Raw genomic sequence first — 72089 nt, 5'->3', positions numbered from 1 at the left:
AATGCATTCGCCTTTGCAATGGAGAATTTCTCCAGATGCGGTCGTCTATGCGATAGTCCGGATTCCGTGTTTGCGTTCACTTTATACATTAACTACAAAAATAGACAATTCAACGCATAATAACACATAATAAAGGGTTAGTTGAGATTCTCAATGCTAAACACCACAGGCTCAATTTCTCATGAATTCCTAACATAATTGCCACATATTCTGCTTAACAGCCTTCATAATTCTAAATAAAAGAAGGCATGTCATCAATAAGCAGTGTTCCTAGAGATAGGAATAATCTTATGTCAACCATGTTTATGTGATTACCTTGTCATATGAGCGCATCATTCATCATTTAGGCATACTTGAAAGAGTAGTCTAAAAATCAAATCTAGGCTTGAGAGAGTCAGATTGGATCGCATAGGCAAGAATTGAGGCTTAGGGATAAGTTCTGTTTGCTATTACATAGCGTATGCACCCTATAGATAGACATGAAAGTATGCGATCACATCACATGCATCTAGAAGTAGGACACAGTGGTATGCGGTCATCTTATTTATGTGTGATAGCACGTGAGCAAGAACAAAGACATAGACATAAGGCCTTTCGACCCTATTGTATATACATCGCATGCGTGTTTGTCAAGTGTGTGTAGCATAATCGCATATCTTGCGTTGGCTAGGGTTACACTTGCGATCAAGCTTATTGATGCGGTGAAGTCATCCCCGCGTCCAATGCATTTTATTACTCATTAACAGTTGTCGCGTCTCTATCTCTCACAGTCATACTTCCACTGCTTAATCTGTTAGTTAGGAGTAGGAGTAGCACATAACCCTTAACTTCAATATTCTTTTATTCTTCGCCGCAAACACTTTACTTCATAACATTTAACTACAAGTCCCTGAGTTTAACCTCGGATCACCTGAGAAACTTACGATCTTGTTATACTTGGTGAGATGGCAAGAAAACTTGTGGCAGGAACGCATGGTCATCAAACGCATATTGCATATTCCTTAGTCCAACGCATGACCAGTGACGCATGGAGAGCAAACGATGAACACATATTTATTTACTCCATTTCCCATACCATCAAAGATCCACTTTTGCTCCTAGGTACTCTTGTATAAGAGTTCCTCCATTTGGTATCAGAGCCAGGTTTTTGATATTCCAAATTCATTGCTGCAAAGAATTGCATTTACATTCTTGGTGGGTGAAACATGTCTACTCTCTATTTTATTTGTTAATTCGACCGTGAATGTGTTGATTAATGGAGTTTTCTGGGATGAAACCTCGGTTTGTTAAATATTTTACATTTCCAATTAATTGTAAAGGCCCCTGTGCTTTTGGGCATAATTAATTGCTATCGATTCTGCAATTTCAAAGTTAGTTTGAGTTTTGAGTCGTTCATGAAGAGGCTTCGTAGCAAGGGTTGCTATTCTTCGAGGATGAAGATGACCAAGTGTTAGTCGGGTCGTGTAGACGATGGGGTAGACGATCGCTGAGTATCAGATATTCAAGAGTCGTTTAACGTGTGTGCACTAGGCGATCGTATAGCTCAGCAAGCCTCATCACTTAATTACTAACTATACGATCATGGAGTACGTCGCGTAATAAATCGTTTACCTTTCGCGTGTTAAACGATCTTCTAGATGACCAGGCTTCATAGCCTCGTTGTCATCTAAGCGTGCACTAAACGATCATTTACATGGAGGCATTTTACTACACGATGGAGCTTCGCCAGGCAGTTCAAGACCCAGTTCACTTATGAATCGGTTTGCTCGGTGGAAAAATGTAATAGATAAAATTTTTTCATTTTGGTTTAAGAGATGGTTCATCCCAGTCCATTAATCTGTGGTTTAATATATGAGATATATGTTTATTTTAAATGTCATATGGTATGGACATATAGAAAATCCCACCTTAGGTTATGCATTGGTCATGCATCATCTCTTTATTATAAATGTTATGATTTAGAGAAGCATGATTTAAATTACGTAAGAGCATGCTCATGTATCATATAATATAAGAGTTATATTTATGCATGCATAAAAGCGTTGACATGCATCATCTTTATATTAAAAATGTTATAGTATAAGGGTGTATGGAAAGCATGGTTGCTTGGTTATTACTTTTATATAACAGTTTTGTATAGTAATGATTGGACATTACATGAAGCATGACACATAGGTTACTTTATAAGCGTTATAAATACCTTGTTGTGTGGCAATGTGTTTTCGTTGTTTCTTTTTAAAGGTTAAAGAAAAATTAGAACTAAAAGTAATAAGAAAGACATGCATGCTCATTTAGGTTTAATTCATGGTTTTAAAATGTTTAAAACTTGGATGATATAGACCTAAGATCATGGTTCTAATATGATTAGCAACCTTAGGGTTTAATCTTTTAATCCGTTTAATAGGATTAAATTGACTAATGAAAGGTTAAAGTGTAGCAAATCTATCTATAGGGATCTTTTGTCTAAGGTGGGTTCTGTCTAGGCTGGGGTATTTAAGTTGACAAAAACGTAACACCCCTACCTGGGAACCTACCTGAAAAGGTGAATTAGATAGATTTGATGCATGCATGCAAGTTAAGAACAGTCCATTAAAGTATTTAAATGTGACTACTTGAACTTGTTCTATTTCAAAGACAAAAGTTGTTTTTTAGCAGAATCAAAAGATGATTTAGACTAAAATTAATAGTCATATTGTCTAGGTTAATGAACCCCAAGGTAGAACATTCAATGGGAGGTACTTGGGGCATATAATGCTTCATTTAAACCTTTCATGTTTCTCCCTTTTAATCCACACCGTGAGATTTACCCTCAGCCTCGTGGCACCCCGGGAGTGTCCCCTTAAAGGATGGTGTTTGGGTAGGTCAATATCAAGGTGGATGGAGAGAATGTTCATAGTAAGTTGGAGCGAGAAGTGCGACAACATATCCCTCGGTCTCCCTTGTTGGATTGAGTAAAGTTTCTGCGCATCGCCTCGAGGCACCTTGGGAGTGTCCTCCTATAGGATGGAGGTTTTATGCATTTCTTTATTTGATCTCCTGTAAAAGGATAAGGTTACTTAGTCTCTTGTTCTAATCAACTTCTTCCCTACGATGGGCTCATTAGGGCAAGACTCTGGCATCGAAAATGAGGGGTCACACTTTAGCAAAGTCTTATAAACACGAAATTGTTAAAGGTTAACAGTTTTGGACCAAATAAATGGTGGCTGTTAGGTTCAATTCCTAGAGTTGGTTCTGCCTAATGGTTGAGAATGTCTCATCCCAGTGAAGGGGCATCTGATCACCCCACCAGTGACGTTTGTCCTGTCTTGCTGAGGCATCATTGTAAAATAAAAGTCTTATAACTTAGGGTACTTGGAAATTGTTTTGCTAAAACTAATTGGTTAAAATGTGGTTTAGCAAAGTCTTATAAAAGTTTGTTTGTTTTTCAACAATAATTTTAAAATGGCTACAACCACAATCACTTTGCTTAGTGCCGATAAACTTACTGGTGACAACAATTCAAGTTGGAAACATATGTTCACGACAATACTCATCATCTGATGTTTGCCTTTATGGAGGTTTTTCCTCTTATTCTAGCTCCAAACGCCGCTCGAAATGTTTGGGAGGCGTACGAGCAATGGACACGGGCAAACGAGAAGGCCCGAGCCTATATCTTGGCCAGTCTTAGTGATGTGTTGGCCAAGAAGCATGAGCCATGGTCTTAACGCGTGAGATCATAGAGTCCTTGTAGGGGATATTTGGACAACTGTCTAGACAGCTCAAGCACGAGGCTCTGAAATACATCTCCAACTCCAAAATGGAGGAAGGCACCTCTATTCGTGAACATGTGCTTAATATGATGGTCCACTTTAACGTGGCAGAGATGAATGGGTCTAGAATCGATGAGGGCAGTCAGGTTAGTATTATCCTGCATTCATTTTCAGAGAGCTTCCTCCATTTTGTTACAATGCGATTCTTAACAAAGTTGAAATATACCCTTACAACTCTCTTCAACGAGTTGCAAACATACCAATCTTTACTGAAAAGTAAGGAGAGGAAAATGGGTGAGGCAAATGTTGCTTCATCTTCTAGAATGTTTCATCGAGGTTCAACCTCAGGAACGAAGTTTGCACCTTCTACTTCTAACTTTGCAAAGAGGAAGAAGAAGAAGGGTGGTAAGGAGAAAGGGAAAGTGCCTGCTAACCCGCCACCTGTCACCCCAAGGAGTCGTCCGCCGTCAGTTGAAAAAGGAAAATGTTTCCACTGCAACCAGATGGACACTGGAAGAGGAATTGTCCTTGCTAGCTAAAGGAAAGGAAGGCCGCCAAGGCAGATAAAGGTAAATATGATTTACTTATACTAGAGACATGTTTAGTGGGAATGATGATTCTGCCTGGATAATTGATTTAGGCGCCACTAATCACATTTTTTTTTTTCTTTTCAGGAGATTAGATCCTGGCGACAGCTGAAGGCTGGTGAGATGACGAGGCGAGTAGGCACCGGGCACGTTGTCTCAGCTGTGGCAGTGGGAGGCATCCAATTATCTTTACATAATATATTTTTAGTTTTAAAAGATGTTTTTGTTGTTCCTGAATCGAAAAGGAACCTTATTAATAATGATAAAAAAAATATATGTTTTGCTATATCGCTTATGCACTACTGATGAATGATGATTCAAGTTCTTATCCCCGACAATGGCGCCAAAAACTTGTAATCTTAAATTTGTATTTCTTATCTTTATCTATTGCGTTGCTTATGAATGAAAGAATGATGCTCTATGCGCTCAAGTGCTTTGTGATAAAGATATTATTGCAATACTACGTTTTATATGTATGCGTTGATGGTAATATGCTTCGTAGTATGCAATGATGTAGTGCGTGTCACAAGTTTTCTTACGCTTGAACCAAGTATAATTCCAACGCAAGTTTCTTAGAATGATCTAAGGTCAAACACGGGGATTGTTGTTGTTTAGATGCAATACTAGTGTGGTAATTGCAACCGGGTTATTATAAAGAATAAAGAATTTGGTTTGTGCTGAAATGTAAATTGTGTTGTAAATAAATGACTAAACTACTAATGATACAGGTTGAGGACTGGCTGCAAAGTTGTGCACGATAATCTAGTGAATGCGATGGCAAGTCTTGTGAATGAATCAGAAAGAGAATGGGTTGAGGGAAAGGACATCGCAAGTTCGTCAATTCTTGTTGAGGACGCAACTAAGGTTCTGCTTTCCCTTGGCTGACATCTTTCAGTGATCGGTCGCGTTCCCATATGTCTATGGTGAAATAGGGATGAACGTGATGAATGCAAGGTTGTTTCCATCTTTGGAAACATTTCTCGCTTTAGTTAATGCAAATTTTCCAACCCTTTCTCTATAGGCGGAATGACATCTTCACTTCTGCTCTCACAGATGAAGATGCCGTCGAGCATGCTTTAGCTAAACTCAGCCGATTACTTTAACAAAGATTAACTCATTCGCTTAATCCTTCCCCTTTACCCAGGGGATTATTGACACATGATAGGGAAAATGGATGATGAATGTATGCAAAAGAACAGAGAGATGATAATGATGACGATAATGATATTAAATCTAAAGATTAAGCGTTTGATACAATTTGTGAATGAAAGATTAAAGAATGATGAACACAGTAGATGAATGAAAGAAAAATAGAAACAAATACGGAAAGAGTGTTAATGTCTTAACACAGATCCCAATCGGAGACGTTGTGCTTGTCGGCATGTGGATGAGATGGAGTGGAAAGCTTCCCTCTCAGGCTTGCTTTCTCGGTAGAAGTGACCTTTTGCACAGAGCTTCATCTTCGGGAATGGGAAAAATTTCGTGCTCGGAGACTTACCTTTCAACCTTGTCTCGTCGTTCTCCCAGATTTTCTCTATAATGTCTTTTTAGACCAGCCTCTTCAACAATGAATTCAAGGAAGCTATTTATAGACCTCGGCTCTCTGTATTGGTGGTCCCACTGTGTAATTCTGATAATTCCTGCCATGGCATAATGGAAAAGTCCTCTCTGTTCCACGATCAATTTGTCATAATCTTACACAAGAAAAGTTGTACACTTGTCAGAATGCTCTATGAATGCGTTGCTCTTCACATATTCGATCGATCACCGCATGCGGTGTAATTGTTTTGATTACCGCATGCGGTGGAAATGCGTTGATCGCTTGAATCCATGATCGATCATCGCTTGCACTGCAATTGCGTTGATCTTTTTCATTTTTGATCGATTGCCACATGCTGAGTAGATGCGTTGTTCATTTTGTCCTCGAGCAGTTAACGCACGCAGTGATCTATTTCCTGCAAAACAAAGACTTTGACGTTCCATTTCGCCATCGCAATGGGGTTAGTGGGTGTGTTCACGACACTTTACAATTTTCATATTTCTAAGCCAATTCTTATACTATCGACCAACTTTTCCTTCTTTTTGCCGCATAATCTAAATAAAACAGCATAAATAACTTGTATTTCTACAAGTTATCACTTATTTCTGTAAAGTATTTGTTACAATGTAAATATACATTTTCTTTTAATGTGGATAAAGTGTTTATTCATAAAGATGTTGTTGAAATTTGTACAACTAAACTAGAAAACAACTTATATGCACTAAGACCGTTAGCCTTAAGTTCCCTATATAACATAGAGTTGTTTAAATTTGTCGTAACTCAATCTAAATGTCAACGAATTTCTCCAAAAGAAAATGCCCAACTTTGGCACCTTCAATTAGGGCACATCAATCTCAATAAGATTAGGAGATTGGTGAAGAATGACCTTCTAAGTGAGTGAGAAGAAAATTCTTTACCGGTGTGCGAATCTTGCCTTGAGTGTAAGATGACTAAAAGACCTTTTACTGGAAAAGGTTATCGAGCCAAAGAGCCTCTTGAATTAGTACATTCTGACCTTTTTGGTCCTATGAATGTGCAAGCCCAAGGTGGTTATGAGTATTTTATCAGTTTTACTGATGATTACTCTAGGTATGGGTATGTTTATCTGATGCAACGGAAGTCTGAATCCTTTGAAAAGTTCAAAGAGTTCAAGGTTGAAATTGAAAATTCATTAAATAGACAAATTAAAACACTTTGACTCAGATCGAGGTGGAGAGTTTTTGGATTCGGTATTCCAGGAGTATTTGATAGAACATGGAATTGTTTCCCAACTCTAAGCACTGGGTACACCTCAGCAGAATGGTATAGCGGAGAGGAGAAACAGAACCTTGTTGGACATGGTTTGTTCGATGATGAGTTACGCTTCCTTATTGGACTCGTTTTGGGGTTTCGCAATAGAGACTGTGGTATACATACTCAACTGTGTTCCTTCCAAGAGTGTTGCGAGAACACCTTTAGAGTTGTGGAACGGGCGTAAAGCTAGTTTACGTCACTTTCGCATTTGGGGTTTCCCGGTGCATGTGCTGGAGGCAAGTCCCAAGAAGTTGGAACCACGGTCGAGGTTATGCCTCTTTGTAGGCTACCCCAAAGGTACACGACGGGTTATTTTTATGATCCGTCGAAAAATAGAGTGTTTGTTTCCACGAATGCTACTTTTCTTGAGGAGGATCATATTAGGGAGCACAATCCACGTAGTAAAGTAGTGTTACGTGAGCTTTCCAACGATACTACTGACACTTCAACAAGAGTTGTTGATGATAGTTCATCTAGTTAGTCAGTTTCACCTCATGAGTTAAGGGAACCTCGACGTAGTGGAGGGTTGCAAACCCGCCCGTTCACTATCTGGGTTTCACGAAAATCCTTGCTATGGTAGCAGATGGCGACATTGAAGATCCGTTGTCTTATCAGAAGGCAATGGAGGATGTTAACTGGTATGAATGGGCCAAGCATGGATCTCGAGATGGAGTTGATGTATTTTAACTCCGTATGGGATCTTGTAGATCAGCCTGATGGCTTAAGACCTATAGGTTGTAAATGGATCTATATGCGCAAACGGGGTGCTGATGGGAAGGTGCAAACCTTCAAGGCTCGACTTGTGACAAAGGGTTATACCCAAGTAGAGGGAGCCGACTATGAGGAGACTTTCTCACCTTTTTCCATGTTAAAGTCAATTCATATCCTGCTGTCCATTGCAGCTTATTATAATTATGAGATCTGGAAAATGGACGTCAAGACGACCTTTCTAAATTGCAATCTTGAGGAGACCATTATGGTGCAGCCCGAGGGATTCATTGCCCTAGGTCAAGAGTAAAAAATTTGAAAACTGAAGCGGTCCATTTATGGGCTGAAATAGGCATCTCGATCTTGGAACATCGGTTTGATACTGTGATCAAATTGTATGGCTTTAATCAAAACGTTGATGAACCTTGTATCTACAAGAAAATAGTCAACGTTCCGGTAGTTTTCTTAGTGTTGTATGTAGACGATATACTACTTACTGGGAATGATGTAGGTCTACTGACTGCAGTTAAGAACTGGTTAGCGACCCAATTCCAAATGAAAGATTTGGGAGAGGCTCAGTTTGTTATGGGTATACAGATCTTTCGGGATCGTAAGAACAAAGTGCTAGCACTATCTTAGGTATCGTATATTGACAAGATGTTACTCAAGTACTCGATGCAGGACTCCAAAAGGGGCGTACTGCCGTTCAGGCATGGAGTCACTTTTTCTAAGGACATGTGTCCTAAGATGCTTCAAGAGGTTGAGGAGATGAGACGAGTCCCATATGTATCTTCCGTTGGCAGTTTGATGTACGCGATGCTCTATACTAGACCAGACATCTGCTATGCTGTGGAAATAGTTAGTAGGTATCAATCTAACCCAGGCCAGGGTCACTGGACCGTAGTGAAGAACATCCTCAAGTATGTTCGAAGAACGAGGGACTACATGCACGTATATGGATCTAGGGATTTAATCCTTACTGGATACAAGGATTCTGACTTTTAGATTGATAAGGACTCTCGCAAGTCCACTCTAGAGTCAGTTTTTACTCTTACGGAGGAGTTGTATTGTGGCGAAAAACTAAGCAGGGGTGCATCGCCGATTTCACTATGGAGGTAGAGTACGTAGTGGCTTGTGAAGCTACTAAGAAGGTCGTTTGGCTTAGGAAGTTCCTCACAGATTTGGAAGTTGTTCCAGATATGTCTAGGCCCATCACCCTCTATTGTGACAATAGTGGTGCTGTGGTGAACTCCAAGGAATCTAGGACTCACAAGTGCGGCAAACACATAAAGCGAAAGTATCATCTAATCCGTGAGATAGTGCATCGAGGAGACGTGATCATCACGAAGATCACTTTGGAGCACAATGTTGCTGACTTGTTTATGAAGGCTCTCACGGCTATAGTGTTTGAGGGTCACCTTTAGAGCATGGGTCTACGAGACCGCCAGCGGCTGGACTTGGGCAAGTGGGAGATTTTATTGTACTGGGCTTTTATGCCCTAGTTTATTGTTTTGTACTAGTTTTTTGTACACCCCACTCGCTTTAGGACAAGTGGGAGATTGTTGGGGATGATGCCCTAAAGTCTCGTGTCCTGTAGTTTGTAAACAGTTTATACGAATGCTTGTGATGTATAATATATGATATTTACTTCACTTCTTGACTTTGTACATTTGGATGTTTTATTTGCTTTACCACAAACCAATAAATTAAAATTCCTGGTTGTCTTTATGTAACTTAAGCATGTATGTGGTGACATACAAGTGGATCATGTCTTAAGTGGTAACCAAAATGGTCTGATGCTACATTTTATGAAATGGAAATATGGATGATATGTGTTAATGGAATTCGTTGTGCACTCAAGTTTCTCCAATGGAAACAAAGTATAAATTCCTCTGAGTTTCTTAGTAAGTCCAGGGTCGAACATAGGAACTTGTGAAAATAGTTTGCGTTGATAATTTTTATGAAATCCTTGCGGTAACCAAGTAAATAAATTATGGGTTTGTTGTTTGATTGTGTTGACAAGCAACAAATAAACAAATGCGGCGGAGTTGAGAAAAGATAGTTGTATTGATAGATGCACTAAGTATGCGATGAACGGGTTGAGAAGATCTTTAGCTAGCGTAACTTGGGAATGCGTCAGATTATGCAATCATGTTACAACCATGCATAGTAAGTCATTTTCCAATGTAAATGCGATGCTCCCAAGTCTAGGATGCATGTGTTGAATGCAGAAATGTCCATAGAGCTTATCTCTAAGTCTCTACTCTTGTCCTATTTGATGATGCAAAATGCATGAAAGCAAGGTGACAGCATACAATCATATCTTATCTCTAGGATGCATGCGATGTATTGGTAACAAATAGTGCTCATTCCTAAGTGCCTATCTCTTGTTCATGCGTTCTAATCTGGCTCTTTCGAGTCTAGATTCTAACCCGACATTCCCAAGTCTAGAGAGCGGGCCGACTCTCATGAAAGCGACAGTATCTTTAGAGCACGAGTAGAAACAGTGTAACGCCTGGTGGCAAGAAATTGCTTCAGACTCTTTCCTTACTTGCATTGTATTTCTGTGCTTCGTTTATATCTACTCAATGGAAGTTCTATTTCTACATATACTCACCCTCTTAATACGCATGAATAGCTAAACCAGTTGAATGGGTTGAGAGGAACTAAGCTAACATGATCTAGGAAGTTCATTGCCTGCGATTGTCTTGTTTTATGTTGTGTAAAATACCCCTTTAGAGTTACTCGAGAAAGAATCTAAAGACAGAACCTAATGTCCCGAGAGAGCTAGGTTAGAATCTGGACTCGAAAGAGCAAGATTAGGCTTGCATAAACAAGAGATAAGGACTAAGAGATAAGCCCTATTTGTCAACTTGCATCGCATGCATCCTAGGAATAGGAGTGATATTATGTGGTCGCATATTTGTGTGATTGTCATGTTGTCATCACGTAAATAGAGATAGAGGTTTATGTGTAAACCTGTAGACTTATCGCATATTTATCACATGCGTTCTAGCCTTAGAAGCCGTGACATTCATACCAAGAGGTGGTTTACTATTGTATGCATGTTGCATGATCGCAAAGCATGAACGCATCCTAGGGAATGTTAGCCGAACCTTTCTTAACCCATTCACCGCATATTCATCGTATTTCTCGTTTACCAACTCTTTTCGAACTCTGCCACATTTGTTATTATTTTCATTAACGCAACAATAACCTAACATTTACTATTTACTTGGTTACCCCAAAGTTTTCATAAATATTACCAACATAACCATTTTTACAAGTCCCTGTGTTCGACCCTGGACTTACCAGGAAACTCAGAGGAATTTACACTTGGATTACACTAAGGAAACTTGTGTGCACAGCGCTATCCATCAACACATTTCATCCATCATTTTCACACTTTATAAAATGAGCAATCAAGTTTTTGTCGCCATTGCTGGGGATTTCGGCAAAATAGTTGTTAATGGTATTTTTTGTGAATTCTTTGTAGAACCCTCAATCTCTGGCGAACATTTCAAAGGAGACTGAGAGAGCGCCAACAACAACCACAATTCGATAAAGAAGAAATAGCGAAGCAGCCTAGGAATGAAGCACCAAACAACAACAATGTCATGGCAAATCGAATTCTGTTGGCAAATGATCGCAATAGGCCCATTAGGGACTATGCGTCGCCAAACCTCTATGATTTCTCTTCGGGAATCATGAGGTTTGCCTTAGACGGAAGTAGATTTGAAATGAAACCGATGATGCTGCAAATGATCCAGACTGTAGGTCAATTCGGAGGAAGGCGTGGCGAAGATCCACACATCCACCTCCGAAATTTTATTGAAATCTGCAATACTTTTGTTTTCCTAAACATCTTTACTGAGGAGGTTCACTAATGTTGTTTCCATTTTCCCTTTGTGATCAGGCGAGGAGATGGGCTTATTCACTCGAACTAGGAGAGATCACTTCTTGGGAGCAGGTGGTGGAGAAGTTTATGAAGAAGTATTTCCTACCTACAGAGAATGCCAGACGGAGAAAGCTTATTACTAACTTTGAACAAGATATGGACGAATCGCTCAACGATGCCTGGGTGAGGTTTAAGAGGTTGGTTTGAGATTGTCCGCATAATGGGCCACCAGATTGCCTGCAAATGGAAATTTTCTACCACGGTTTGAATCCTGTTTCGTAGACCGCTACCAATGCGGCAGCAGCTGGTGGTCTGCTCGACAAGACTTATGATGAGGCGAAGAATATTATGGATTGTATCTCCAAGAATCATGAAGACTGGACGGAGAGCGACTAGAGATTAAGACTCAAGGATTCAGATGCAAATAACGGTGCTATTATTTCATTGCAAAACCAAATGCCCGCAATGATGAACTTGATCCAAGGAATGACGATCAGCAGCCCAACACCATAAGGAGGGAAAATCAATGCAATAAGTCAAAATACCGCAAGGTGTGCGACTTGCGGTGATGGGCATGCTATGGAGGATTGCCCACAAAACCCATAGTCTATATATTTTGTAAAGAACAACCCTTTTTCCAACACCAACAACCCCAGGTGAAAAAATCACCCAAACTTTGCTTGGAAGAATCAACAACCAAATTTTTAATCTGTGGCACAAAAAGAAAGGCCACCAGGATTCTTTGAACGCAGCAACTGTTAACAGAGCAATCAAGCAAGCAACTCACAACAACCACCACAATCTTCTTCCCTAGAAAGCCTATTGAAGCAATATATAGAGAAAAATGAGATAGTGCTTCAAAGTCAGGCTACGTCCATTCGTAATCTTGAATTGCATATGGGCTAGATTGCAAGTGAGCTCAAAAGTAGACCGCAAGGGCGCTACCAAGTTCAACCGAGCTTCCACGCATCCCAGGGGGTTCAGGTAAGGAGCAATGTCAGGTTGTGACATTGCGCAGTGGAAAAACTGTGGAAGGAGAAAAGAAGGGGCAGACCAAATCAACCTCCATCGCAGCTGAACCGGAGATTGTAGCAACACAAGAGGAAGAAAAATAAAATAAAGTAGTAGAACCTGAGGTTGCGTCAACCTCAAAGTAAAATGAAATGGGAACCATAAGTGTCTAGTTACCACCTTTCCCTCAGAGGCTAAAGAAGAAGAAAATGAAGAGGTACAGTACCAACGCTTCATGTCTATGCTTAAACAATTACATGTGAATATCCCTTTTAGTAAAGAAATTGAGGAAATGTCTACCTATGCCCAGTTTTTGAAGGACATGGTAACCAATAAAAGAGGCACTGGAAAATTTTCCACGGTGGCACTAACGACGAGTTTCAAATCTATTATCTCACCGAAGATGAGCGATCTTGGGAGCTTCACCATTCCTTGCTCCATAGGAGGATTCTATATTGGGCAAGCCCTGTGTGACCTGAGGGCCAACATAAATTTGATGTCGCTGTCAATTTTTTGACGATTGAATGTGAGAGACCTTATGCCCACATCCGTGACTCTCCAATTGGCTGACAGATCTCTGGTTCATCTAAAGGGTAAGGTGAAGAACGTGCTGATCACTATTGATAAATTTATTTTGCCAGTTGACTTCATCATCTTGGATTATGAGGCCGATAAAGATGTGCCCATCATTTTTGGCGACCTTTCCTATCAACAGGTCGTGCTCAAATTGATATGCATAAGGGAGAAATCACTTTGTGCATCAACGAACAGAAGCTCAAATTTAATATAATTCGCGCCATGAAATTTCCTGATGAGGAAGACCTGCCAGATTCAGAAGATGAATTGAATTTGATTGAAGAAGAAAAGTTTGATGAAGAGTATAAAGAAGAGGATGCCAACCCATCCGTAGCTGCTCGCAATGCGATCGTAGCAAAGACAAACAGAGAAGAAGAATCGATCGCAACGCAAGAAGAAGAGATGAAAGAAGAAAGAAAAATAACGCAACCTTCTCTCGTGGAACCACCAAACCTTGAATTAAAAACCCTATCAACACAATTGAAGTATGCATTTCTGGGGTAGAATGAGAAGTTGCCGGTAATAATTTCCTCTGCGCTCAACGTAGAACAAGAGAATGCATTGATAAGCATTCTCAAGAAGTATGTGCGAGCAATCGGCTGGACGCTCGTTGACATAAGAGGAATTAGCCCCGCGTACTACATGCACCACATTCGTCTCAAAGACGACCACAAAGCAACCGTAGAAAATCAACGCAGACTTAACCTAGCGATGAAGGAGGTTGTCAAGAAGGAGACTATCAAATGGCTGAATGCGGGCATTATCTATCCCATTGCTGATAGCACGTGGGTCAGTCATGTGCAATGTGTGCCAAAGAAGGGCGGAATGACGGTAGTCCCTAATGAAAACAATGAATTAATACTGCAGAGGACCATCACTGGATGGCGCATCTGTATGGACTACTGTAGACTGAATGCGGCCATAAAGAAAAATCACTTCCCATTTCCATTCATCGATCAAATGCTGGACAGATTAGTAGGGAATGATTTTACTGCTTCTTGGATGGATATGCTGAATATAATCAGAACATGATAGCTCTTGAAGATCAAGATAAGACCACATTCACCTGCCCATATGAGACTTTTGTTTTTCACCGCATGCCTTTTGGCCTTTACAATGCACCAAATACGTTCCAGAGGTGCATGATGGCGATCTTTTCAAATTATCTCGAGGACTCAGTGGAAATATTTATGGACGACTTATCTGTTTATGAGAACACTTATGAAGTCTGCCTAGCCAATTTGGAGAGAATTCTGAAAAGATGTGAAGAGACGAACCTAGTGCTCAATTGGAAAAAATGTCACTTCATGGTGACAGAGGGTATAGTGTTGGGACACAAGGTCTCCCAAGAAAGGTTGGAAGTGGATAAGGCAAAGATTGACGCAATTTAAAAACTTCCACCTCCAACTAATGTGAAGGCAGTGCGAAGCTTCTTGGGGTATGCTGGATTCTAAGACAATTTGTTAAATACTTTTCTAGAATAGCAAGACCATTGAGTGCGTTACAGGAGGCAGACAGGAAGTTTGAATTTGACAACAATTGCCTTAACGCATTTCGAATCTTAAAGGATGCACTGATTACCGCACCCATCTTAATTGCGCCTTACTGGACATTGCCATTCAAAATCATGTGTGACGCAAGCGGGTATGCGATGAGAACCACACTAGCACAAAAGAAGAAAACAATTTTGCACCCCATCGCATATGCGAGTACAACTCTGAACCCTGCTCAAGTTAATTATACCACCACTGAAAAGGAGCTCTTGGCTATGATTTTTGCATTGGAAAAATTCTGGGCATACTTGTTGGGAACCAAGGTACTCAATCATACTGATCACTCGGCAATCAAATATTTGATGACAAAGAAGGACCAAAGCCGAGGTTGATCAGACGGGTTCTCCTTCTTCAAGAATTTGATATCGAGATAATTGATCAGAAGGGGATAGAGAATCAAGTTGCAGATCATTTATCAAGACTGGAAAATCCCGAGGTTGACCACAATGAATCTGAAGTGTCGTGTTTCTGGATGAGCAACTATTCCACATAGAAGAACTGTCATGGTATACGGACATCGTTAATTATTTGGTCTGTGAACGATTTCCAGAAGATTACACCTACCAGCAATGGAAGAAGCTCAAGAATGAATGCAGACATTACTATTGGGATGAGCCGACTCTGTATAAAAGAGGTGCAAACCAAATCATTTGATTATGCATACCAGATGCTGCTCAACAATGCATACTATTATAGTGCCATGACTCACCCTACACAGTGCCATGACTCACCCTATGGAGGGCACTTTGGAGAACAACGTACTGTAGCCAAGGTTCTATAAAGTGAATTCTTCTGCCCTTCATTATTTAAGGATGTTGCTGACTACACAATGAAATGTGATCGGTGTCAACGAACTGGAAAAATTTCATGAAAAAATGCAATGTCGATGGATACTATCTTGGAGCTGGAACTATTTGATGTCTGGGGGATTGATTTCATGGGACCATTCCCTCCTTCAAACGGTAAACACTATATTTTATTAGCCGTTGACTACGTCTCCAAGTGGGTAAAGGCAACTGCATGCGCCGCAAGTGATGTGGCAGTAGTCTCCCAATTCCTAAAGAAAAGTATTTTCACTCGTTTTGACACTCCCCATGCCATCATAAGTGATGAAGGATCACACTTTGTTAACCACAATATAAAGGAGTTACTGCGGAAGTACAATATCCTCCACAAAGTGGCCATCGTGTACCATCCGCAAACAAATGGCCAAGCTGAGGTGTCCAATCGTGAAATTAAATTAATACTTGAGAAGGTAGTCAGACCTTCACGAAAGGATTGGGCATTAAAGTTTGATGATGCGTTATGGGCATACTGGACCACATTTAAAACACCTATAGGTATGCCCCCCTACGTGTTGGTATTCGAAAAAGCGTGTCACTTGCCCTTGGAGCTAGAATATAAGGCATTGTGGGCGGTCAAGAAATTGAATTTTGATTTAAAGAAAGCAGGGGAAGCGCGGAAAATGTAGTTGGTCGAGCTTGAAGAATGGAGGAACAACACATATGAAAATGTGAAAATTTATAAGGAGTGCACCAAGCACTGGCATGATCAACGCATATGCGGTAAGAACCTCCAAGTCAGGTAGAAGGTCTTGCTTTTCAACTCACGTCTGTGACTCTTCCCGGGAAAGCTAAAGTCTCGTTGATCCGAACCGTTCATAATTCGACAAGTACTTCTGCATGGCATGGTAGAATTATCAAATGACGACGGTACAAACATTTTCAAAGTTAATGGACAGCGCGTATAGGCCTACCATGAAGAAGACTGGCATCGCCAAGTCGATTCCATGGAACTAAGAAATCTTGAATGAAGAAGGAAGTAGGTGGACCCTGCGTTATCAAATGATCGCAATTTTTCAGGGACGCAAGTTTTGGGAACCTTCAAGTCTTCAACTCTTTTCTCCACTATTCAAGATTTTCATTATCTTTTCAACTACCTTTTCACTTTTCAATCCTATTCTACAAAAAAAAAAAAAAAAAAAAAAAAAAAAAGAATAATGTTTTTTTTTATTTTGTTTAAAATAATTTGACCATCTCTTTGTTTTCCTTACAACGATCAAGGCACCAACCTAACGAAGAATGATCGCCGTAAGATGGATGCGTCAGTACAATGCAGGTGTCAGTGCTAAATTTTAGGGTGTACTTTTCCTTATCTTTACTTCATATTTCGCGCTATCACATTGCTTACTACTTTTCAAAGTTTTATCACCGCATCCTCCTTGACTACCGCAATCATATAACAAATAGATAACTTTAGTAGTTTTTGCCTGTTGTTCTGTGCCAAGGATGATTTCAATGATGAAAAATATGCTACTATCTCTTTCGTATATACTAGAGTCAACATAAATCTTAAGATACTCACCTCATGAAATATTTCTAGAAGTTAGAGTCGCTTTCTTTCAAACTCTCTTTACAACGCCTTCTTTGACCATTGCATGACTTATTTTAATCTTTTGGCAATGAGAACATTGCCACATTTTAAATTTGGGAGTGGGTATTTGCTTCCGACCTTACTACAAAAAAAAAGTGAGAATAACAACTCCACTGTCAACGCAATGGGAAACCCATGTTGATAAGAGTCAAGTTGTGAAAGGCACTTACCCGTAGTTGGATGTCCGTATGACACACGTGGGGGCAAGCAAAAATGAAAGTAAGTCGCTAGGATCAACGCAAAAAAACAAATGGCCGCAACTCCATTGCCAAATTGTTATGGGTTTAGTCTGAGAAAGAGTGCATTGCCCGTAGTTGGATGTCCGCATGACACCTGTAGGGACAAGCCAAAATGAAGGCAAGGCACTCAGATCAGTGCAAGGTCAGAAAAAATAGAAATGAAGAAAAGTTTTGTGCAATGATAAACCATTTGACACCCCGGTGAAAAATTTTCTTTTTGAAATAAATCATGCGATGCGTCGAAATCCAGTAAAGTCCTTTTGAAAGTTAAACTTGCAATCCCTAAGTCTTAGAAATATTTTAGGAAGAGATTTGAATAATATTTAAGGAAATTCTGGCATATAGGATCTGAATGAAGTATCCGTGAGAAATCTAGGGAAAGAACTTTGCGGCTAACTTGCTAAAGGAATCTTTAGCTTGTGCTTGAGGACAAACATTGTTTAAATTTAGGGGTGTGATAACGGGCAGAAATGCATGTTATCATAGTGCTAAGTTCTTAAACAATTGGATTGCGTTGGTAGAATCTGTTAAATTGTGTTCATTAAGCATAAATTCTATACTTTTGCGGTCACATGCGTCCAACGTATTAGAGTAGTTGATCTTTATGTTTTTGTGCAGAATAATGCGTTAACCAATACGAAGAATGCGATCATAGGAATACATCGGTCGAGCACAACTTCACCGTAAGACTTTGCATTGTTCGTGCTCGCAAACATTCACCCAAGAAGAATCACAGTAACATGGTGGGTGCATCCGGACGAAAGGACAATTAAGATCGATGGGACAGAAAGTTGACAGCAGTCGAATCCTAATTAAGTTGACAGTCGATAACGGTCACAAGTACATCCAGCTTTATCGGTGACAAATATCCGGTGCGTCAGTCAGGAATTAAAGCTGTTCCATCTGAGCAACCAGGAGAGAGAAATCGCCTTTCTTTTTTGATGCCCTATAAATACCCAGCACATTCTTCAGAGAAGGGGTTAAGCAGTCGATTACTTCCACTCTTTACAAGTTCACACCTCTGTGCATAATTTTCTTTACCATTTTATGATGGAGCTAGCGAAGAGTGGTGACACTAGAGATCGTCCAAGGCAGCTCGAGAGAGAACCTCGGAGCATAAGAGTAGAGAGCGGGCCGACTCTCGCGAAAGCGAGAGTATCTTTAGAGCACAAGTAGAAACAGTGTAACGCCTGATGGCAAGAAATTGCTTCAGGCTCTTTACTTACTTGCATTGAATTTCTGTACTTCATTTATATCTATTCAATGGATGTTCTATTTCTACATCTGCTCACTCTCTTAATACGCATGAGTAGTTAAACCAGTTTAATGGGTTGAGAGGAACTAAGCTAACATGATCTAGGAAGTTCATTGCCTGCGATTGTCTTATTTTATGTTGTGTAAAATACCATTTTAGAGTTACTCGAGAGAGAATCTAAAGATAGAACCTAATGTCCCAAGAGAGCTAGGTTAGAATCTGGACTCGAAAGAGTAAGATTAGGCTTGCATAAACAACATATACAGACTTAAAGATAAGCCCTATTTGTCAACTTGCATCGCATGCATCCTAGAAATAGGAGTGATATTATGTGGTCACATATTTATGTGATTGTCATGTTGTCATCGCATAAATAGAGATAGAGGTTTATGTGTAAACCCGTAGACTTATCGCATATTTATCACATGTGTTCTAGCCTTAGAAGCCGTGACATTCATACCGAGAGGTGGTTTACTATTGTATGCATGTTGCATGATCGCAAAGCATGAACACATCCTAGGGAATGTTAGCCGAACCTTTCTCAACCCATTCACCGCATATTCATCGTATTTCTCGTTTACCAACTCTTTTCGAACTCTGCCACATTTGTTATTATTTTCATTAACGCAACAATAACCTAACATTTACTATTTACTTGGTTACCACAAAGTTTTCATAAATATTACTAACATAACTATTTTCACAAGTCCCTGTGTTCGACCTTGGACTTACCAGGAAACTCAGAGGAATTTACACTTGGATTTCGTTGAGGAAACTTGAGTGCACAACGCTATCCATCAACACATTTCATCCATCATTTCCACACTTCATAAATAAAAGCAATCAACTACCCTCCCGAGTTTCTTTAATGGACAAATGAAGCATACATAAACAAGATAATCGCAAAGAATGATGATTGCCTAGTTGTGCTAGCTAAATGCTTCTCAATCCATTCAATTGATTTAGCTACTCATGCGTGAATAACAGAGAGTGAACAAATTTAGAGAAGGAAATTCCATTTTTATAAATGAGTTGAGTACAAAATGACAATAGAAGTTAAAGGTAGAGAGCCTGGTAGAAATTCCTTGCAAACCGAGGCTTTTACACTGAAATCTCTATGTTGTTCTAAAGATGTTCTCGCTTCCACAAGCGTTGACCCTCTCTCTGTCCTTGAAACTTCCGGTGCTCTCCCAAGCTTACCGGAACGATCTACTGGCACAACTTCCTTCCTCGCATCCACCTTAAAATGAAAGAAAACTAAGAACAAAGCATGCGAACTGGAGTATGAAATCTCTAACTGCTGAATCGTGAACTGATCAAACCCTTCTCTGAAGAATGCCCTTGGTATTTATAGAGCATCCATGGTGAAAGGCGGCTTCTCTCTCCTGGTTGTACAGATGGGACAACTTTAATTCCTGACTGATGCGCTGAATAATTGTCACCGATAAAGCTGAATGTACTTTGTGACCATTATCAGGTGTCAATTTAATTTGGATTCGACAGTTATCAGCTTTTTGTCTCATCGCGCTTAATTGGCCTCTCACCCAGATGTGCCCACCATGTTGCGCTGACCAAGTTGCGGCGATCCTTCTCGGGCGAATGTTTGCGAGCATGATCAATGTAAAGCCTTCCAGTGAAGTTGTGCTCGACCAATGATTTCCTATGATCGCAATCTTTGCATTGCGTCAACGTATATTCTGCACAAAAATATAAATATCAACTGTTCTAATGCGTTAAATGCATGTGACCGCAATATTATAGAATTTATGCTTATTGGACGCAAGTTAACATATTTCATCAACGCAATCCAACAATGTTTAAGAATTTAGCACTATGATAATGAGCATTTATGCCTGTTATTAGTAGTATATGGATAAAGGAGGGAAACCTTATCTTGGTGACGCTATGGATGCGACCCACTTGGTAGAATAGTTACAAGTATTGTGACTTGTCATAGATGGTCTGATCTTGATCATTCGTGTAGGGGACATACGAATGGGGGCGTCCTATACAAAGAGTTTGTATAAAACCTGGCCACAAAGTGTTAACGTCTCGTTATATAACGCCGTTCATGACAGCGACTTCACTTCACTAGGATGACCATAGGTAACATAACTTTCATCCTGAGTGAGTTAGGAACTCCTGCCACTGAGGGCGGTCCTTTGATTTGCATGGGTGCGAGTGGCCAGGCCATCGACTCAAACCTACCACTTTAGGGATTCGTCTGATTTGGGAGCTAGAACTCAGCTACATAAGATAGAATTCACTCCTTCCCCGAAGAAGGGGTAAGTAGATAGATAGCTCCCTTAAGGGCTGATCCCAGGGCTTGAACGATGTGGCGCCACATACCTTCTCATAGCCTGAGAGGTGTCCACAAATAGTTAGACTATGTTGTATTGTTCATTAGAGAGATTAGTGGTACTTAAGAAGTGAGATGTAACTACATGGGTAAAACAATAAATTGGCCCAGTTGTACTTACGAGCATCTGGGAAGGGTTATCGTACTCATGATTGATTATATCCGATGGACACAGAAATATATCTGTGGTAAGAAGAGTTCAACTATTGGTCTTTAGTGGAATGTCTGGCAGCTAACGGATGGTGGATCTCGTGGCTAAAGAGTTTAGTCAACTATTCATGTATCGTTATGTTGGGATTGATGTCCTAATTCTCCCGGAGTCTCGTTGTTTGTAATTATACAATTGTTTTATGAATAAAATAACTGTTATTTCATTATGGTATTTACTTATATCCAATAAACAAAGCTCCATGATTATCTTATGTAAACTTAAGCATGTATATGTGATATACAAGTGGATCATGCCTTAAGTGATAACCTAAATAGGTTTGTAGTATAAGAATTAAGGTGGGATACCTGATCCTTGTGACCCTACGGATACGACTCACTTTATAGAGATTGGAAAGTGTTATAAACTACTATAAATGGTAGATCCTGACCATTCATGTGGAAACATGCAAGCGGGATTGTCTTACACAAAGAGTTTGTATAAGACCGGACCACGTGATGACTAGACTCTGTATATAACGTCGTTGGTACTAAAGACTTACATCTCACCTAAACGACCATAGGTGACCTGACCTCAATCCTGAGTGTTTTGGGAACTTCTACCTTTGAGGGTGGTCATTTGATTAGTATGGGTGAGAGTGGCCAGATTGCCAACTCAACATGTCTACCTTTTTGGGGACTTGTCTGATTTGGGAGCTGAGAACTCAATATAAAAGATAGAATTTACTCCTTCCCCGAAGCAGGGGTAAGTAAATAGATTACTCCCTTAAGGGCTGATTTCAGGGCTTAAACATAATGGTCATAGCTTCTCTTTTGAAGAGAGAACTCAGTCATAGTAGAACTATGACTTACGTTCATTAGAGGATTTAGTGGTACTTAAGAAGTTAGATGTAACTACAGAGGCATAATGGTTATTGGTCGAGCTGTATTTACGAGCGATCTGTGAAGGATTGTCGCACTGTTGATTGGTTAAGATGGAAACATAATATATCTTTGGTAAGGAAAGTTCAACTGTTGGTCTTTAGTGGAGTGCCTGGCAATTAATAGATGGTGGATCCCGTGACTAAACAATTTAGTCAGTTATTCATGTACCATTGGAGCTTCGAGCTACAGGTTCATAAGGTCCCCTTGGTATCCCAATGGATTCAAGTTGAGGATCAGTTTTTGGTGTTGATTTGAAATGTTCAAATTGACAAAAGGTAATTCGATTATATATGATATGATCGGTAAGATATATGAGATACATCAAGTGGAGGATTAATGTGAATGAGATCTACATTAAGTACCATTAAATAGAAAAAGAGCTATGGTTTATATGTTTCATGAGATGAAATATTAAAACTATAGGTTATAAATATATTATGGTAAGTTAGTTATCATTTATATTTATAATAATATTAATTATTGAATAATTATCTCTTTTTCTCTAATAACCAATTGAGTGGGAGGTTACTAGTGGTTTCATAGCAACTGTGAGATAAAAGAAAAAAATATTTTCCTAATTTTAGAAAGGAAAAAGAAAAGGCTTTTTTTGAGATTTCCATCTTGGAAAAGACTCATGGATAGTTGTCAAGTAAATTAGATTTACTAAGCGATAGCTTGGAGTTAGCTAAACGATCGTGGAATGTTCTTAATGATAGACATTCAGCTAAGTGATGAGTTAAACGATCACATAGCTTTTGCTAGACGATCGCATAGCTTTTCCTAAACGATTGGGCATCGACTATACGATCGGTTCTTCCATCTCCCACTTGCTCAATCATTTACACGATTGTGATTTCTCCGTTTTTCTGCCTCAAACCAAGTTGACAAAGAGCCCATCCTCTGGATTCTAACACCAAGAATACCAAGGTAACCTTCTTGGTGGTGTCATACTCAACTTGACCCTATTGAGGATCTGTGGAGACCCTTCGCGGTGTTCGTGACCTAGGCGATCGCTTAGCTCGAGTGCTCAGTGTGTGTGCAGCGTAGCGGTCATGTTGGACAAGCATTCGTGTGTTGCTGTGTTGCTATGATCGAGCATTCGTGATCAAGGAACTCAAAGATGAATCTACAAAAGTGTGTTGATTCTTGTCCTTGATCTTTTGTATAGCATGGTATAATTTCTGTATTTCGCAAAACTGTATGTTTTCATTTGTGATTGTAATTGTAATGTTCATATACGATTGAAATTTAGAAAGATCATTCCGCTGCTCATGGAAATCCTCGTATTTGATTTCCTTTAATTGGTATCAAAGTCATGCTATTATGATATTCCAAATTTATATTATTTTGAACTTCTTTTACAGTCTTAGTGGGTTTTCTGTATTTGTGTTTAATTATAGTCTTGGTGGGTTTGCTGAGTGTTTAATTGTTAAATGCTTTTGTGGATGGAGTTGATGAATGTTTTCAGGTTTAGTTGCCTTTGTTTAAAGCTTTCTTCAATTACAAAATGTTAATTTGTAAGGCCCCCTATTTTTTTGGGCGTAACTAACATGCAATCGAGTCTGTAATTCAAAGAGTTTGAGTTAGTTTATTCATTCGTCATGAAGTTTCGAAGCATGGAGATGCGGTTCTCAACGAGGAAGAAGACCAAGAGTTGGTCGTATCGTATAGCCTAAGGTAAACGATCATTGGGATTTATCTAAGCGATCGTGTAGATTTTACTATACGATCATGTAGTATTTACTAAACAATGGGGTAAATCGTTTATTCTATCGTGTAGCATTAGTTGCCCGATCGCGTAGGCGCTAGAGGTAGACGATCGTAGTAGGAGCATTTGATGCTCATCATTTAGTAAAAGGCGCGCTAGATGATCGTGTAATTAGCTTGCTTCATTGCTTAGTTACTACCTACACGATCGCACGGTATACGATACATAAGCGCTCGCTAAGTGATTGTTTAGGCGATGGTGCTTTGTCGTATCATAGTCATTTAGACGATCGCATAAGGCTGCCGTTGTGCAGAGCACGCTAGGCGATCGCGTACTTCAGGCTTCATCGCTTAGTAAAAGGTACACGATCGTTGCTAAACAATCATTTAGCTTTGGGAGCGTTGGTAAACGATAGATCAAATTGTTTGTTCTTTCGTGCAGACGATCGCGGGGAGTTTGGTACACGATGGTTGGAGATGTGTTGATTCGCCCGGACGGTTCGAGATCCGGTTCATCTGTTTGAACCGAAGACTCCTTGGTTTTGTAATAGTTAGCTTTATTTTTTGTGGATTTGAGGCAATTTTACCCATTTCATCAACATTTTTTTTATTATACATGTGATGTATGGTGTTTATATGGAAAAATGTTTGACACATAATTTTGAAAACCCACCTTAGGTTGTGCAATTATTCATGCATCATGTATTATAAATGTTATAATATTGCATAAAGAAATTATGTGAAAGAATGCGTATATATCATGAAATATAAGAGTTATATTTTATATGCAATGAGCATATTCATGCATCATCCTTTCATTATAAGTGTTATAGTCTAAGGGTGAATGGAAGCATGTTATGCTTGTTTCATTGTTGTTTTATATAAGCGTTGTATAAAAGAAGTAACGATGAATGAACAATGCATTGTTTATAATCGTTATGAATGTCTTGCATGTCTTTGCTTTTCATTGTGGTTTTGGTTGTTTATGTTTATAAGTATTATAAAGGAAATTAGACATAAAATCAATAAGAAAGAGTTGCATGCGGACTTAGGATGAACTCAAGTTTTTTAAAAGGGTTTTAAAAATTGGATTGAGATAGACCTAAGTTCAAATGGTTCTAAAGAGTTTAGTAACCTAGATTAATCTTTTAAAATCGGTTTAATAGGATTAAATTGATTGGCATAAAAGATTAAATTTGTTTTAAATTTATCTATAAGGGACCTTTTGTCTAAGGCAGGTTCTGTCTAGGCTGAGGTTCTTAAGCTGATGGAAACGGAACACCCCTACCTGGGAACCTACCTGGTAGATTTTCAACAAGCATGCTATAATTTGGTCAAAGACTCCGTTAAAGAGTTTAATGGATGATGATCAAAAGTTGTTTAATTATCCAAGGTAAAAGTTACTCTTGGGCGAACCTAAAAGTCACTTAGTTAAAATCCTTAGCCATGTTTTTTTCTAAGTAAACTAAACCCTAGGATATAAAATAATCAGTGAGAGGAAGAGATGTATCTGATATGTCTATGATTCTACTCATGTTTCTTCCTGAATGTTCACACTATGAGATTCATGCTTAATCTCGTGGTGCTCTGGGAGCATCCTGGTGTTTGCATGAGTCAATATCAAGATGGACAGAGAGAGTGCTTATAGTAAGTGAGTGAAGGGTGTGTGTTAACACATCCTATGGTCTCTGTCATTGGTTCACACTGTGAGATCATTCTGTACTCCCTCGTGGCACCCTGGGAACACCCCCCTTCAGATGGGTTTTGTGTAATTGGTCAAGATCAAGGTGAACTCCAGAAATGGATAGGGTCGCTTTAGGTTTTGCCCCAATCAGATTTTTTTCCTTTGATTACCTACTTGGGGCAGATCTCTAGACCTTAAAGTGTCGAGTCACACTTACGGGATATTTTTAAGTAAGTTAATGATCCCTTGGCCAAATCAATGATGGCTAGTCGTTATAGAAGCAAGAGTTGTTCTAGTATTAATGACTGGTTGAGAAGTTCTCAATTCAGAGGAGGGATACTTGACCTCCGTTCGGCGAATTTTGTCCTAAACCTTTGAAGCGTCATTGCGAAACTAGATGTCACGTAGGGTTCATATTAGTTTAGCTAAAACCTTATTGGATGTTGTTTACTTTTACAATGGGTATTTACTTAAAACCTAACGTACGTCAATGTGTTTTTCTTTTCAGCAACTCATTAGTATTTTTGTTTAGTGCTTTTAATATGACTGATTACATACAGTGGAAAGAATCGTGTAAAATGTATTTCGTGGCAAACGACCTCGAATTTGTCATGTTGAGGAGTGTCCTCAAGTCTCGACCCTTGATGCACTGCGAAGTGTTCGCAATGCATATGAGGTGTGGATGAAGGCTAATTCATTGGCCCGACTTCACATTTTGGATAACATACCTGATGTTTTGGCGAAAAGGGTTGAGCACATGATCATTGCACGTGAGATCATGGACTCGTTGCAAGATATGTTTCAATGTTAGTTCTTACTTGTTGAGCACAAAGGAATGGATGAGGAAACCAGTAGTGTCAGTTGTTCTGACACTGATCCCACTACTCTTTCAAAGAAGAAAGACAATAAATCTGATTTATTGGCTGGATCCTTGATTCAGGTGCTACCAACCATGTCAGTTCCTCTTACCAAGGATTCAATTCCTAGAAAACGTTGCCATAGGGATAGATGACTCTACAAGTCGATACTAGTGAGGTTGTTTTAGCTGTTGCTGTAGGCAGGCTAAAGTTATTTGTTAACAAGAAACGTTATCTGTTACTGGATAATGTTTTCGTAGTTCCTCATATTAAGAGGAACTTAATTTCGGTTTCTTGTCTCATTGAACAAGGGTATACCGTCTCCTTTTCTGAGAATAAAGTATTTATTTTCAAGAATGGAATGAAGATTTGTTTTGGTTCAATGGAAAGTAACTTATATGTACTAAGGCCGTTAGTCATAAAAGTCTTGTTTAACACTGAAATGTTCAATACAACAACAACAGCTAAAAGACCAAAGGTTTCCCCTAAGGAAAACGCCCATCTTTTGCATCTAAGGTTAGGTCCCATCAACCTCAATAGAATTGAGAAGTTGGTGAAAAGTGGACTTCTAAAGAGTTTAGAAGAAAATCTTTTTCGGTATGTGAATCATGCCTCGAAGGCAAGATGACCAAACGACCTTTTACTGGAAAAGGTATCAGAGCCAAGGAAGCCTTGAAGCTTATACATTCAGACCTCTGTGGTCCAGTGAATGTTAGAGCTTGGGGTAGTTATGAATATTTCATCTCTTTCATAGATGATTATTCAAGATACGAGTATCTTTACCTAATGCAACGTAAGTCTGAAGCCCTTGATAAGTTCAAGGAGTATAAGGTTGAAGTTGAAAACTTGTTAGATAAGAAGATAAAAATACTACGATTTGATCGTGGTGGAGAGTATATGGACCTCAAATTCCATAACTATATGATAGAACATGGGATTGTGTCTCAACTCTTGGGCCCTAGTACACCTCAGCAGAATGGTGTATCAGAAAGAAGAAACAGAACCTTGTTGGACATGGTTCGGTCTATGATGAGTTATGCTCATCTTCTAGACTCGTTTGGGGTTTTGCAGTGTAGACTACATGCTATATCCTGAACAACGTTCCATTGAAAAGTGTTTCTAATACACATTTTAAGCTGTGGAGAGGCTGTAAAGGTAGTTTACGCCACTTCAGGATTTGAGGCTGTCCGGCACATGTGCTAGTGGCTAACTGAAAGAAGTTGGAACCACGTTCAAAGGTTTGCCTCTTTATAGACTACCCCAAGGAAACGAGAAGTGGATACTTCTATAATCTGAGTGAGAACAAAGTGTTTGTTTCTACAAATGCTATCTTCTTAGAAGAAGACCATATCCTGGATCATAAGCTACGAAGTAAGCTCGTTTTACGTTAGATTTCTAGTAAGATTGAGATTATTGAGGATTCAACAAGAGTTGTTGAATAGGCCGACAGATCAACAAGAGTTGTTGAGGTTGGAACATCTAGTCAACTAGCTCAAGAGTTGAGACTACCTCGATGTAGTGGGCGGGTTATGAACCCACTAGATCAGTACATGGATTTAATTGAAGCAAAAAATGTCATTTCGAAGGATGGAGTCAAGGATCCGTTGTCTTTTAAGAAAATAATGGAGGATTTTATCAAAGATGAATGGATTAAAACTATGAATCAGGAAATGGAGTCTATGTACTTCAATAACGTATGGGAGCTTGTTGATTCGCTTGATGGGGTAAGACCTATTGGATGTAGGTGGATCTATAAGCGAAAGAGAGGTGTAGATGGAAAGGTGCAAACCTTTAAGGCTCGACTCGTGGAAAAGGATTATACCCAGGTTGAGGAAGTTGATTATGAGGAAACTTTCTCACTTGTTGTCATGCCAGTCTATCCAGATTCTCCTGTCCATAGACATATTTTATGATTATGAAATATAGAAAATGGACGTCAAGCCTGCCTTTCTTAATGGTAATCTTGAGGAGGCCATCTATATGACTCAATCAGAGGGGTTCATAGTTCCAGATCAAGAGCAAAAAGTTTGCAAGCTTAATAGGTCCATTTATGGGCTGAAACAAGCATCTAGATCATGGAACATCAAATTTGATATTGCGGTCAAGTCGTTTGGCTTTGATCAGAATGTTGATGAGCCTTGTGTTTACAAGAAGATCATCAATAGCTCAGTAGCTTTCCTGGTATTGTATGTGGATGATATTTTACTTATTAGGAATGATGTAGGGTATTTGATTGACATTAAAAAATGGCTAGTTGCTCAGTTTCAAATGAAAGATTTAGGTGAGGCACAGTACGTTCTAGGGATCTAAATCATTGGGATCGTAAGAACAAATGGTTAGCTTTGTCTCAGGCATCGTACATCGATCAAATGTTGATCAGGTACATAATGCAAGATTCAAAGAGGGGTTTGTTACCCTTTAGGCATGAAATCGTTTTGTCTAAGGATCAATATCCTAAGACACCTCAAGAGGTTAAGGAGATGAGACAGATTCCCTATGCTTCATGTCACACCTCCTCCCAAACTACTTGCTAGCTTAGTCAGGGAGATGGCGTGAAGCCAACAAACATCGTTCTCCTCTAATGATACCTATTGAATCGTTGAACCTGATAAACATACTAATCTTAGATATAAAATGCTTTACATGTAACACAACACAACGGAACCCCTGAAAACCTTTAGACACACATGAAGTGCAGTCCTGATATAACTTGGTTTGAGAAATAACCTGATAGAGATATCACAATCAAAAATATATCCAACTGGGGTTTACACAACCACAACATCTAGTGCTTACACAACCATGATATCGTTTCAACTACTTTTCAGGAATTCAATAATCATGTGCTCGTATATAAACCTCATTAAAAAATCTAAGCTCAAAACTTATGCTTGAAACCATTCATAGAAATCATGTATCATTCATAAGTTCATATTCAAGCATGTAAACCATTTAAGCATAAATTACAGTTTAGAAATCATTTTCGAAATTCGTTTTGTCACTCACAGTCTTGGCTAGTTTCCTGGTCTGTAGACTCGGCCTATTTCCTCTTGACCTGTCAAATAAACCAAAACCAAGCATCATAACTATAAATCGTCTTGTCATTCCATGCTCATGAATTCTAAATTCTAGAAATAAAATCATACTTCACACTTTTTTTTTTTCCAGATTTTCCAGATTCAATACCCTAACTTCCAACATTCATAACTTCCTCAATAATTGACCAAAATTAATGTACTATACATAAAACTCTTCATTTTAGAACCCTCTACAACTTAAATGAAGGAATAAAAACGAAATTCCCAATGGATTTGTCCATAAATCCCCCGAATACAGCAAATACAGATTCGTACTTCTCTACTACCCTCTACTTTTCTCCTGAAATTAAACCTACTTCTAGTCATTTTTGGCTCCCGAATTCTCCATGTAAGTTATAGGAAATTGAATAATATTTCCAAAAATATCCAATTGAGCTTCTAATTCAACTTGTACACCCCAGAATGTTCGAAAAACCAGAGAAAACCCTAGATCCTTCTGATTTGCACGAAAATTCTGTGCTCTGTTTTCCTTTTCAAAAACATTAACTTATCATCAGATTTAGCTCATGCTTCCTTCATAAAATTTGTTAGAGAATGGATTAACTTTCAAGTAAGTCAGACCTCACCTCTTAGTTCTTATTGTGTAGCTCAAACCAACTTAAAAACCAGAGATAAGCAGGTTGAACTCAGATTCTTCTATGGTTGCACTTGTATGAACTATTTCCTCTCTTCTTCAACCTCCAACCTGCAGTAAGCTTCTTCTTCCTCTTCCTTCACTCTCTCTCTCAAAATGCTCTGAAAATATGATGGGAAATGATGGAGAAATGGGCTGAAATGAATTAGGTGGTGGTGCCGAATGGGTTTCCATTTCCTTTCATTTTCTTTTTTTTTTTTTTCCTTTTCCTTTTCTTTTCTTTTTCTTTATTTCCTTTCTTTTCTTTTCTTTATTAATAAATTCCAAAATTATCAAAGACAACTTCAACCAAAAGCTTTGCCATTTTTCTTCAACAATGGAACAACAATAACTTAAATCCAACATCCTACAATATGTGACAAGAGCAAATAATCCAAGGAAAGTCTCGAGTTTACAACTTACCTCCCCCTTATGAAATTTCGTCCTCAAAATTTAGAAGTCCTTAGGTGAAGAGTGTCGGGTAACTCCTCCTCATCTGGTCTTCTGACTCCCAGGTTGCCTCATCCACTCCGTGATGTCTCCAAAGGATCTTCACGAGTGGGATCGTTTTGTTCCTCAAAACTTGCTCCTTTCTGTCAAGGATCTAAACCGCTTCCACTTTATAACTCAAGTCTTCTTTCAGCTCAACTAGTTGTGCTTGCAACACATGCGACAGATCTTAAATATATTTACTCAATATGGACACATGGAAAACATCATGTTTTCGAGCAAGTTCTGCTGGCAACTCAAGTCTATAGGCTACTGGTCCAACTCGTTCTATTATCTGATAAGGACCAATATATCTAGGACTCAGCTTACCTTTCTTCCCAAATCGAAGAAGACCTCTCCACGGAGATAACTTTATGAAAACTTGATCTCCAACCTGGAATTCTAAGCCTCTTCGTCGCTTATCTACATAGCTCTTCTGTCGATCTTGAGCTATCTTCAGGTTCTCTCTAATCGACTTAATATTGTCAGACGTAACTTGTACTAACTCAGGACCAACTAGCTTTCGCTCTCCCACTTCGTTCCAGCATACAGGAGTTCTGCATGGTCTACCATACAAAGCCTCGAATGGTGCCATGCCGATACTAGACTGATAGCTGTTATTATAAGCAAACTCCATAAGTGATAAGTGGGTATCCCAACTTCCCTTAAACTGAAGGACACATGCTCTCAACATGTCTTCTAAGGTCTGGATGGTCCTCTCTGACTGACCATCTGTCTGGGGATGAAATGTTTTACTGAACTTCAACTTTGTTCCCATTGCTTTCTGCACACTAGGCCAAAACTTAGAAGTAAACCTCGGATCCCTATCTGAAACTATGGACACTGGCACTCCATGCTGACTCACAATCCTGTCGACGTATAGCTAGCTTAGCTAGCTAATCTAGTGTAGACGTCGCTTTAATCGGTATAAACCATGTTGTTTTAATGAGTCTGTCTACTATTAACCTATTGGCAGATCAAACATTTATCAACATATTCGGCTATCTCTCGCTTCATACCAGGCCACCAATAAGTTTTCTTCAAAGTTCTGTACATCTTAGTGCTTCCTAGATGCATAGCGTAAGCTGAACTGTGAGCTTCCTCTAGTATAGCACCCTTAAGCTCACTAATACTCAGAACGCATAGTCTTCTCTGTTTAACTATGGTTCCATCTGCTCTCAACTCAAATTCTACCTCTGGGCCTTGCTTGGACTTTGCAAACATCTTCTGTAAGTTACTATCCTCTGGCTGTCTTCTTACAATCTCTGCTACTAAAGAAATAAATAAATTGTTGGTTTGTTGTTGATTGCGTTAATGAGAAAATAAACAAATGCGGCAGATTTGAGAAAAGTCAGTTGTGTGATAGATGCACTGAGTATGCGATGAACGGGTTGAGAAGATCTTTAGTTAGTGTTATTTGAGAATGCGTCGGACTATGCGATCATGTTACAACCATGCACAGCAAGTCATTTTCCAATGCAAATGCGATGCTTCTAAGTCTAGGACGCATGTGTTGAATGCAAAAGTGTCCATAGAGCTTATCCCTAAGTCTCTACTCTTGTCCTATGCGATGATGAAAAATGCATAAAAGCAAGGTGACGGCAAACAATCATATCCTAACTCTAGAATGCATGCGATGCGTTGATAACAAATAATGCTTATTCCTAAGTTCCTATCTCTTGATTATGCATTCTAATCTGACTCTCTCGAGCCTAGATTCTAACCTGACCTTCCCAAGCTTAGATCCTGTCCTTAGACTACCCTTCTCTCTCGCGTCTGCCTTAAAACGAAAGAAAACTATGAACAAAGGCGTATGAAACTTCGAACTAATGAATGGGTGAACCCCTTTTCTGAAGGATGCCTCTAGTATTTATAGAACATCCAAGGTGAACGGCGGCTTCTCTCTCATGATTGTACAGATGGAATGGCTTTAATTCTTGACTGATGCGTCGAATATTTGTCACCAAAAAGCTTAATGTACTTGTGATTGTTATCGGCTGTCAACTTAATTTAGATTCGATTGTCATCAGCTTTCTGTCCCATCGCGATTAATTAGCCTTTTACCCAGATGCGTCCACCATGTTGCGCTGACCAAGTTGCGGCAATCCTTCTTGGACGAATGTTTGCGAACACAATCATCATAAAGCCTTGCGGTGAAGTTGCGCTCAACCAATGATTTCCTATGATCACAATTCTTGCATTGTGTCAACGCATATTCTGCATAAAAACACTAAAATCAACTGTTTCTATGCAATGAATGCATGCGACCGTAATATTATGAAATTAATGCTTGATGGACACAATTTAACATGTTTTATCAGCGCAATCCAACATTGTTTAAGAATTTAGCACTATGATAACGTGCATTTCTGCCCATTATCACACTCCCAAATTTAAACAATGTTTGTCCTCAAGATAAGTTAAAGATTCCTTTAGCAAGTCAACCGCAATGTTCTTTTCCTAGATTTCTCAAGGATACTTCGTTCAAATCCTATATACCAAATTTTTCTTAAGTCTTATTCCAGCCTCTTCTTAAAATATTTCTAAAACCTAGGGACTGCAAGTTTAACCTTCAAAAGAACTTTACTAATTTCTGGAATATCGCATGATTTATTTCAAAAAGATTTTTTTTTTCATCGGGGTATCAAATGATTTTATCCTTGCATATTTCTTGTCATTGTTATTTTTTTCTGACCTTGCACTGATCCAAGTGCCTTGTCTTCGTTTTGGCTTGCCCCACGTGTGTCATGCGAACATCCAACTATGAGCAAGCGCTCTTTCTCAGACTAAACTCATGCCTACTTGGCAGTGGAGTTGCGGTCATTTATTTATGCGTCGATCCTGGTGACTTACTTTCGTTTTGGCTTGCCCCCACATGTGTCATGCGGACATCCAACTACGGGTAAGTGCCTTTCACAACTTAACTCTTATCAACATGGGTTTCCATTGCGTTGACAGTGGAGTTGTTATTCTCAAAATTTTTCTTCTTTTTTTTTTTTCAAAATAGCAAGGTCGAAAATAAACACCTCACCCCCAAATTTAAAATGTGGCAATGTCCTCATTGCCAAAAGATTGATATAAGTCATACGATTTTCTTAGAAAGATTCGTAAAGAGAGTTTGAAAGAAAGCTAGCAAACTCCTAACTTCTAGAAATATTTTATGAGGTGACTCTTAAAGTTAAGTTGACTCTAGTATATACGAAAGAAATAGAAGCATGTTTTTCATCATTGAAATCATACTTGGCAAAGAAACAACATGCAGTAACTTACTAAATTTATCTATGTCAAATGATTGCGGTAATCGAAGAAGATGCGGTGATAAGACTTTTAAAACTAACATGCGATCCAGTAGTACAAAATTTGAATAAAGATAAGAAGAATACACTCCCAAATTTGTGTTGTCGCCTGCATTGTGTATTGACGCATCCATCTTTGCAGCGATCTATCTTCTTTGGATTGCGGTGATGGAGTGAGATAAGTTGCTTCTTCGTGTAACTCCTCCGCAATCCTGTGCCTCGATCGTTGCAAGAAAAACAGAGAGATGGTCAAATTATTTTTAAACAAAACAACTATTTTTTTTAGAAGTAAGAACAATGCTAGTAACAAAAAAGTAATTGCGATAAAAGTAACGAGATGATAAAAGTTCATGAAGTATTTGATGCAGGAAAAGGATATTCAAAAGGATTGCGTCCCTGATGAGGTTGAATCATATAATACTCAGGGACCACTTATTCCAGGCTGGTTTGTTCACATCCATGGTGGCTTTTCTCTCTTTTCTTTGTCCTCTGGGATATTTACTGCCTTAATCCATAATTTTTCCCCATGAATGCTTATTACAATTTCCCTCTTGCGCACATCAATTTGAGCGTGACCGGTTGAAAGGAATGGTCGTCCCAATATGATGGGTGGTCCGCTTTATACTCCAAAATGAGGAATTCTACCGACAAGATGAATTTATCAATTGAAATTGCGGCATTTTTCAACTCTCCTTCAGGGTGTATTCAGGATCTGTTAGCGAGCAGGAGAGTTTCCTTTGGGGGCGTAAGTGTGCCAGCATTCAATTGTTTGAAGATTGATAGCGGCATTATGTTTATACTTGCCCTAAGATCGCATAGTGCTAGGCCACTACAGGTCCCTCCGATAGAACATGGTATCGTGAAGATTCCTGGGTCGCTCAGTTTAGGTGGGATCATAGCATTTTGCACTGCAGCCAATATCGCGATCTTTTCTTCCTCCTTTTGTTCCTCTTTCAATCTTTTCGGAGTTACTAGTGGTTAGACTTCTTTTGTCTCAAGATCTAGAGGCTTAAGGGTGGACGCAACTTCAGGGTCTATTTTCTCGGGCTTCTCCAACTACAGGTCAATAGGTCTTCGGTTGTCACCACATTCAAGTTGGTCGCAGTGGGTTTCTCCCCTACTTCCGCAATCATCTTGTCGCTTAGCAAGGAGACTGCTAAGCATTGCTCCTTCCCATTACCCCCAGCATTGCGAGGGAGCTCAGTTGAGCTCGGCAACGCTCCTTTCGGTCTGTTTTTCAGCTTGTCTGCAATTGGTCCCATTTGGATTTCGAGATTTCTAATGGATGTAGCTTGATTCTGAAGCGCTGATTCGTTTTTCTCAATGTATTGCTTCAACGAGCTATCTAAGGACGAAGATTGTGGTGTTTGTGAGCTACTAGCTTGGATATGCGTTGGACCGTTGTTTTGTGGGAAAAATCCGGTTGGCCCTCCTTTTTGTGCCACAAGTTGAAAGCTTTGTTGTTGATTTTTCCACGCAAAATTTGGGTGGTTTCGCCACCTAGGGTTATATGTATTGGAATAGGGATTATCTCTCATGAAGCATACCGACTGCGGGTTTGTTGGGCATTCCTCCATTGAGTGAGCATCTTCGCAAATGACACAACTTGCGGTCGTTTGAGTAATTGCATTGACCTGCCCTTTCTTTGCTCCCGTATTATTAATTGTGATGCCTTTATTAAACTCATCATCGCAGTCATTTGATTTTGCAATGATGCGATGGCCCCATTGTTTGTGTCATTTTATTTTATTCTTAATCTCTGATCGCTTTCCTACTAATCCTCGTGATTTTTGGAAATGCAATCAAGTATACTTTTTGCCTCCTCATACATTTTGTCGAGCAGACCACAACGGTTGCCGCATTGGCAGCGGTCTGCGAAGAGGGATTCAATCCTTGGTAGAAAATCTCCATTTGCTGGCAGTCTGGTAAGCCATTATGTGGACAATCTTTACCAGCCGCTTGAACCTCGTTCAGGCATCACTGAGTGATTCGTCATCTTTTTGTTCAAAATTTGTTATTAATTTCCGTCTCTAGCATTCTCGGTTGGTGGAAAGTATTTCTTCATAAACTTCTCCACGACCTGTTCCCATGAAGTGATCTCTCCCGGCTCGAGAGAATATGTCCATTTCCTAACCTAATCACAGAGAGAAAATGAGAATAAAGTTAGTCGAACTTCTTCGACAGAGATGTTCAGGAACATAAAAGTATTGCAGATTTCAATAAAGTTTCGGAGGTGGGCGTGCGGGTCTTCGCCACGCCTTCCTCCAAATTGTCTTGCAGTCTGGATCATCTGCAGCATCACTGGTTTCATCTCGAATCTGTTTCCATCGAGCACAGGTCTCATGATTCCTGGAGAGAAATCATAGAGGTTTAGCGATGCATAGTCCCAGATGGGTCTATTGCGATTGTTTACCAACAGAATTGGATTCGCCATGACATTATTATCATTTGGTGCTCTGTTTTCAGGCTGCTTCGCTATCTCTTCTTTATCTAATTGTGGTTGTTGTTGGCGGTCTCTCAATCTCCAACTAAACGTTCTCTCAATCTTCGGGTCGTAATTCGTCAGAGATTGAGATTCTGCAAAGAAATAAAAAAAAATTACCGTTAGCACTCTATTGTTGGTTTGTTGTTGATTGGGTCAATGAGAAAATAAACAAATGCGGCGGATTTGAGAAAAGTCAGCTGTGTGATAGATACACTGAGTATGTGATGAACGGGTTGAAAAGATCTTGAGCTAGCGTTACTTGAGAATGCATCAGACTGTGCGATCATGCTACAACCATGCACAGCAAGTCATTTTCCAATGCAAATGCGATGCTCCTAAGTCTAGGACGCATGTGTTGAATGCAAAAGTGTCCATAGAGCTTATCCCTGAGTCTCTACTCTTGTCCTATGCGATGATGCAAAATGCATAAAAACAAGGTGACCGCATACAATCATATCCTAACTCTAGAATGCATGCGATGCATTGATAGCAAATAGTGCTTATTCCTAAGCTCCTATCTCTTGATTATGCGTTCTAATCTAACTCTCCCGAGCCTAGATTCTAACCTGACCTTCCCAAGCCTAGATCCTGTCCTTAGACTACCCTTACGAGTATCTCTAATGGACGAATGAAGCATACATAATACAAGATAATCGCATAGAATGAAAATTCCCTAGTTGTGCTAGCTAAATGTTTCTCAACCTATTCAACTGATTTAGGTACTGATAACGGGCAGAAATGCACGTTATCATAGTGCTAAGTTCTTAAAAAATGTTGGATTGCATTGATGAAATATGTTACTTTGCGTCCATTAAGCATCAATTTCGTAATATTGCGATCGCATGCATTCAGCGCATTAGAACAGTTGGTTTTTGTATTTTTGTGCAGAATATGCATTAACGCAATGCAAATATTGTGATCATAGGAATTCATTGGTCAAGTGCAACTTCACCGCAAGGCTTTGCATTGATCGTGCTCGCAAACATTCGCCCAAGAAGGATCGCCGTAACTTGGTCAGTACAATATGGTGGGCACATCTGGGTGAAAGGCTAATTGATGGGACAGAAAGCTGATGACAGTCGAATCCAAATTAAGTTAATAGTCGATAACGGTCACAAAGTACATTCAGCTTTATCGGTGATAATTATTCGGCGCATCGTCAGAAATTAAAGTTGTCCTATATGTACAACCAGGAGAGAGAAGCCGCCTTTCACCATGGATGCTCTATAAATACTAAGGGCATTCTTCAGAGAAGGGGTTAACAAGTTGTACTCAACTCATGAGTAGACATTTTGTACTCAACTCATTTATAAGAATGAAATTTCCTTCTCTATATCTGTTCACTCTCTGTTATTCACTCATGAGTGGTTAAATTAGTTGCATGGGTTGAGAAGCATTTAGCTAGCACAACTAGAAAATCTTCATTCTTTGCGATTATCTTGTTTATGTATGCTTCATTCATCCATTAAAGATACTCGGGAGGGTAGCCTAAGGACAGGATCTAGATTTTGGAAGGTCAGGTTAGAATCTAGACGTGGAAGATCCAGATTAGAACGCATAAACAAGAGATAAGCGCTTAGGAATGAGCATTATTTGTTATCAACGCATCACATGCATCCTAGAGATAGGATATGATTGTATGCGGTCACCTTGCTTTTATGCATTTTGCATCATCGCATAGGACAAGAGTTGAGACTTAGGGATGAGCTCTATGGACATTTTGTATTCAACACATGCGTCCTAGATTTAGAATCATCGCATTTACATTGGAAAATGACTTGTTGTGCATGGTTATAACATGATCGCATAGTCTGACGCATTCCCAAGTAACGCTAGCTAAGGATCTTCTCAACCTGTTCACTGCATACTCATTGCATCTATTAACGCAACTGTCTTTTCTCAACTCTACCGCATTTGTTTATTTTTTTTTTTAATCAACGCAAACAACAAACCCAACACTTTATTCATTTATCCGGTTACCGCAAAATTCTTCATAAAAATATCAAAGCAAACTGTTTTCACAGGTCCTTTTGTTTGACCTTGGACTTACCAGGAAAAACTCAGAGAAATTTACACTTGGATTCCACTGGGAAAACTTTAGTGCACAACGCAATTTCATCAATGCATATCATCCATATTTCCATTTCATAAATACAAGCATCAAGTTTTTGGCGTCGTTGCTGGGGACTTCAGCAAAATAGAGTGCTAACGGTAATTTTTTTTATTTCTTTACAGAACTCTCAATCTCTGGCAAATTACGACCCGAAAATTGAGAGGACTTTTAAACGAAGATTGAGAGACCGCCAACAGCAACCACAATCAGACAAAGAAGAGATGGCGGAGCAGCCTGAAAATGGAGCACCAAATGATAATAATGTCATGGCGAATTCAATTCTGTTGGCAAACAATCGCAATAGGCCCATTAGGGACTATGCATCGCCAAACCTCTATAATTTCTCTTCGGGAATCATGAGGCCTTCCCTCGACGAAAGCAGATTCGAAATGAAACCGGGGATGCTGCAGATGATCTAGACTGCAGATCAATTTGGAGGAAGGCGTGGCGAGCACCTGCACACCCACCTCCAAAGTTTTATTGAAATCTGCAATACTTTTATGTTCCCAAACATCTCTGTTGAAGAAGTTCGACTAACGTTCCCATTTTCTCTCTATGATCAGGCTAGGAAATGGGCATATTCTTTCAAGCTGGGAGAGATTACTTCTTGGGAGCAGGTAGTGGAGAAATTTATGAAGAAGTATTTTTCACCTACCGAGAACGCAAGACGAAGGAAGCTTATTATAAATTTTGAACAAGACATGGACGAATCGCTCAGCGATGTTTGGACGAGGTTTAAAGGGTTGGTCCGGGATTGTCCACATAATGGGTTACCAGACTGCCTTCAAATGGAGATTTTCTATCATGGTTTGAATCCTGCTTCGCAGATCGCTGCCAATGCAGTAGCCGTTGGTGGTCTCCTGGACAAAACATACAATGAGGCAAAGAATATCTTGGATCGCATCTCTAAGAACCATGAAGACTAAAGAGAGAGTGACCAGAGATTGAGACTCAAAGATTCTGACGCAAACAACGGTGCAATTATTTCATTGCAAAACCAAATGACCGCAATGATGAATTTGATCCAAGGAATGGCGATCAGCAGCCCAACATCGCAAGGTGGGCAAATCAACGCAATCAGTCAAAACATCGCAAGGTGTGCGACTTGCGGTGATGGACATGTGATGGAAGATTGCCCGAAAAATCCACAATCTGTATACTTTGTAAAGAATAATCCCTTTTCAAACACCTACAACCCCGGGTGGAGAAACTACCCTAATTTTGCTTGGAAGAATCAACAACAAAATTTCCAACCTGTGGCGTAAAAAGAAGGGTCACCAGGATTCTTCCCACGCAACAATGGTCAACCGAGCAATCAAGCAAATAGCCCACAACAACCACCACAATCCTCTTCTTTGGAGAGCTTATTGAAGCAATATATAAAGGAAAATGAAACCGTGCTTCAAAGTCAGGCCATGTCCATCCGCAATCTCGAATTATAGATGGGTCAGATTACGAGTGAGTTGAAAAGTATACCGCAAGGGGCATTGCCAAGTTCAACCGAACTTCCACACAACAAGGGGGATCAAGTAAGGAGCAATGTCAGGTTGTGACATTGTGCAATGGGAAGACTGTGGAGGGAAAAAAGAAGGAGCTTAGTAGAATAACTTCCATTGCGGCTAAACTTGAGATTGCGGTAACGCAAGAAGAAGAAAGAGAAAATAAAGTAGTAGAATCGGAGGTTGCGTCGACCTCAAAGCCAACTGAAATGGGAACCGTGAAAGTTCAATTACCCTCTTTCCCACAGAGACTAGGGAAGAAGAAAAACGAAGAGGTACAATACAACGCTTCTTATCTATGTTAAAGCAATTACATGTTAATATTCCTTTCAGTGAAATGATTGAGGAAATGCCTGCATACACCAAATTTCTGAAGGATATGGTAACTAAGAAGAGGGACACTGAAAAATTTGCCACGGTGGTGTTAACGCAAAGTTCCAAATCATTAATCCCACCGAAGATGAGCAATCCTGGGAGCTTTACCATTCCATGCTCCATAGGAGAACTGTACATCGGGCAAGCCCTGTGTGACTTGGGAGCCAGCATAAATTTGATGCCTTTGTTAATCTTTAGACAATTAAATATGGGGCAACTTGTGCCCACATCAGTGACTCTCCAACTGGCCGACAGATCTCCGGTTCATCTAAAAGGTAAGGTGAAGGATGTGCTAATAACAATTGACAAATTTATTCTGCTAGTTGACTTAATCTCTTAGACTATGAGGCCGATAAAGATGTGCCCATCATTCTGGGGTGACCTTTTCTGTCAACGGGTTGTGCCCAAATTAATGTGCATAAAGGGGAAATCACATTGAGTATCAACGGACAGAAACTCAAATTTAATATAATTCGTGCCATGGAATTTCCAGATGAAGAAGACCTGCAAGATTCTGATGATGACTAGAATTTGATTGAAGAAGAAAAGTCTGATGAAGAGTATGAAGAAGAGAATGCCAGCGCATCCATTGCTGCTTGCAATGCGATCACAACAAAAACAAACAAGGAAGAAGAAATGATCGCAAAGCAGGAAGTAGAGGCAACAGAAGAACGAAAAACAACGCAACCTTCCCTAGTGGAGTCACTAACAGTTGAATTAAAGACCCTACCAACCCATTTGAAGTACGCATTTTTAGGGCAGAATGAGAAGCTGCCAGTGATCATTTCCTCTACGCTCAATAAAGATCAGAAGAATGCGTTGAAGGGTGTAACGCAGATTTTGTAATGCAATGCAAGCCCATGCCATAAACTTGTTGTGACGTAGATTTTATGCGATGATATGTGATACTACTACTAGATATGCGTTATTAACGAATGTTCTTGTAGTATGTTGTGCGTTGTCACAAGCTTCCTTGCGTTGAAACCAAGTATAATTTTACCGTAAGTATAATTTTATGCGGTGTGATCCGAGGTCGAACACAGGGATTGTTTTAGGTTATTACATTATGCTTGTGAGATATGCGACCAGGGGTTTTTCAATTTATAAAAGAATTTGTGTACAAGAAATTAACCATGCGATAAAGTAAATAAAGCAGTAAAATTGCGATAATAACTGTGTCAAAGTAAATTGTGATAAAGTAAATCTAGAAGCAGAAACAGAAAAGATAACTAATATAAACAGCGCAAGTTCCTTAATTGCATTAAAGATATAAGTACTGTTCCGTTTTTCCCTTGGCGTACACCTTTCGGTGATCGGCCACGTTCCCACATCTCTGTGGTGAAACAGGGATGAACATAATGAACGCAAGGTTTCTTCCATCTCTGGAAGTACTACTCGCTTTAGTTAATGCATTCTTCTAACCTTCTCTCGACAGATCAGAATAACATCTTCACTTCTGCTCTCACAAGTAGAGATGTCGTCTAGCATGCCTTAGCTAAACACATTTATCTCTTTAGCACAGATTAAGTTACTTGTTTAATCCATATTAATTACCAAGGTATTAAGAAAACCTAATGGAGAAATTGATTAATGGAGGAACGGAAATTGATAGAAAAGTGGTAATGAAAGTGATCGAGACATTCAATAAAACTATTTAGCGTCTGATATATGATTTGTGAATGAAGAGATTAAGAAGATGGAATACACTTGATGAAATAGAGTTAGAAACAAAATAAAAATAGGCGCCAACGTCTTAGCGCCGATCTGGATGGAGATTTGCTTGCCGGCGTGGATGGAGTGAACGGATGGATGAGCTTCCCTCTCAGGATTAATCAACCGGTAGTAGGGATCTAAGCATAGAGCTTCACGGCGGGGATCTGGCAGATTCGCACTGAGACTCACCTCTTGGCCTTGTCTCTTCTCTTCCTGGATTTCTTCCGATCAGTACTCAGTCAGCTTTTCTCTCAATAATCCACAAGCAGTTAGCCCTGGTATCAATGATACCCGTATCAAGTATGTCTTCTCTGAATTTTAAGGGGGTATTTATAGGTGAAAAACTTTGACTCTTGGCTTATGGACCCCACTTCTTATTATGAAAATTTTGAAGATGGAGGAATAAATATTCCTTCTGTTATGCAATCAGACCGCCAAATTTGCACAATGGTTAGTTGTACACGTGTCGCAATCCTCTACGTTTGCGTTGCTCAGCTGCATCTTTCGATCAGTTGCTCACATGCGATGTTGTTTTTTATTACCGCTTGCAGTTGAAACTCAACTCGGGATCGACTATCGCATTGTGCCGTCATTACGTTAATCGTCTCTTCATTGTTGATTGATGGGCGCAATGTGACAGATATGCGTTGTTCAGTTTCTCATTGAGCCTTGATCGCAAGCGGTGACTTAGTTTCTTGCAAAACAGAGTAAAAATATCCTCTTCTACCATCTTGACGATGTTAGTGGGTGTAATTGCGATAATTCATAATTATTATATTTCTGAGCTAATTTTTATACAATCGATGCATATTCCTTCTCTTTTGGCCGCACTATCTAGATAAGGCAGCATAAATAACTTGTATTTCTACAAGTTATCAATGAGCATTCTCAAGAAACATGTGCGAGCAATTGGCTGGACGCTCGTCGACATTAGAGGAATTAGTCCTGCATACTGTATGCACTGCATTCGTCTTGAAGACGATCACAAAGCAACAATTGAACATCAACGCAGACTCAACCCTGCAATGAAGGAGGACGTCAAGAAGAAGATTATCAAATGGCTAGATGCGGGCATTATCTATCCCATAGCAGATAGCACGTGGGTCAGCCCCGTGCAATGTGTGCCAAAGAAGGGTGGAATGATGGTAGTCCCAAATGAGAACAATGAATTAATACCGCAAAGGACCATCACTGGATGACGCATATGCATGGACTACCGCAAGTTGAATGCGACCACAAAGAAAGATCGTTTCCCTCTGCCATTCATCGATCAAATACTAGACAGACTAGCCAGAATGATTTTTACTACTTCCTGGATGGGTATGCCGGATACAATCAAATCATGATAGCTCCGAAAATCAAGACAAGACCACATTCACCTGCCCATATGGGACATTTGCTTTTCGCCGCATGCCGTTTGGCCTCTGTAATGCGCCAAGCACGTTCCAAATGTGCATGATGGCGATTTTTTCAGATTATCTCGAGGACTCTGTGGAAATATTTATGGATGACTTCTCCGTTTATGGGAACACTTATGAAGTCTACTTAGCAAACTTGGAGAAGATTCTGAAAAGATGTGAAGAGACGAATCTGGTGCTCAATTAGGAAAAATGTCATTTCATGGTTAAGGAGGGCATAGTGTTGGGATATAAGGTTTCCCGGGATGGATTGGAGGTGGACAAAGCAAAGATTGAAGCAATTGAAAAACTTCCACCTCCAACCAGCGTAAAGGCTGTGCGAAGTTTCTTGGGGCATGTTGGATTCTATAGACGATTCGTCAAGGACTTTTCTAAGATAGCACGACCACTGAGTGCATTGTTAGAGGCGGACAGAAAATTTGAGTTTGACAACAACTGCCTCAACGCATTCAGAGTTTTAAAAGATGCACTGATTACCGCACCCATCTTGATTGCGCCGGACTGGGCACTTCCATTTGAAATCATGTGCGGTGCAAGCGGGTATGCAATGGGGGCAGCTTTAGCGCAAAAGAGAAAAACAATTTTGCATCCCATCGCATATGCGAGTAAAACTTTAAACCCTGCTCAAACAAATTATACCACCACAGAGAAAGAACTTCTGACTGTGATTTTTGCGTTGGAAAAATTTCGGGCATACCTGTTGGGAATCAAGGTACTCATCCACACCGATCACTCGGCAATCAAATACTTAATGACAAAAAAGGACGCCGAGGTTGATCAGATGGGTTCTCTTCCTTCAAGAATTTGATATCGAAATAATTGATTGGAAGGGGACAGAGAATCAAGTTGCAGATCACTTGTCTAGACTGAAAAATCCTGAGGTTGACCCAACGAGTCTGAGGTGAGTGTCGTATTCCTGGATGAGCAGCTGTTCCACATAGAAGAATTGCCCTGGTATGCGGACATCATCAATTATTTGGTTTGCGAACAATTCCTTGAAGATTACACCTATCACCAATAGAAGAAACTCAAGCACGAATGCAAACACTATTATTGGGATGAGCCAAATCTATATAAAAGAGGTGCAGACCAGATTATTCGATTATGCGTAATGAATGATGCTCAACAACGCATATTGTCACAATGCCACGACTCACCATATGGTGGGCACTTTGGAGGGCAATGCACCGCAGCCAAAGTTTTGTAAAGTGGATTCTTTTGGCCTACATTATTCAAGGATGTGGCTGACTACGCAATGAAATGTGATCGGTGCCAATGTACAGGTAACATTTCATGGAAGAACGCAATGCCAATGAACACTATCTTGGAGTTGGAATTATTCGACGTATGGGGGATTGATTTCATGGGACCATTCTCTCCTTCACATGACAAGCATTACATTTTATTGATCGTCGATTATGTCTCCAAGTGATAAAGGCAATAGCATGTGTTGCAAGTGATGCAGTGGTAGTCTCCCAGTTCCTGAAGAAAAATATTGCACTCCTTGTGCCATCATAAGTGATGAAGGATCCCACTTTGTCAATCATAATATCAAAGAGTTAATGCGCAAGTACAACATCCTCACAAAGTGGCCACCGCATACCATCCACAAACGAATGGTCAGGCTGAAGTGTCCAATCATGAAATTAAGTTGATACTTGAGAAGGTAGTAAAACCTTCACGGAAAGATTGGGTAACGAAGCTTGACGATGCGTTGTGGGCATATCGAACCGCATTTAAAACACCAATAGGTATGTCCCCCTATGCATTGGTATTTGGCAAGGCGTGTCATTTGTCTTTGGAGTTGGAGTATAAGGCACTGTGGGCGGTCAAGAAGCTGAATTTTGATTTGAAGAAAACAGGAGACGTGCGAAAAATATAGCTGGTCGAGCTAGAAGAATGGAGGATCAACGCATATGAGAATGCAAAGATTCATAAGGAACGCACCAAGCTCTAATATGACAAACGCATATGCGCTGGAAACCTCCAAGTTGGGCAAAAGGTCTTGCTCTTCAATTCAAGACTGCGGCTTTTCCCGGGAAAATTAAAATCACGCTGGTCCGGTCCCTTTATCATTAAAAAAATATTTCCACATGGTGCGGTGGAGCTGACCACTGAGGATGGCAGCCGAAAATTTAAGGTTAATGGACAACGAGTTAAAGCATATTGCGGAGGTGATTTCTAGCCAGAAAAATTCTCCGTGAAGCTGAAAAACTGGGACTACCCCCTACATGATTCTTTAACTCTTATTCCTTTGTCACTTTTCCTAGTATTTAGCTATCTGAATCTTACTTACTTTTACCTCTCTTAAAAAAAAAAAAAAAAAAAAAAAAAAAAAAAAAAAAAAAAAAAAAAAAAAAAAACTTGTTTTGTTTTAAATCATTTGGCCCTCTCTTTGTTTGTTTATAACGATTAAGACACAGGATTGCAGAGATGTTTCAAGAAGAAGAAAATGATCTCACTCCATCACCGCAATCCACAGAACATAGATCGCTGCAAGGATGGATGTGTCAATACATAATGCAGGTGATAGCACAAAATTTGGGGGTGCACTCTTCCTTATCTTTATTTCAGATTTTGCGCTATCACATCGCATGTTAGTTTTAAAAGTCTTATCACCGCATCCTCTTTAATTACCGCAATCATTTGACATAGATAAATTTAATAGTTTACCGCATTTTGTTCTTTGTCAAGAATGATTTCAATAATGAAAAATATGCTTCTATTTATTTTGTATATACTAGAGTCAACTTAATCTTAAAATAGCCACCCCATGAAATATTTCTAGAAGTTAGGGGTTTGCTAACTTTCTTTCAAACTCTCTTTACAACGCATTCTAGAACGTCGCATGACTTATTTTAATCTTTTGGCAATGAGATTTATTTTCGACTTTGCTATTTTCTATAAAAAAAAAAAAAAATCGAGAATAACAACTCCACTGTTAATGCAATGGGAAACCCATGTTGATAAAAGTTAAGTTGTGAAAGGCACTTACCTGTAGTTGGATGTTCGCATGGCACGTGAGGGTAAGCCAAAACGAAAATAAGTTATCAGGATCAACGCATAAATAAATGACTGCAACTCCACTGTCAAATAGGTATGAGTTTAGTTTGAGAAAGAGTGCATTGCTCGTAGTAGGATGTCCGCATGACACCCATGGGGGCAAGCCAAAATGAAGGCAAGGCACTCGGATCAGCGCAAGGTCAGAAAAAAATATCAATGAAGAAAATTTTTGTGCAAGGATAAAATCATTTCACCCCAGTAGAAAATTTCCTTTTTGAAATAAATCATGCGATGTTCCGGAATTTAGTAAAGTCCTTTTTAAAGTTAAGCTTGCAGTCTCTAGGTCTTAGAAATATTTTAAAAAGAGACTTGAATGAGACTTAAGAAAATTCAGGTATATAGGATTTGAATGAAATATCTTTGAGAAGTCTAGGAAAAGAACTTTGCGGATTGACTTGCTAAAGGAAACTTGAATGAGACTTAAGGAAATTCAGGTATATAGGGTTTGAATGAAATATCCTTGAGAAGTCTAGGAAAAGAACTTTGCGGATTGACTTGCTAAAGGAATCTTTAGCTTATGCTTGAGGACAAGCATTGTTAAAATTTGGGGGTGTGATAACGGGTAGAAATGCACGTTATCATAATGCTAAGTTCTTAAACAATGTTGGATTGCGTTGATGAAATATGTTACTTTGCGTCCATTAAGCATCAATTTCGTAATATTGCAGTCGCATGCGTTCAGCACATTAGAACAGTTGATTTTTGTATTTTTGTGCAGAATATGCGTTAACGTAATGCAAAGATTGCGATCATAGGAATTCATACAGCCAAATTCATTAATCAAGAGAGTTGAAACTGCATAGTAAATAATATATAAGAAATACCCACACAAGAAATTGACACTTATGTCAAAAGAAATTGTGGCCGGTGAAATGAAAAATATAGTCTTCTCAAATCTTGATTTCCAATACTTCACATGACATAGTGATCCAAGGTGGAAAAGAAAAAAGGTTGCAAGGAAGAAAATTTGTAGATGCAAATTCCCTACACGCTGATTACTAGAAGAAGATAAGATTTCCCAAATTAAATAATCCAAATATATGGGTATTTCAAGAACATTGAAAAAAGTTAATGCTATACTATAACAAGGAAGCATGTTCGGAAGGAAAAAAAAACTTCACTTACAATCAGAAGTTTCCTCATACTTTAGCTCAGCAAAGTCGATCTTGTTTCGATCTGACACGTGATCGAGTCTCTCATTCTGACCTTCCAGGCCGAGTTGATCAGGGCACTTGATTGAGGTTTTGTTTTCACTGTGGATATAATCTTCTAATCTATTACAAATTTTTAAGGCAGCAATATCACGTTTGCGAAGGAGCCCAAAGATTTCCTCTGCTAACTCCACATTTCCATTTGTTTTCAAATATTCAAAACATGCGGCCAAGGTATGATAATTAGGCTTCCATCCAGGTTGACTAACTGAGATTGCTTTCTTCAGAGTTTCAACTGCTTTATTTGTCAAACCATTAGCATGATATCCACTTGCTAGTCGATCCCAAGTGTTTGCTTGTGGTTCCTTGCCATTCTCTGTAAGCCTGCTTATATATGCTTCTGCCTTATCCACGAGTCCCTTCTTACAGTAACTATTTATCATCATGTTCGGAATTTTAAAGTCAAAACATGTATCCCCTGATTCCCATTCCTTCAAGATTTTTTCAGCACCATCGATATCATCCAGTTTCATTAATGAACTTATTATACAAAGGTATCCTGAATTGTATCTTCTTGTCAACTTCGTGTACAAGTTCCAAACCCGATACACCTCATCCTTATTTCCCATAGCAGCATATTGTGTAATGAGACATTCATATGCAAGCCACTTTTGCTTGTCACCAATGAGTTGTTCTGATCTCTTCAGCATCAATATACTATTTTCAGAAAGATCAGCTTTGAAATATCCATTTGCTACAATGAAATAAGCATGCCAATCCATAGTAACAAGTGGATCTGCCTCCATTTTCAACAAAAGCTTTTCCATGTCTGTTATATTGGAAGTAGCTGCATAAGCATTCATACGAATATTATATGTAAATCTATCACGAGCAATTCCAATCTCTTCCATTTCTTCCATTAATTCATCAAATTTTTCATGTTTGCCGAGATGAGCATAAAGGCTTAACATAACGTTATAGGAAAGTGGTGTTTTCATAAATCCTACGTCCCTCATCTTCTGCATGATCGCCTCTGCCTTTTCCAAATTTTTATTCTCTACGTAACAGTTTAGAAGTGCTCCATAGACCTTATGATCTCTTGAAGATTCCCTGATGCTGCTAAAATACTTTTCAGCTTGTTCCAAACCATGAACTTTTGAAATTAAGTCTAACTGAATAGCAATGTCCCCAGGTGACGGGTCTTGGTTCCTTTCATTACTCATCCATTCACACAACTGTTGCAAAACAGTAATCAATAATGTCAAACTGTGGATAACAAAGACATATTTATGATTTAGCATTGATAGATGATTTAAGTTCAATGATTCCGTTTGAGTGAAGAAGACATGCAAAAAGGGAAAGACGACAGCCACAATTAGTCCACCTAACTAGACAAGATCATTAATATAGTAACTGAAGATATAACGGTGCCCTTAATTGTGGGTGAAGAAAATCCAAGCTGGGAAAGTTTAAACACACGAAATGTCAATACTAAAAGCTCACAGAATAGAAACGTTCTACTGTTCTGAAAGGTTACAAAGAGCATTCTCCTCCCTCAACAAAGATACATAGCATTGTTTTTAAAATGCAAAGATATTCCTATTATTGGGTCAAAAAGAGTTGATCTTAAATTTACCGAAACCTCCACTAATCTCTACAATGATATGATATTACCTGTTTTAGACATAAACCCTCATGGCTTTGCTTTTGGTACCATCCAAATGGCCTCATACCAATTGAGATAATTGTCCTCACATATATATCTATGATCACTTCCTTCCCTAACCAATGTGGGATTTTGTTCACAAACATAACATTAATATAGAATAGAGTAGGAGGCTATGTGTTCGAGTTCCTGATAGTATCGTTTCCTCTCCAATTAATATTGACTTCCACTTGAACCTTCTACAAATTTTTAAACTCACAAGTGAGGAGTGTTAAAATATTGATATAATTGAATTTACCATAACTCATAAGCTTTAAGCTTCTGGGTCACTTAAAATTATTCCACTTCCAAGTTGAAAAAAAAATGCCGTTCATAAAGATCTCTAATTAAAGCATGTCTCAATAAAGGCAATCACCCGATGCCACAATGGGATAAGACAAGAATTTTATACCAATAGACGTTTTTTTAGTTCAATAATATGTGGGGTGAGAGGATTTGAAAAGCTCGAAGGTATATGCCTTAACAGTTAAAGTCATACTAAAGTTGACACTGACAAATGCATTTTTAGACGCCATCCACTCCCCTCTTCAATTAATTAAACATTCATTATCATACGAAAGAACCAGACCAGAATGAGAGAATTGTCATGTACAAGGCAACAAGTAGTAACAATGAATGCGATTTCAAAATAAGGGTACCTGTAGAGCATGGTTGAAGCGACGGAACTTCCTGAGCTGCTTGATGAGCTTTTGCAGGTCAGATTGCTTGACTTCTCGGCCTTCTTCGACCCATTGGACCAACACGCGAACAATTGAGATTCGAGGATCGCCGGCCTGAGAAACCCTTCGGTAGAGAGTATCCTCAGGACTTCGAGAAGAAGGTAAGGCTTTTGATGAGTAGAATAGAGCCTGAAATACCTTGAAATTGGAGTAACAACGCCATGGCTGAGAGCAATGGAGCTTTATCATAGTCGGATTCAGCACTGAGGAGTCGACGGGAAGTTCCGGCGGGAGAATAGAAGGGTTCGGCGGTTTCTGACTGCAACCAAGAGCAAGAGCTCTTAAACGTCGATGTAAAAGTATATGATATATTTTACTCATATCAATAAGAAATGTCGATATTAATCATATTTCTAAAACATAACAAAAATTAAAAGAAAAAACGAGTTAAATTAGTAAATGGATATTTAAAATACTTTTATTTATATTATACTTTTATTAGTGATGTATTGGTGCTTATTTTTAATTCATTATTTTTTTAATAATAGAATGTAATTGTTAATTCACCTTTTATGTTAATGTTGAATCAAGAAAATATAAAAACATCGATGATAATGTAAACACAAAATTTAATACTATAATTGCAACATTAATGGTTCCACAGGCCTTCTCTAACAGTCCAATCCATGAATTTAGACTCAGATGAATCCAGACTTAGATGAATCAATGGTAATATTAAATCATCATTTTTTTAAGATTTATAGTTAAATATGAATGTTGTTTCTCTCAATTAAAAAAGTGAGGTAAATCATTGAAATCTTGATTTAAAAGTATGTAACAAGTAACTTATCAATTTTGAATGTTGGTTTTATTAAGAAAAGTTCAAGTTTTACCATGGAGCTTTGATCCATGAATGATTTTTAGTTCAACATATGAAAAAGAGTCCCACTATTGTTGATGACACATTTGTTAACCAATTGAGCTATGTTTAAATTTGTAAATAACTTTTTTTCTATAAATGGTAGTACAATATTTTTGTGTTAAAAATTCACATTTGGAGGTTTTTATGTCTAGATTTTGTAGATGTTTATTTAAGCTTGAAATGTATGGTGGTTAATCCTCTAAGTAAATTAAGTATAAATATAATGTTGCCAACTTCATCATTCAAAACACATATATCCTTGACTAAGGAATCAAAAGTTAAGAATCCTCCTCAAATAGCCTAGACATTAGTAACCTTCTTTATAGTTAGATTTACTACATGATTAAACAGTAATATATTACAAAAAAATGGAGATATTTACACCAGAGTAATACTTAAGTGCAACAAATGTATTCTCTTTCATAATAAAAACAAAAAATACATATAAATTATTTTTTTAGAAAAATAAAAGTTTGTCACGTGCAATTTAAACTTATGAATGGACACTTTGATAGAGTGCACATGTATAGATACAATAAAAAATGTACCCAAATATTCACTTTTGCATTCTTTACAACATATGAGTTTTTTTATAATACACATCTATAGCCACAAGCTTCCTACTTTTACCCTCCCAATCAAAATCTTTCTTAAAAGCCCAAGAACACAACTTTTAAAGTGTCTACAACAATGGTGTTTTTTTAATTAATTTTTTTTAGTATAATAGAGATTGAAAGATTGGAATCGCGTATTTTGATAAAATGGTAGTTGAGTTATGTTATCTTTTGCCTACCAAAATGTTAATGGTTGAGATAATGATGAACAGACCCAAGATAAGTGAAATTAGCATTCCTTTTATCATCACAAGAAAGAGCTCGCCTTGCATTTCAGCCATAGCAGTTCTAGACATTGCCTCTGTCAACAAATCAAAAGTCTAAGAAAAACTAAGACATTTTACCCCTGCTAAAAACCATCCATTTTCATCTGCTCTAAAAGCTACAAGTTCGTCTTAGTTCCTAGAATTTTGTCAACCTCTTCATCTACTGAAAAACCATCCATTTTCATCTGTTCTAGAATGCTGAGAACTGATTTTCCCCCTGCTATGGAAGTTCTCAGCAATCTGTAGTACAGCTCCTTCGCTACCATACCCGAGCTTTTGCATAGTCGTATTATTTCCTCCATTGTTTCTGCATCTCCTTGCTCTTCCAAGTAATCCAGACAAGCTTCCAAAATGTCACACTTTGGTCTCCAATCTTGCCTTCCAACTAACATAGCTTTCTTCAACATCTCAACGGCTTTGCTCATGCATCCGTGTTCTGCGTATCCCGTGGCTAACACACTCCACGTGCTGGCGTATGGAGTTCTTCCAACCACTGCTTGGTTAACAACCGATTCCGCCTTATCCAAAAGACCTTTTCTGCAATAAGCAACCAGAAGACGATTCAACACTCGAAAGTCATATTCAGTACATTTTGATTCCCACTCCTGGAAGATCCTTTCAGCCCCTTCAATATCATCAAGCTTGACAAGAGATGTGATCATTAAAGCATATGGCACAAGTGTTTGTCTAATTAATGGCTTGAAGGTACTCCAAACTCTGTAAAGTTCGTCCTTACGACCTGTTCTTTCATAAAGGGCCAGAAGAAACTCAAACGCAGATTTATTATTATTCGATGGAATCTTCTCCTCCATTTTCTTTAGCATGGAAAGAGCCTTTGTTTCCAACCCAGCTGATAGATAGCCACTAGCAGCAATTGAATAAATCCTCCAATCAGCCTTGAGTTCAGAACCCTCGATCCTTTTAAGGATCTTTTCCAAACCAAAAATGTCTGTCTTAGCAACATAAGCTGCACAAAGATTTCTAATTGTGTAAATATCTTGAGGTATTCCCTTCATTTTCATTTCTTGAGTCAGTAGATCAATCTTATCATGCTGCCCAATCTGAGCGTAGAGGTTAATTAGCACATTATAAGGAAAGGACGTATTAGCAATGCCCATCTTTCTCATTTCTTGCATAATGGCTTCAGCTTTCTCAACTGATTTCTCTCGCACATAACTACAGAGAAGAGCGCCATAAACATTAGAAGTTTTCAACTGAGAAGATATACTATTGAAGTAATTTTCTGCATGTTCCAGACCATGAACTCTATGGATTAAATCCATCCTGATTGCTGCATCGCTCGGTGATAAACTGAAGTATCTTCGATCCGTTATCCACTGAGATATCTGGACAAAAGCAAGAAACAAAGAAATTCAGAACTTGCTTGAAAACTGTTAAAAAAAACAGTGTCTTAAAGCTCCATTTGATAACCATTCAAGTCCTGTTGGGTAACGATTTCATTTTTAGTTTTTGAAATTTATGTTTGTTTTCTCCTAAACTTCTTGATGAAAAATAGAGTAGAGAAAGAAAAATAGCACACCAAGATTTTACGTGGAAAACCCTAATCAGGGAGAAAAAACCACGGGATAAAAGGATTCTTATTAGAAGACTGATACAAAGAATACATTGTGACCACAAGCTTAAATAGAAAAAAAGGAAACCCTAAGATACAAGGAAAAAGACAAAAAATCCCCTAGAGTAAAAAACCCTAATTTCAACACTCCCCCTCAAGCTGAGGCGTAGATGTCAATAAGACCCAACTTGCTCACACATGCGTCAACAACTGTCTGGGCAGTCCCTTTGTTAAGACATCTGCAATCTGTTGATTGGAAGAAATATAAGGAACACAAACGTTGCCACTATCAAGTCTTTCCTTGATGAAATGCTAATCAATCTCCACATGTTTTATTCTGTCATGTTGAACTAGGTTATTTGCTATGCTTATTGCAGCTTTGTTATCACAGTAGAGCTTCATTGGACCGATATGATCTTAATCAAGGTCTCTTAAACTTTTTCAAGCCAAATTTCTTCACAGATTCTCAGACTAATGGCCCTGTACTCAGCCTCGACACTACTTCTAACAACAACACCTTGCTTTTTGCTTCTCCATGTAACAAGGTTACCCCACAAAAAGGTACAATACCCTGATGTCGATTTTCTGTCTACTACTAATCCTGCCCAGTCAGCATCGGTGTAAGCTTCGATGCATCGCCTTTCAGTTTACCTGAACATCAAGCCTTTCCCTGGAGAGTTTTTCAGATATCTCAAAATGCGCTCCACTACCCTCATATGTTCTTCGTATGGAGACTGCATGAACTAACTTACCATACTCACTGCATATGAGATGTCGGGCCTAGTATGAGAGATATATTAATTTCCCAACAAATCGTTGATATCTTTCTTTGCTAACTGGAATACCTTCACTCATATTACTTAACTTTGCATTTGCTTCTATAGAAGTGTCAACTGGTTTGCACCCTGTCATACATGTTTCCTTAAGCAAGTCCAGAGTATACTTCCGTTGGGAAATTGAAATTCCTTCTTTCGATTGAGCTACTTCCATTCCAAGGAAGTATCTTAGTTTTCCAAGGTCCTTGATTTCGAATTCCTCAGCCATCTTTGCCTTCAGTCAGTCAATCTCTGAAGTATCATCGCCTGAAATAACAATGTCATCAACATAAACAATCAAAACTGCAATCTTCCCAGATACTGATCTTTTAGTGAAAAGAGTATGATCAGAATAACCCTGTTTATACCCTTGCGACTTTACAAACATAGTAAACCTGCCAAACCAAGCCATTGGGGATTATTTTAACCCATATAAGGATTTCCTTAGTCTGCAAACTCGGTGATTAAACTGTTTCTCGAATCCTGGGGGAGGACTCATGTAGACTTCTTCCTCAAACTCTCCGTTGAGAAAGGCATTCTTCACATCAAGCTAGTGAAGGGGCCAATCTTTATTAACTGCAACAGAAAGGAAGACTCGAACTGTATTTAGCTTTGCAACCAGCGAAAAAGTCTCGGAATAATCAACCCCGAAAGTCTGAGTAAATCCCCTGGCAACTAATCTGGCTTTGTATCTATCAACTATTCCATCGGGCCTATACTTTATTGTGAACACCCATTTACATCCGACTGCTTTATTACCACTTGGAAGATTGACTTGGTCCCACGTATGATTTTTCTCGAGAGCCCTCATTTCTTTCATGACTGCAACTTTCCATTCAGGGCTTTCCAATGTTGTGTGTATACTGTTTGGTATCACCACTATGTCTAGGTTTGTAGTGAGGGCCTTGAAATCAGGAGACAGATTGCTATAGGACAAGTAACTCTGCAGTAGATATTTTGTACATGATCTAGTATCTTTCCTTAGGGCAATTGGAAGATCAAGGGATTCATCTCTGTCTTTACTTCCTTCTGACGTACTGCACTCATCCTCCTGTTTTGTTATTTTCCCACTTTCAATGGTTTTTTCAGCGGGAGTAAGAGACGCTTCTTTCCCAGGTTCAACAATGTCCCAAGAGTCTCACAATCATCTGTCTCTACGCCATCATCGATCTCGATTTCATCTTTGCTGTCATTATCTTCCCTATTTTTGCTCTCAACATTTTCAACATAAGCATCGGTTTTATCATATTTATTATCATGATCAGGGATAGGACTATTAATACCTGGAACTGATCTCTGTTCTGACTCATGGACTGGAGCCGGAGAGATAACAGGCGGCGCTATTTCCTTCCTGAGATTCTTCCTAGGACTTGTTTGGTTGGGAGAATAGGTTCATTTGTGCTGACACTGATATCAAGGATGGGTTCATGTAAGACAAATAAACTCGGACCCCAATTGGTTTCTTCACTAATATGCTCCCCTGAAGAGAACCATTGGGAAAGAAAGGATGATCTTCAAAGAATGTCACATCCCTAGAGACAAAGTATTTTCTGGAAGAGGGATGATAACACTTGTACCCACGCTGATGTAGTGGGTACCCCCACAAAGACACATTTCTGAGCCCGAAGGGTAAACTTGGTACGGTTAAGGCCATGAGTATGGACAAACACCACACAGCCAAAGACACGAAGAGGTACATCAGAAAGAAGTCTGGTATTTGGGTAGGACTCTTTGACAAAATCTAAGGGGATTTGAAACTTTAGAACCCGGGATGACATGTGATTTATTAGATAGGCTGCTGTTAGGATAGCATCACCCCACAAATAAGAAGGAATGGAAGTTGACAATATAAAAGATCGAGCAACTTCGACTAGGTGACGGTTTTTCCATTCGGCCACTCCATTTTGTTGAGAAGTGTATGCACAGGAACTCTAATAGACAATTCCTTTTGAGATTAGGAATTCTCGTAAGGCGTTATTAAGGTATTCTCGACCATTATCACTCCGGAGAATAGCAATTTTGGCGTTGAACTGGGTTTCTATAGAATTGTAGAATTGTTGGAAGACCGAAGTAACTTCGGATTTGTCTGTCAGAAGAAAGTCCCAGGTTAGTCTAGTATGATCGTCAATGAAGGTTACAAACCAACGCCTAAGAAGCACGGACAATGACACGGCAACACGCCAATTTTCAAAAAAGTAGGACACGACACGTCGGGGACACGTTATTTTTTTTTTATTAAAAAAATTAAATATATGTCATGAAATAAACATATTGGGAAATATTCCATTTAAAAACACCATTAACAACCATACAAGATACAACCATAGATAAGATGAGTAGATGACTAACGGTCCAATGTCATAAGTCGTAACAAGTTTAACTGTTTAAGTAATTAGTTGAACACTACAAAAGTTACAAAACCACAAAATAGAATCGAAGAAGCCAAGCCATATTTTCTTCATTCTTGTCCAATGTCCTCTTAACTACTCGAAGCTTCATTCTGATCACCATCATCAGTAAAAACTACAGCTTCCAATTCTGGTTCGTCCAAAGATAAACTAGCTACTTCAAGCATTCCTGCATCTTCAAATGAATCAAATGAATCTCCAGCAATGTCCCACATTTTCATCTCTCCTTTGAAATATTCAGGAGTTCTTCTTGATAAAAGACGTAGATTGCTATGGATGTACATCAAGTCTTCTGCACGTTTTGGTATCATCTTGTTCCTTCTCATGGAGTGCACAAATGAATATGTACTCCAATTTCGCTCACAACACGAGGAAGATGAAGGTTGAACAAATAACTTCATAGCTAGTGATTGTAAAATTGGAGTAAAGGCACCATGGATGGCCCACTAACTCTTCGAAGGCATATTATATCTATCACGTATGGAATCATGTTCAACAAACTCTAAAGACATTGTAGAGAAATTGGCAAATTCAATGTTTACTCTTGTTCGCTCATCCTCTGAACTAAAGTATCTCTTGATACACTTCATCCTCTCTCTTGATACTTCTAAGTCTTTATGTGGTGGAACTCGAGTCTTGTCTTCTTCAAGCCATTGTGGACTATAATACCTAAATAAAATTATAAAATATACCCAACTTTAGAGTGTGCATAGAAATTGAAAATATAAAATAAAGATCTAGGATGTCTTAGAATATCTTGGATTTAAAGAATGTGCCAAACAATGGAGAGAAGTGTTATTTTTATTCCAACGGTCAATCAAAATTTGATGCACCACTCCATAAAATGATGATGATTCATCTGGATGCTTTCCTTCATGTTTATAGATGGCCACCTTCACTTTTTCAATCATGGTGTCCCACATATCATATACCAAATGGAGGCAACGTTTGTCCATATCACAATCTCTAATCAGATCATAAATAGGAGTAGTAAAAGAAAGAATATAATCAATCTTATCCCACCAAATATCATTAAGTACTAACTCCTTTACACGTCTTGCTTTCACCATATCATCTTCTCTGTAGCATCCCCATTTATCACTGATAACCATTGTTTGCAAGCCACCCTTAATGAGTTTAAATCTTCTAAGCATAATGATGGTAGATGCAAATCGTGTTTCTGCTACTGCAAGTAACTTCAAAGACACAAACTCATTGAACATAGCAAACCTCATGGAATGGTTCATGATAAAGTGCTTGACAAACATAACATCATCAAAAATTTCAGAAATCCAGCTACACTCTGCAAATACATGTTGATTACTATCAATATTTCTTGCAGCACAAATGTTCTTCAAAGCAAGGTTGAGGGTATGAACTACACAAGGTGTCCAAACTATGTTGGGGAACTGTGATTCAATAATTTGTCTTGCACCCTTACAATTTGCAGCATTGTCAGTGATTATTTGAATCACATTCTCATGTCCCACCTCATTTATAACTTCTTTCATCAAATTTGCTATGAAGTATTTGTCTTTAGTCTCTGAGCAATCTACAGCTTTAAGAAACATTGGTCCACCTTCTGTAATTGCCATAAAGTTAATCAATGATCTCCTCTGCGATCTCCATCCATCACTGATAATACTTACCTCCTTTTGAGACCATGTATTTTTCACCGATTGCAACAATCTCTCTATATTTTCTTTTTCTTTTTGGAGAAGAATCGTTCTCAATTTATTATACCCTGGAGGTATATAACCCGACAAAGCATTATTTGCAACCAAAGAAAATGCGTTGACATAATGTGGATTTCTAGCCAAGTGAAAAGGCAAACCTGAAGAATAAAACATTCTAGCTATCTCTGAATCTACTTGATCACGAATTGCCAAGTTAAATGATTTCTCTAGTGCACTAACATTTCCTTTCCTTTTCTTTTGTTCCATTGTGTTGAATAAGAATTTGAATAGCTACCCACCATACTTCCATTTTCAATTCCAAAAGATTGAGATTCAATTTGTATATGCCGTGAAGATGGTAAAGGAACTTGTTTAGGTGCATTCCTTGCAATACACGTCTTAGCTTCATCTTCTAATTTTTGCATTTCAACAAGATCTTTAGGGGTATTTTTTTACATATTCCAATCCCAAATCCACTTAATTTTAGTTTATGCGCCCTAACTCTTGTATAAGAACTTTTTCTATTTTCTTGACAAAAATTACATTGCCAAGAAATATTCCCCCTCCTTCATTCAATCTCTCATTTTTTGTAACATATTACCATAATGGTTTTGTATCATCGTCGGTAGTCATTTTTGAGTTGATTTCAATATGACTTGAAGATGATTTTGCCATACTTTTTAAATAAAATAAAATAAACAAAATAAGATTTAAATGTTCAAACAAAAATAGTAGGTTGGGAGAAAAACGCAAAAAAATAAAAGAAGAAGAAACAAACCAAATTGAACGAAGTCAGACGTGGAGAAGAAGTCGAACGAAATTTGGGTGAGGAGAAGTCGCCAGCGAGTCTAGGCGTGGAGAAGTCGGCTGGGCGTGAAGTCGATCGAGTGGGCGTGGAGGTGAGGCATTTTGGGCAGGGGGACTCGAGGAGTTCTGCTTCTGATATTTTGAAGAAAAGAAAAGTGGAAAGGAATAATATAATTTGAGAAATTAAAAAAAAAAACACAAAAACCTAAAAGTTTTGGGCTTGGGCCGATGCTTTTGGGCTGCTAACTTTAATTTTATAAGCTTTCACTGTTTTTTCTCTTTAATTTTGCAGCGCTGTGTCCCAGAAGTGTCCCAACCGTGTCCCACCCGTGTCCTACCTGTGTCCCCGCCGTGTCGGCCATTTAAAAAAATAATAAAATATCCGACACGTCAGCTAGCATGTCGGACACCAACACGCCCCCGACACATGTCCAACATTAACACTTGACCATCTTAGGAGTGTCGGTACTTTATAGACCAACGCTTCCTAGTTATGGTAGTAACAGGTGACGGACCCCAAACATCGCTATGGAACAGGGTGAATGGTTTAGAGGGCTTATAAGGCTGAAACGTGAGAAACACGAGACTGTTTGGCTTGGACACACACATCGCATTTCAGCTTAGAAATATTAATATTGTGAAAAAGATGAGGAAACAAATAATTCATATACTGGAAATTAGGATGGCCTAGACGTTAGAGTCCCCTGTCATCACTACGATAGAGTCTCCTGAAAAATAGAGTAGGGAAAGAAAAATAGCACACCAAGATTTTACGTGAAAAACCCTAATTAGGGAGAAAAAACCACGGGATAAAAAGATTCTTATTAGAAGATTGATACAAAGAATACATTGTGACCACCAGCTTAAATAGAAAAATGGAAAACCCTAGGGTACAAGGAAAAAGACAAAAAAGCCCCTAGAGTAAGAAACCCTAATTCAACATTTCTCACTACCATTTGTTTGATTCTTAGTCAAATTCTAAAAACAAAAACAACTTTTCAAGAAGTGCCATGTTTAATTTTTAAAAACTTAATTTCAAGGTTAAAAGTGAATAACAAGACAAAAGAAACTTACAAGGTAAAATTGTGTTTATCTTCCCACAATTTCTTAACTTTCCACCTTTTGCCAAGTAAACATCTGAATTCTTAGCCAAACCCTAAAAACATAAACAACCTTTTAAAAACTATTTCTTTTTAGTTTTCAAAACTTACTTGGATTTTGAAAACAATTCTTAAGAAGTAGAACATAAAACAAAAACTTAAACGTGAAAATGGTGTTAATAAGCTTAATTTTCAAAAACGAAATGGTTATCAAACAAACCTCACTTTTCGTATCTCGTTTTCTTCTAGGACTTGTAATCATTCTCCTTTCAAAATCAAATATCCGTTTTATTACAATATCTTTACTTCAATCCCAAATCCTTTAAACAGTCCTGCTAACAATTTCTCAAACAAGCTACCAGAAACTTCACAATACAAACCCCACTTCCAAAATTAGGGCAAGAAAAGAACCAAATCCTACAAATCCATCTCAGCTATAAAAACGAGAGATCACCAAAAACTCATTTCAAAACTAGAAAACAGCCAATTCCTTTAACCTAGCAAGCGGGATTATAATAGAATACGGTATATATCAGCCTCTAGAATTCAGTAAACAAATTACAGGAAGTGAGAGAAGGGAAAGCGAACCTGCAGAGCGTGATTGAAACGTCGAAAGTTTTTCATGAGGTAAACAAGAGATTGAAGTTCCCGTATCCCAATCGCTCCGCCGTCGCCGACCCATTTCTCCAGTACCGGAATAACAGAGATTTTAGGGTCTCGTATGGTTAAAATTTTATCGGGAAGAGTTGTTGATGAGGGCGGCGGAGTGGAAGAGAAGGGCGGGGAAATTTGGGTTTTAGTACAGAAAAAGGAAGCTAATGGATTAGATTGTTGAGGGGTTTGATGGAGATTGGGAACAAGATTGTTCCAGCTTCGGAGCTTCGTTATCATCATCTTGATTCAAAGATGAAAAAGATGAGAATTGAAAGAAAAAGCTTACAAATTGAGAATGGGAAGAGTTTTGAAACTTCAATGTCTGCAACTAAATGTAAAAATGGCTAAGAGTGCGTACTTGGAGAGTGAAATTAGGCCTGGTTTCTTGACTAGATTATAGAAAATATTGCGTTAAAAATAACTTTCCCTTAAATTTTCGAAAGAGTGAAGAAATATTCTTAATTTCAGTTTTAGATAGAAATAGTAAGTAATTTGTTTTTAAAATATATCTAAATTTTTAAAAGTTAAAAGAAATATTTAAATTAAAAAAAAAAGTTAAAAGATGTTGTGATGGTTAGCATGTAAATAAAATCCCAAATACATCGGTTTAAAAAATATCTTTGAATTTTTTAAAAAATGTGCTTCTACATGGTTTATAAAAGGAAAATTTTGAGAAATTAAAGTATTTGATGGACCTATTCTTCTTCCGTTAGTTGGACTAAGTTTCTAAATTTCTGGAGGTGACATGCCTTATATTATAATTGAGCTCAAAGGCCGAGATTGAAGTTGACCTCTAAGAATGAGGATGAATCGAGGGATAGGTTGGCACAAAGGCTCAACTCACGGCCATGTGGTGATTGGGTTCCTCGACCTTGGGCTCGAAGAATGAGGATGAGCAAAGGTTCAAGAATGGGAAGAGAATTTTTTACTAAAATGTTTCATTTATAATTCTACACAGAGATTTAATTTTTTTTTTTTTTTGCGAAGTTATTTTAATTAAAGCGTGGAGTGGGGAATCAACTTCGGGACCTCTAACCCTGAGGTTGATAGTATAAACACTATGTTCATCTTGACATCTTGACTTTAATGCAATAGTTACCTATCAAATTACTATATATAATTTTAATAATAATAATAATAATGAAAAGAGGGGTGGAACATGGATGAATATAAAAAACATCGATGTTAATAGATGTTTTGAAAAAATTATAAAACATTTTAAAACAGTTAATAAGTTAACACTTTATTCCTTTTAAATGAATTAAAATATTTATATTGATATTATATACCTATGATATTTTGTTGTTTATTTTCTATATATATTTTATGTAATTGTTTTACTATATAATATAAAGAAAGATTCTTAAATTTAATACTATAGTCAACTATGAGCAAACAAACCTGGGCAGTATTATATGATTTCTTTTAGACTAAATTAGAAAATTGTACACCAAAACGAGTTAACATATTATTGTTGTGATCGAAAAGCTTCGATCTGAATTCTCTTATTATTATTGTACTTAATTCGAAAAGCAATGGTTTGGTCACCACTCTTGTTGAGTAAATGACAATTTAGCCTCACCATAGAAAACAAATTTTTAAAGACACGTTTAAGAGTGATTTTAAAATGATTAACTGTAAAACATGTCTTTAATCCTTCAAAATTAATTATATTGATATAAAAATTACATTTAAAAGTGTAACTTAAATCGAACTTAATTTTGAGTAATGAAAAGTGTGTTTTCAAGTGATTTTAAAATCACAAGTATGATTTTGGTGCTAAAAAAATATATATAACCTTCAAGTTTTCCATTCAAGATTCGTTTCCGATTTGAGAACTGTATTTTAATTTAATTTTATTTTTTTTATATATAAAACTTGTTCAGATCCTTTTATTTAGGTATATATATAATAAATATCATAATTCAAAGAAAAAAAAGTTAGTTTGAGTTTTAAGATTTTTTTAAAAAAAGAATATTATAATTCAAGAAAAAAAAATCAGTTTGGGGATTTGAGATTTTTTTCCCTTAATATTTTGAAAAGAAATCCATAAACACACAAAAAAAAAACTAAAAAAGCACTAAATCAGAAACACAACTTCTGTATTCAAGAAACAAAATGACAGAAACAAATTGAAAAACCAACAGCATAAGGAGATGGAAACAAATCCTAAACAATTGGCCACAAATTAGCCAGATTCATTCATTAGTCAACATAGTTGAAACTGCATAGTAAATAATATTAGAAATATAAATTCATACTTATCTCAAATTTGAAATATTCTGTATAATTAATTAATTATTTTATTTTATTCTTTTAGACAGTTTTTTTCTAAAAAACACCCAAATTGGCAATCTTATGGGAAAAAATTGAATTTAATAGACATCAAGGAAGTACAAGAACAAAATTCAAATTCAACATCAATGAAAAACAATAAACAACTTCAAATCAACAAAACCAGAAAAAAACAGAACCCTAATTTCTAAATCAGAAGAATCCAAACATTCAAACACAAATCCCTACAGAAAAAAAAATCCAAAATTTTACAGAAGAATTAACCTAGAAGAAGTTTTGGAATCATCATCATTTAATGATGATGATGATGATGATCAGCCTTTCAATTGCTTGACTTTGGACCAGCCTTTCTTGCAAGTTTCTCCCACAATCTTCACTCCTTTCTTGAACAAGCTCTTCAATTCCTTGGCCCTCTCCTTCACTTGCTTCTCAAATCCACTCATCCTTCTTTCAGACTATCAAACTCAAAAAAAATCAAAAAATAAATTATGGGTTCTACGAAAGTTTTGATTTTTATTCTGTTCTCTGTTTGTAATGGGGTGGGTTCTTATAAAAGAAAGGCTTATGGAATAATGTAGCCGATCCAACGGTTATTAAGAGGCAGATAGATTTTAAATTTGTATCGAACGGTTGATTTCGAGATGTCGAAAGCCACGTGTCGGCTATCTAGAGGAGGGATATATATTTTTGGTTTCGATTAAGAGATGAGGAAAGGTAACAAAAGAAACAGCTTTTTTTATTGGACCACTGTGCGAATGCCAAATACTTCTAAATTCTTTTGAAATTGAAATTTAAAATTCCTGGAATCCAGGTCAATTTTGAGTATAAGAATAAACAATTTGATGATTTGGGAGAATCTGATTCTATGGCTTCCAAAAAATAAACTATTTTGATTCTTGGTAGAGCTGTATATCTGATCTTTTAAATCTTTGTTCTTTGAGTTTTTTTCTTTTTCTTTTTTTTTTTCAAATTATCTTTTTGATTTCTTTAGGTTAAAAAGTGGGTAACTCACAATTTGGGGAAAAGGTTTTATGCTTTGCCAGCTATGGATATCCTGTCATTGAGAGGCAAAATAAAGTGGATTAATTGATCTATGTTAATTTAATCAACTTTGGTTTATTTGGTATATTTAATTTCAAAATATTCATAACCATTATAAACTTTTAAAATGTCTATTTTCCAAATTTTAATCTCTATTAGTAAATTTTAACGCAATAGAAACCTTTTGGTACAATGACTGTATTTTGAGAATCTCTATCATGCTAAATTTTTATTAAAAAAGAGAGAAAAATATGAAAATCGAGGGACCAAAATGATTATTTTGTAAATTTACAAAAACTAAAAGGAACGTCTTAAAAATATATTGATTAAAATAAACAAAAGCTTAAAGTATTGGAAAAAAGATGGATATTTTAAAATTATAGCGATCAAAATGAGGCAAATAAAGTTACCAAAATAAAATTTAGACCTATTTTGAAAATATGGAGAGACAAATGAGATTTAGACAAATTCATATTTGTGAAAAAAAATAATAAGAATAGGGAGTGCTTTATACATGTCAAATAATAAAAGCAAGTCACATAGTATAGTATTACTACTTAAATTGAATATATATATATTTTTAAAATTTTATCTTCTGGATTTATGGGTATTTGGGGTCTTGCTCTTAAATTTGAAAGCACAATAGCAAAGGAAAACGGAGGTGAAGAACAGAGAGAGGTGGGGCTCAAGTCTAAGAACATAACGAGGAGTGATTTCATAAACATTTCCTCTATGTAAAAATGGACCCCATTGGTGTTGGTTGAAAGGTGGGTGTCATTGATGGTGACACCTATAACGTTTGCAACTTTAATATCATCAACTCAAGAATTCTTAATAGTGAACTAATTAAATCAAACAAAGAAAACCTTCACAAAGAAGCTCTATTAAAAAAATATTGTTTAGACTTAATATGTGATTAGTTAAGCTTATATATACTCTAATATTGCAAACGCTCGTCTGTCCTCTGTGCTTTAACCACAACCTGAAGCTGAGGAGTATATGTCTCAAGTTCCATATGCTAATGTAGTGGGAAGTTTGATGTATGTTATGACTTGTACTAGGACTGATGTCGTGCATGCTTTACGTGTTGTCAGTAAGTTCATAGGTCAACCTAGAAAGGAAAATTAGCTACATGATGAAGGGATTTTTCGTTACCTTAGAGGTACTTCTGATGTTTGTTTTGTTTATGGAATGATATAAAGGGTTTAGTAACTAGTTATTCTCATTCTAATTATGTTGGAGATATTGATAATAGGAGGTCTATGATTGATTATGTGTTCAGTCTAGGTGGTTTTGTTTTTAGTTGAAAGACAACCTTATAGCATACAGTTACTTTGTCAATTAGTGAAGTAGAGTATATGACTTTGACAGAAGCTGCTAAAGAAGGAATATGGTTGAAAGGGCTAGTTAGTGATCTTGGTTTACATCATGATCAAGTTATTGTTTATCGTGATAGTTCGAGTGCAATATACCTAACCAAGGGTCAAGTTCATCATGAGGGGACTAAACATATAGATGTAAGATATCACTTCCTGAGAAGTGAACAAAGAGTTAAGGTGATGACAATTGGTACTACTGGTAATCATACTATATGTTCACCAAAGTTATTGCTTAGATTTGTTGAATTTTGGAATTGTTAATGATTTCTTTTGTGATGCTCCAAGACATGAGGAAAAAGTGAGGGTTTGCCTGACAATGTTTTATATTGCATCTAATACATCTATTGTTTGTGAGAGAATTCAAGTCAATGTCTTAAATATGTTGTCCGACGCTTCGAACAACTAAGTTGAATTTGTATATATGTAATTTATGCTATTTTCGATTTTGACCATAGTATCTAGAGGAGCGTGCTTTAAAACTCTTTACCCCTATTGGGTGCTTTTAACATTGTTATGTAAATTATTCTCTCTAATAATAAATCGTTCTTCCTCGGTCTATGAATGTAACTAATTTACTGATAGTACACCATGTAAATTGTGTATTAGTTCTTTTTTGTTTTGCATTTTTGTCCATATTTGATTGTTGATTCTTAACAATCTATATAGATTACATTATATGATCCATGTTTATCATTTCTCACCATTCACTTTGTCCACTTCCATAGGTCAAAGAGGGTCCCTTATGTATCTTTGATTTAATGTATTTGACAACATCGTCAACCACAACATGCATTTGAACATAATCATCTCTTACATAAAAGGTTAAAAGTAATAGGAATAAATTAATATGTTGATGGTGCGAGGTAAATTTAATATTATATAATCTAATAATTCAAAGTTACACTACTACTAATGTCAGATGAATCATGGAGTGTGTTCTCTTCAAATAATTAATAATAAATTACAAAAGTTCCTTATAATTGATCATTAAGAGAATCTTAATTACTTGTAAGAATTATAACGGACAAAAAAACATACCTATGTCAAATGTACCCTTCAATGCCCATTCTGTCTTCCATGTGTCTTCATCCTGGATGAAAAGAGAAGAAAAATACGAAGTATAGTTTGAAAAAAGTAATCATATCATAAATATGTTAAATTAGGTGTAATGTAGATGTTTTTTATTAGTGTTCATTGGTCATATGTCACTTATCTATTAATCCATTTTTTGTCCATGTGTCTCAAGATTACACACTATTAATGTCCATGTAACCTAGCTCCTACTTGTCAAATTGCCTATAAATAGTGACATTTGATAGGTTTTGAAAAACACACACACATTGGTGATCAATCCAAAAAGATTGGAGAAAGTGGAGAAATTCATTATTTGTTATTTTATTTACTTTTTGTTATTTATTTATTTTATATATTTATATATTATGTTTTATTTTATTATATATTATTATTATATTATATTTTCTCCATATTCGTGTTCTCGTTGTGCGTCACTGTGCTCCTCAAATTCAAAACACGTTATCAATACGAGTTCCTATCATTTTCCTCGCTAAAGGTAGGTCCTAAAGGTATGTTGGTTTTTCCTTATTTGTTATAATTAATAAATTTAACGTTATTTTGAATATTAAAAGGGACCTTTTCAAAAGTAATAAAAAAATCCAAAATATTTACATGAATTGCAAAATTTTAACCTGACTAAAAACGAATTAAATAAGGTCCAGTCTACTGTAGTGAAATACCAAAAATGTCCCCAGCCACCAATTATTTCAAACCAAGCCCATGACCCCACAAACCCAACGAAAAAAATCGCGACCCACGACCCGTCTATCGCGACCCGCCAACCCATGAACATGATACCCAGTAGTAACCCCACCTTCTTCTTCTTCCAACGGCAACCACGATACCCATTTATCCCCATCTATCGCTGGCTTTGCCACCTATCCCTGTTGCTTCTTTTCTTCATTTTTCTTCATTTGTTTTCTTCTTCGCTGCTTCATCTATCACCATCGTTGGTCTCTCCTTTATTTTCATTCTTTGTTGGATGCAGTGGTTTCATTTTCCCCTATCCTCTGTCGTGCACTTCATTTTCATTTTTCTCCATTACTGCTTTTGATTATTCAAGATTACAATCTATCGTTAAATCCTTAAGGTTATAATCATTATCTTTTCTTCTCATTTCATTAATTCTTCTATTTAATCATACTTTTAAACATTATTGAACCTAATTTTGTTTAACTAGATGGTAAGTAAAAAAAAATAGTCAGAGCTGAATCATCAACCAGCAAAAGAAGTAAAGGAAAAGGAAAAGTAATAATGAAACTTGAATCATCAATAATCAGAGCACAAGGAAACAAATCTGAAGAAAAAAAGAAGGGTAAAACTCCATGTATTATTCATAAATTTGAATTAAGATAGTCAGAGATAGTACACTATCACTGTCTATCTGAGATAGACAGTGATAGAACTCCATCACTGTCTATATCAGATAGATGGAGATAAAGCATTATCACTATCTATCTCAGATAGGTAGTGATATAGTTTTATCATTGTCTATCTAAGATAGACGGAGGTAGAACTCTGTCACTGTCTATCTCAGATAGGTAATGATAGGTAATCACTAATAGATGTTTCTATAGTTTCTACTGATGGTATATACAAGCATGCAACGGAAGCAAACAGAATCAATAAACACTCTAATTACATTTAATTTGAGTTCTAAAAGCATGCTTAAACAGAAATTTAAGAAGATGGTTTCTTAACAACATACCTTTGATGAATTCTTCCAATTCCAAGCTACTCTTCGCACAAAATCATCTTTAAATTGACAGTGAACCACCAAGAGATCTTCTCTACTATTCTTAGCCTTGAATTTGAGTGGTGGAACTCGAACTCGAGTGAATTTGTGAAGATTTTTTTTTTTTTTGAGTTTTTAAAGGAAAAAGAAGAACATCCAAAAATCTTTTTCAGCTGCCTTCAATCCCCAAAACTCAACAAATTTGAGGAGTTTTTATCCACCTCTATTATGAAAGCATTGAACAAACATCTTCATGCCAGCTTCAAGTTACTATTCCAAGTGGAATTGTGTGTGCTTAATGTGGAAACACCTCCTACTTCAAAGAAGTGGGTGTTTCCACTTTGAAAATTCAAAAATAAATTTTTGATATATTCGAAAACTTAATTTCCATTTCTTAATCAATTTCAAATTAATTAAAAACCAATTTGATTAATACAAAATTTCAAAATCCAATTTCTCAAATTGAATTGAAATTTGAAATAATTTGATTTTTGATTAATTAAACATATTTAATTAATTAAATAATTTAATATCAAATATTAAATTAATCATACATCTATTTTAAACATGAATTCTATTCATGTAATTAATATTTAAATCAATATATAAATATTATAAACTCTCCAATTTCGTTAATTTTAACAAATTAAATGTTACTTATATCAAATATAATTCTACAAATCCTAATTTGAATTAGAACTTATTCAAATTCAAACCTAATTTCAATTTGAACATTTTCAAATTGAAATTCAATTTGAACAATTCGAATTGATATTTTTCCAAATCCACTCAATTTATTAGTTCAATGTGTTCATGTTTTACGAGCTTTTAAAGGGACTTTATGGACCTCCAGATCATAAATTCCAATGATTTAAGATTAATTGGCTAACACTCTTTAGACCAAATTAATCAGTATTGCTCGATAGTTGCACTCTCCTCATTGTAGATATATTTGTGTCCACATGATTTAACCGTAACCAGTAAGTCGACCCTTCATAAGTTGTTCGTAATAATAGTTGGGTCAATATGTTGTTTTACCCCCGATATTACGTCTTACTCCTTAAGTTCCTACTGATCCTCTAATAACAATTGGTTTATGATCCAATCACTAAACCGGATCCCTCTCGGACCAATAGAAGGTGGGGCCCCTTGTTCAAGACTTGGATTCAGTACTTAATAGAACATCCTTTCTCCTATCCCTAATCGGGTAGGCGTGAATTCCGTCTTGCACCTTATGTCTCCAGCTATCTACCCGGTCTTACCTCTAAAATGGGGGGTTTATTGAGCCGGAGTTGTTGAGCCAACCCTCACCCATGCAAATCTTATTGGGTTTTATGTCCTAAAACTCGTGGTTTGTAAATATTAGAACTTATTCTGAGAATTCGATAAAGTTGTTATTGAATATATTGTTTTTTAGAAATCCAATAAACCTAAGTCCCTTGACTATTACATGAGTACTTTAACTTTATGAGGAGACATGCAAGTAAATCAGGTTCGAGTAAATAGTCAAAATGATCTATAGTATATGAATAAGGTTAGGTACTTTATTCTGATAACATTATTGGATGCGGCCTACTCTGTAGTTGTTTGATGGTTGGAAAATGGAGAATAAATATGCGTACATCTTATGATATGCATTGATTTCCATGTGTTGATGGTCATGCGTTGGACTGAGATATGCAATACGCGTTAAGAATATATGCGATGACCATGCGTTCCTACTGATGACATGCAGAAATGCATGTCATCTTAGGCATTTTACTTAGAAATATGAAGGTTGTTAGGAAGAATATATGTCAATCATGATAAGAATTCACAAAAATATGAGCTTGTGTCGACCAGCATGTCGAATCTCAGCTAACCCGTTATTTTGCGTTAATTATGCGTTCAATGTTCTATTTTTGTAGCTAATGTAGGAAATGAACGCAAACGCGAAAATCGGACCATCGCATAGACGACCGCATATGGAGAAACACTCCATCTCAAGGCAAACGCATCGATCAACGCATGGATGTTTTGGTAATCAGCCGTATGCGTCCATCGCATGGGAGTTGCGATCGTCAAGCGATTGCGGTCATCATGTAAAGTTGCGGTGTTAAGCGAATGCGACCATTGAATGATTGCGGCTACGCAATAACGCATTTTGATGGGATCAACACAAGGTAGGTGGAATAAACACATCAACGCATCTACCTCGAGAAAATCCAAAGCTGATGTTGACATTTCACCTACAACGCCGTTAGTGGCAGAGGTTCAGAAAAGGACTAATGCGCCGAACGTTAGACTCATAACAGTCCAATTAATGCTGTCGTCGATCCAAGAGGCCGAATAGCTGAAATTCAATCATCCAAAGATTATCTCTCAACCAAGGATTTTCCCCGCGATCCAGACAAAATGTGTAAGAGGATGCCTGAGAGTTCTTCACCTTCTTCATCCATTTCGAGTGACGACCGGAGCCTTCGACCAAAGTTAGATCTCGAGAGAGTCAGCTTCTCTGCCCATCCATGGCACCACCGGCAGCCTTGACGCATATCCGCTGGAAGCAAAGCTTTGCTTCAGCCGGTCATTTCTTTTCCTTTCTTTTTCTATATTGTATTGTATGACATTTTGGAATTAAAGAATTAATACAATCTGTTTTTAATGCATTTCTCTGTTCCTTCGACTCCATTTTCATCTTCTCTGTTTAGCATCATTACTTTCATTGCAACACTTAGTGAGATTACTTGGGTATTGCATACTTAGTCATGTGGATTAGGAATATGAAGCATGTAGCAAGCCACCGAGAGGTGTGCGTTGCGCGAGTGTATGAGTAACCTTATTTGTTTAGTGTGAAGCTACTACAATGCCTGTCTATAGGCTATGTGAAGCTACTGCAACGCCTGTCTATAGGCTAACGCTTTGCTTGTCTATGAGTGAAGTCAGCAACAATCAACTGCCCGGGAGGGTAAGTGGTTGGACGCATTAAGCAAGGTATGTGTTGTTCACTTGGGATAGTAACAATTTGGCGTCAACCAAGTTCATGCGTTTGTCTTGTAGTATGTATGCTTCATTTGTCCATTAGGTATACTTGGGAGGGTATTCTAAGGATAGGATCTAGGCTTGGGAAGGTCAGGTTAGAATCTAGGCTCGGGAGAGTCAGATTAGAACACATAATACAAGAGATAGGGACTTAAAGATAAGCTCTATTTGTCAACATTGCATCGCATGCACCCTAGGAATAGGAATGATGATATGTGGTCGCCTTGTTTGTGTATCATCGCATAGACAAGAATTAGAGGCTTATGTGTAGGCCCTATAAACACCTCTACACATACATTGCATGCGTTCTAGCATTAGAAGCCGTAACATTCGCACCGAGAGGTGGTTTACTATTGTATGAGTGTTGTATGATCGCATTAGTTTATATTGACTAGGGTTGCCCTTGTGGTCACTTTTAAGGGTTGCAATAAAAACATCTCCGTATTTTATCTACTTTCCTATACATTTATTTC

General features: G+C 37.8%; 2 protein-coding genes and 1 pseudogene across 4 annotated transcripts; all 3 read right to left on the bottom strand.

Annotated features, from left to right (window-relative positions):
- Positions 1-47698: 47698 nt before the first annotated feature.
- Positions 47699-50617, bottom strand: LOC120077142 (pentatricopeptide repeat-containing protein At2g20710, mitochondrial-like). The gene is made up of 2 exons (XM_039031045.2): positions 50219-50617; positions 47699-49089 (listed from the first exon to the last, which is right to left on the bottom strand). Exons 1-2 carry the CDS (start codon positions 50486-50488, stop codon positions 47821-47823), a joined length of 1539 nt encoding a protein of 512 aa, XP_038886973.2. The 5' UTR covers positions 50489-50617; the 3' UTR covers positions 47699-47820.
- A 1378-nt stretch (positions 50618-51995) lies between these two features.
- LOC120078157 (pentatricopeptide repeat-containing protein At2g20710, mitochondrial-like) lies at positions 51996-63861 on the bottom strand. 3 transcript variants are annotated; one of them, XM_039032382.2, is made up of 3 exons: positions 63634-63861; positions 59292-59452; positions 51996-53387 (listed from the first exon to the last, which is right to left on the bottom strand). In XM_039032382.2, exons 1-3 carry the CDS (start codon positions 63659-63661, stop codon positions 52158-52160), a joined length of 1419 nt encoding a protein of 472 aa, XP_038888310.1. In that variant the 5' UTR covers positions 63662-63861; the 3' UTR covers positions 51996-52157. The 3 variants fall into 3 exon arrangements, with proteins under 3 accessions (XP_038888310.1, XP_038888309.1, XP_038888307.1); XM_039032381.2 differs by lacking the exon at positions 63634-63861 and adding an exon at positions 61009-61242; XM_039032379.2 differs by lacking the exons at positions 59292-59452; positions 63634-63861 and adding an exon at positions 61009-62168.
- Positions 55678-59281, bottom strand: LOC150036340 (uncharacterized; annotated as a pseudogene).
- Positions 63862-72089: the final 8228 nt, after the last annotated feature.

Source organism: Benincasa hispida, chromosome 5 (genome assembly GCF_027475165.1).
Source record: "Benincasa hispida cultivar pf3 chromosome 5, pf3_genome.v1.1, whole genome shotgun sequence".
Taxonomy (NCBI): domain Eukaryota; kingdom Viridiplantae; phylum Streptophyta; class Magnoliopsida; order Cucurbitales; family Cucurbitaceae; genus Benincasa; species Benincasa hispida.
This window is presented reverse-complemented; position numbering and strand designations above follow the sequence as displayed.

Excerpts from the sequence above, each read along its gene's own strand:
- LOC120077142 (XM_039031045.2), bottom strand. The coding sequence starts at position 50,488 with ATGATAAAGCTCCATTGCTCTCAGCCATGGCGTTGTTACTCCAATTTC. Across the intron at positions 49,090-50,218 it reads GCTTCAACCATGCTCTACAG|TTGTGTGAATGGATGAGTAA; the intron begins GTACCCTTATTT and ends GTTTTGCAACAG.
- LOC120078157 (XM_039032379.2), bottom strand. The coding sequence starts at position 61,314 with ATGATGATAACGAAGCTCCGAAGCTGGAACAATCTTGTTCCCAATCTC. Across the intron at positions 53,388-61,008 it reads GTTTCAATCACGCTCTGCAG|ATATCTCAGTGGATAACGGA; the intron begins GTTCGCTTTCCC and ends GCTTTTGTCCAG.